Source organism: Oncorhynchus nerka, linkage group LG22 (genome assembly GCF_034236695.1).
Source record: "Oncorhynchus nerka isolate Pitt River linkage group LG22, Oner_Uvic_2.0, whole genome shotgun sequence".
Classification (NCBI taxonomy): Eukaryota; Metazoa; Chordata; class Actinopteri; order Salmoniformes; family Salmonidae; genus Oncorhynchus; species Oncorhynchus nerka.
The window spans coordinates 94,323,178-94,395,266 of NC_088417.1; the positions used below are offsets into that span (position 1 = coordinate 94,323,178).

At 43.3% G+C, this 72,089-nt stretch overlaps 1 protein-coding gene across 2 annotated transcripts; it reads left to right on the forward strand.

Annotated features, from left to right (window-relative positions):
* The first annotated feature begins 2,485 nt into the window (after nucleotides 1–2,485).
* On the forward strand, nucleotides 2,486–38,600 carry LOC115104753 (zinc finger and BTB domain-containing protein 7C). 2 transcript variants are annotated; one of them, XM_029626102.2, is made up of 3 exons: nucleotides 2,486–2,680; nucleotides 35,268–36,611; nucleotides 37,189–38,600. In XM_029626102.2, the coding sequence occupies exons 2-3, from the start codon at nucleotides 35,296–35,298 to the stop codon at nucleotides 37,901–37,903; spliced, it is 2,031 nt and encodes a 676-aa protein (XP_029481962.1). In that variant the 5' UTR covers nucleotides 2,486–2,680; nucleotides 35,268–35,295; the 3' UTR covers nucleotides 37,904–38,600. The 2 variants fall into 2 exon arrangements, with proteins under 2 accessions (XP_029481962.1, XP_029481963.1); XM_029626103.2 differs by lacking the exon at nucleotides 2,486–2,680 and adding an exon at nucleotides 21,741–22,093.
* The last annotated feature ends 33,489 nt before the right edge of the window (nucleotides 38,601–72,089 follow it).

Here is a 72,089-nt window from a genome sequence, read left to right on the forward strand (position 1 = left end):
AGGTTCTGTGTGGACCCCAGGAAGAGTAGCTGCTTTATGTTCTGTGTGGACCCCAGGAAGAGTAGCTGCTTTATGTTCTGTGTGGACCCCAGGAAGAGTAGCTGTTTTATGTTCTGTGTGGACCCCAGGAAGAGTAGGTTATTTATGTTCTGTGTGGACCCTAGGAAGAGTAGGTTCTTTATGTTCTGTGTGGACCCCAGGAAGAGTAGGTTATTTATGTTCTGTGTGGACCCTAGGAAGAGTAGGTTCTTTATGTTCTGTGTGGACCCCAGGAAGAGTAGGTTATTTATGTTCTGTGTGGACCCTAGGAAGAGTAGGTTATTTATGTTCTGTGTGGACCCTAGGAAGAGTAGGTTATTTATGTTCTGTGTGGACCCTAGGAAGAGTAGGTTATTTATGTTCTGTGTGGACCCTAGGAAGAGTAGGTTCTTTATGTTCTGTGTGGACCCCAGGAAGAGTAGGTTATTTATGTTCTGTGTGGACCCCAGGAAGAGTAGGTTATTTATGTTCTGTGTGGACCCTAGGAAGAGTAGGTTATTTATGTTCTGTGTGGACCCCAGGAAGAGTAGGTTATTTATGTTCTGTGTGGACCCCAGGAAGAGTAGGTTATTTATGTTCTGTGTGGACCCTAGGAAGAGTAGGTTATTTATGTTCTGTGTGGACCCTAGGAAGAGTAGGTTATTTATGTTCTGTGTGGACCCCAGGAAGAGTAGGTTATTTATGTTCTGTGTGGACCCCAGGAAGAGTAGGTTATTTATGTTCTGTGTGGACCCCAGGAAGAGTAGGTTATTTATGTTCTGTGTGGACCCCAGGAAGAGTAGGTTCTTTATGTTCTGTGTGGACCCTAGGAAGAGTAGGTTATTTATGTTCTGTGTGGACCCCAGGAAGAGGAGCTGCTTTAGCAACAGTTAGTTGGGCTCCTAATAAAACACAGAAAAGAGTGAATGTCTTCCCTTTTAATGATCTATTCTCTGTCCAGTCATTGTCCTTGGTTTGTGATCAGAATGAAAAGCCAACAGCAATTAGCCAGGCGTTTGAGACCTTGCTGAGGGGTTTTATGGTAATCAGTGTAGTAGTAGTGGCCACTGCTAATTGCATTGTTTTAAATCACTGTGTTGAGAGGTACTCATTACGTTTTCAATGATATTTCAAATTAAAATGACTCAACGTATGAATGTGTTTGTAGAAGTTAAAACAAGCAACAATTGTGTAACAGCATATTTAATTTGAAGCAGACATTCTTGTTTGTGTGCTATTGTATTACTGTAAGTATTTTAATAGTGCACAGCACACCTGTTTTCTACGGCTGGTTCTTCACAAGCAATGAAAACCAAACATCCGTTTTTGGGGCCATTTAATTGCAGTGCCCAACCTGATACTTGGGCCCCTCCCTTATACGCCTCTGTGCTTTGGGAGGGTAATACTGGGAGACATGGATGTTGACAAATTTTCAAAAATAGTGGACACATTTACAAATTTGAGACAAAAATAAACAAGCAAGGAAACAAGAAAGATTTGTAGCTACTCTTTTAATACTGTACAGCTAAAAAGAAGAAAAAAAACTCAGCAGGCCATATGAGGTCTGAGGCCCAACCTTGATTGACCCAAAGAATATAGGTATACAGTAGGTCTATACTTGGTAAGCATTGACATCACTGATTACACCTTTTCATTATGTTCTCAATACGAGTCTAAAGAGCCTTCACAATGATGTGTGTTTCTACCTGCCACCAGGTACCAACCGACACACACCAGCACACACCCAACGCGATCACACAATCAGATAGCCCACCACACCACAGCACACACCCTGACCCAACATAAAAACAAAGATAGCCCACCACACCACAGCACACACCCTGACCCAACATAAAAAGAAAGATAGCCCACTTATGTCATTGCCTTTCTTCACTGTTATTTGCCTTTGTAATATTATATTGCTTAATTCCTGGCAGCAAGGGCTTTGTATTGAGCCCCTACCACAACCCTAGACAACCCCAGTCCTAGCCCAAGTTCCAGAGCACCAATTTCAGCCTTAGCTCCAATCCCAAACCCAGTCCCAGTTCTAGAGACCCAGTCCCAGTTCTAGAGACCCAGTCTCAGCTTCTATTTCAGTTCCAGCCCCAGTCCAAACATACCCCAGTTCTATTCCCAGCCAAAGTCCCAGACCAGACCCACCTGGGTTTCAGAACCAGCCCTAGCCCCAGTTATTGTTTCAAACCCAAGCCACAGACCTGGCCATAGCACCAAGCCTTATCATAAACCCAAACAAATCCAGTTCTTGTCCCAGGCCCAGCCCCAATGCCATTACTGTGTGAGCAGGTTGATTTGTAGGCTTGGCCTGTGTGTGCGTCACTCTCCTACCCTCCACACAGCACAGGTGGACGTGTGGGGAACACTGCCAAATAGTTGGGCCTGGAGAGAGGGAGGGGTTTTGGTAGGTAGGTGGGTGGGTGTTCACATTTTAACTGTTGGTAATGTTCAATTTCCCCACACTTCCTAAATCAGTGACACACCTTCAGAGCAAAGTCGAGCTCTTCTGTCTCTGTCTACCTCTCTTTGTTTCTCTCTCACTTTCGCATGCCTGCCGCAGAGGACAGGACTCTGCTTCCTGACAGACAGGGACTGAGAGTAGCGTGAGAGGAAGAAACTCAAATACAAAACGCCTATCTGCTAAAAGGTCAGTAACATCTTTCCTTCACACCAACTCATTAGTAAAGATGTCTGTTGAAGTGAGTAGAGTTCAGTGTTCACATTATGATACATCCTCAGGGTTTATTTTACATTATAGAGTCTGCATGTACCCCACACTTACTGCCTAAACTGTGGCTGGTCTCATTTCAACAAGTCTCTCCTTTACTATAAAGTCAAACTGTACTAAGGAAGCAGTACAATTGATGATGACTTGTTGACTAGATTGCAGTGCAGTCACTCTGTTGTGTGTTGGTTCTTGTCAGAAGCATGTAATGTCTTAGTAATTACATCACACAATCATGCACATGCATGCACTTGTGGTAATATTATGCCTTGGCATGACAGTGACATCTCCTTGTTGTCTTGAGACTTCCTCAAGAGCATCTTCAATGGAATACTGGAACGGGTTTGAAAAAGGGCACTGTAATAATAAAGTGACTGAATAGCACTTTCAAACAGTTATATCAGAAAATTATACAACAACATTTTAGTAAATCTTACAGATTTTACATAACAGAAATGTATATATTTTTATTAAACACCTGCAACAACATTACACCCTCATAATCGTGTATAAATGCCCAGAAATAGAGAGAATCCAGCGGGCCGGCTCTCAATGGTCAAGGCTATATCAGGCTATATCAGGCTATATCAGGTTATATCAGGCTATATTAGGCTATATCAGATTATATCAGGTTATATCAGGCTATATTAGGTTATATCATTCTATATCAGGCTATATCAGGTTATATCAGGCTATATCAGGTTATATCAGGCTATATTAGGTTATATCATTCTATATCAGGTTATATCAGGTTATATCAGGCCCTATTAGGTTATATCATTCTATATCAGGTTATATCAGGCTATATCAGTCTATATCAGGCTATATTAGGTTATATCAGGCTATATTAGGTTATATCAGGTTATATCAGGTTATATCAGGCTATATTAGGTTATATCAGGCTATATTAGGTTATATGATGTTAATTCAGGCTATATTAGGTTATATCAGGCTATATCAGGCTATATTAGGTTATATCATGCTATATCAGGTTATATCAGGCTTTATCAGGTTAATTCAGGCTATTACATCCCCTATCAGGCTATATCAGGTTATATCAGGCTATATCAGGTTATTTCAGGCTATATCAGGTTATATCAGGTTATATCAGGCTATATCAGGTTATATCAGGCTATATCAGGTTATATCAGGCTATATCAAGCTATATCAGGCTATATCAGGTTATATCAGGCTATATCAGGCTATATCAGGCTATATCAGGTTATATCAGGCTATATCAGGCTATATTAGGTATGTAGGTCGGCAGATGACTGACAGATTCAATTATTAATCTAGCATTATTGTGCCCCCGTCACATTGCATCTGTTGTAGATCTGAGATTTCCTTTCAAACCATAAGTGAGAATGGGTTTGGATCAGGGCTCCTTCATTCTCTCTACATGTCAGTCATTAGTCAATGATTGATATCTGATGATGATTACACCAGCAGACCCACCCTGCAGAGAAAGGTGTGTGTGTGTGTGTCAACACTCGAAAAGGGTTACTTAAGCAATAAGGCCCGAGGGGGTGTGGTATATGGTCAATATACCACGGCTAAGGGCTGTTCTTATGAATGACACAACGCGGAGTGCCTGGATACAGCCCTTAGCCATGGTATATTGACCATATACCACAAATCCCTGAGGTGCCTTATTGCTATTATAAACTGGTTACCAACATAATTAGCACAGTAAAAATACACATTTTGTCATACCAATGGTATACGGTCTGATATACTACGGCTTTCAGCCAATCAGCATTCAGGGCTCGAACCACCCAGTTTATAATTGTGGATAGCCAACATGTGCCACCGTAGCGCACCACACCTCTGTCTATTGAATAAAACTACCAGGGCTCTTTCATTTCAGTCACTCACTGGGACAACAAGGTTTATCACAGTTGAACCTGATCCCAGAGGTTGTTTTGTTACAGCATTCCGGATACTTTTACATCAGTGTGTTAACAATACAACCCAGGCACAGCCAGCCTCTTTCGCGTGTGTGTGCGCAGCTCTAGTGTGTGGGAATGCAACGGGCAGTACAATGCTCAGACAGGCATGTTTACAGTGGAGTACCAACATCCCACATGGCAACAACCCTGCCATGTCTCTTTCTACCCTCCCCTGCCTTTGACGCAAAACCACAATCTAGACCAAAGTGGGCTAAGTATGGCCGCCGGGCACTTCAATCCATCCCGCAAGACATATATTTTTTTTTTAAATACTTATTTTTACACTTTTTTTCTCCCCAATTTCATGGTATCCAATTTGTAGTAGTTACAGTCTTGTCCTATCGCTGCAACTCCCGTACGGACTCGGGAGAGGCAAAGGTCGAGAGCCGTGTGTCCTCCGAAACCCATCCCAGCCAAGCCACACTGCTTCTTGACACAATGCCCATCCAACCCAGCCGCACCAATGTGTCGGAGGAAACACCGTACACCTGGCGACCACGTCAGCGTGCATGTGCCTGGCCCGCCACAGGAGTAGCTAGAGCGCGGTGGGACAAGGAAATCTCAGCCTGCCAAACCCTCTCCTAACCGGACGACGCTGGGCCAAACCCTCTCCTAACCCGGACGACGCTGGGCCAAACCCTCTCCTAACCGGACGACGCTGGGCCAAACCCTCTCCTAACCCGGACGACGCTGGGCCAAACCCTCCCCTAACCGGACGACGCTGGGCCAATTGTGCGCCGCCTCATGGGTCTCCCGGTCACAGTCAGCTGTGACACAGCCTGGGATCGAACCCGGGTCTGTAGTGACGCCTCTAGCACTGCGATGCAGTGCCTTAGACCGCTGCGCTACTCGGGAGGCCCCTGAAAATTGATTTTAACGAACAATTGGTCCCCCCAAAAATGCGTCCCTCCGTTGAATTTCAAAATCCCAAAGTGTCCCTCGAACCAAAATGTTTGTCCACCCTGATCTAGACGGTCATTTAACAATACCAGTACAAGCTACACGATAATCCATTCATACAATACTGAGGTGTAATAATGGCAGCTAAATTATCATCCATAGTCCCATAGTGGACAGCTAAATTATCATCCATAGTCCCGTAGTGGACAGCTAATTATCATCCATAGTCCCATAGTGGACAGCTAAATTATCATCCATAGTCCCATAGTGGACAGATAAATTATCATCCATAGTCCCGTAGTGGACAGCTAATTATCATCCATAGTCCCATAGTGGACAGATAAATTATCATCCATAGTCCCGTAGTGGACAGCTAATTATCATCCATAGTCCCATAGTGGACAGCTAAATTATCATCCATAGTCCCATAGTGGACAGATAAATTATCATCCATAGTCCCGTAGTGGACAGCTAATTATCATCCATAGTCCCATAGTGGACAGCTAATTATCATCCATAGTCCCATAGTGGACAGATAAATTATCATCCATAGTCCCATATTGGACAGATAAATTATCATCCATAGTCCCATAGTGGACAGATAAATGATACCCTGAGGCCCTGTCCTATTGTGTTATAATGCCTGCTGAGGCCCTGTCCTATAGTGTTGTAATGCCTGCTGAGGCCCTGTCCTATAGTGTTGTAATGCCTGCTGAGGCCCTGTCCTATAGTGTTGTAATGCCTGCTGAGGCCCTGTCCTATAGTGTTATAGTGCCTGCTGTGGCCCTGTGGCCCTGTCCTATAGTGTTGTAATGCCTGCTGAGGCCCTGTCTTATAGTGTTATAATGCCTGCTGAGGCCCTGTCCTATTGTGTTATAATGCCTGCTGAGGCCCTGTCCTATAGTGTTATAGTGCCTGCTGAGGCCCTGTCCTATAGTGTTATAATGCCTGCTGAGGCCCTGTGGCCCTGTCCTATAGCGTTTTAATGCCTGCTTAGGCCTTGTGGCCCTGTCACAGTAACATGACGAGAAACTAGCTCATGGTCTGCGGGCTTTAAGGGGCTGTCTCTGCAGTGTGTGTGAGTGTGTGATCGTGGTCATGTATGAGTACCATCCTCTTCCACCTCCTCATCAGGTTGTGTTGTGTGTGAGTAAGCAGCCATCACAGAGCAAAGCAGCTGAACAGAGGAAGTGGGAGGATACTTGAAAAGGGTGGGAGGAGACTTGAAGAGGGTGGGAGGAGGCTTGAAGAGGGTGGGAGGAGGCTTGAAGAGGGTGTCGTGGGTGGGAGGTCTGATCACTGCCAAAAAAGCAAGTTTGGGGGATTTGTGTACTCTGTGTTACTCACGAACAAACACCGTTTTCAAATCGTCAGGCATACACTCACACACCCAGAGGTCTCACCCTCCCTCTCTTTCTGTCCCTCTATCTATTTCTGTTCCTCACACACACACACACACACACACACACACACACACACACACACACACACACACACACACACACACACACACACACACACACACACACACACACACAACCTATCTCTCTCCCCTTCTCTCTATTCAATTTAAATTTAGCTATCTTTCTCTCTCTCTCTCACTCTCTCACTCTCACACTCTCCTTCTTGCCTTCTCTCTCTCTCTCTCTCTCTCTCCCTCTTGCCTTCTCTCTCTCTCTCCCTCTTGCCTTCTCTCTCTCTCTCTCTCTCTCTCTCTCTCTCTCCCTCTTGCCTCCTCTCTCTCTCTCTCTCTCTCCCTCCCTCTTGCCTCCTCTCTCTCTCTCTCTCTCTCTCTCTCTCTCTCTCTCCCTCCCTCCCCTAGCCTTCTCTCTCTCTCTCTCTCTCTCTCCCTCCCTCTTGCCTCCTCTCTCTCTCTCTCTCCCTCTTGCCTACTCTCTCTCTCTCTCTCTCTCCCTCTTGCCTTCTCTCTCTCTCTCTCTCTCTCTCTCTCTCTCTCTCTCTCCCTCCCTCTTGCCTCCTCTCCCTCTCTCTCTCTCCCTCCCTCTTGCCTCCTCTCTCTCTCTCTCTCTCTCTCTCTCTCTCTCTCCCTCCCTCTTGCCTTCTCTCTCTCTCTCTCTGTCTCCCTCCCTCTTGCCTCCTCTCTCTCTCTCTCTCCCTCTTGCCTACTCTCTCTCTCTCTCTCTCTCTCTCTCTCTCTCTCCCTCTTGCCTTCTCTCTCTCTATCTCCCTCTCTCCCTCTTGCCTCCTCTCTCTCTCTCTCCCTCTTGCCTCCTCTCTCTCTCTCTCCCTCTTGCCTACTCTCTCTCTCCCTCTCTCCCTCTTGCCTCCTCTCTCTCTCTCTCCCTCTTGCCTACTCTCTCTCTCTCTCTCTCTCTCTCTCTCTCTCTCTCCTCCCTCTTGCCTACTCTCTCTCTCTCTCTCTCCCTCCCTCTTGCCTCCTCTCTCTCTCCCTCTTGCCTACTCTCTCTCCTTCTCAATTCAATTCAAATTGCCAAAGCAAGTGAAATAGATAATAAACAAGTGAAATAACCAATAAAAAAAATAACAGTAAACATTACACTCACAAGTTTTAAAAGAATAGACACATTTCAAATGTCATCTCTCTCTCTCTCTCTCTCTTGCCTCTTCTCTCTCCCTCTCCATCTCACACTCTCTCTCTCTCTCTTGCCTCTTCTCTCTCCCTCTCCATCTCACACTCTCTCTCTCTCTCTCTCTCTCTCTACTTGCTCTAAAGATTGAATAGACTGACATGCAATAGTGTATGGCTTAGTCAATCACCGTTTCCCTCCAATCCTTGTCCTCGACTCACACCGTCTTTCCCCCAATGCTAAAGGAATCTAAAATGACATACTGGTAATATGCTGGTGTGAACCAAGTCTTTATACTGCCAAACAACAACAACAAAAACATCATGGATCAGTTTAGGGATTTACAGTAAACTACTTATGATCATTTTATCTGAACTAGAATATCAAACCTCAAATATGAATGTTGTACAGTAATTGTCTTGAACACAAAGCATACCGTATGTGACATGATGGTGTTAAAGTCCTTGAGAAGAGAATCTTTCTACTGTTAGTTATGTAGGAGTTTCCTGTGTGGACAAGCGAGCTCATCATAAATAGTCCTGGTAACCACTGGCAACCCCCTAAGCAGAGCTCACTTTCCACCTAGCCTCTCCTAGCCTGCACAGTCACGACTCTCAGACGATCAAGTGAAATGAACTCAAAGTAAATCAACAAGACAACAACAGACGGAGCGCTGGAAGAACAGAAAATTAGACCACATCATTTGATATGTCTTTCGGAGATCTGTGTTGAAGAAGTGGGTCTACCGACCTGTGTGATGCGGGACATGGGGAGGGAAGGGATGTCCGGTTAAAGAAGACATGAGTGTGTGGGCTGTAGTGTGGGCTGTAGTGTGTGGGCTGTAGTGTGTGGGCTGTAGTGTGGGCTGTAGTGTGTGGGCTGTAGTGTGTGGGCTGTAGTGTGTGGGCTGTAGTGTGTGGGCTGTAGTGTGGGCTGTAGTGTGTGGGCTGTAGTGTGGGCTGTAGTGTGTGGGCTGTAGTGTGTGGGCTGTAGTGTGGGCTGTAGTGTGTGGGCTGTAGTGTGGGCTGTAGTGTGTGGGCTGTAGTGTGGGCTGTAGTGTGGGCTGTAGTGTGTGGGCTGTAGTGTGTGGGCTGTAGTGTGGGCTGTAGTGTGTGGGCTGTAGTGTGGGCTGTAGTGTGTGGGCTGTAGTGTGTGGGCTGTAGTGTGGGCTGTAGTGTGTGGGCTGTAGTGTGGGCTGTAGTGTGTGGGCTGTAGTGTGGGCTGTAGTGTGGGCTGTAGTGTGTGGGCTGTAGTGTGGGCTGTAGTGTGTGGGCTGTAGTGTGTGGGCTGTAGTGTGGGCTGTAGTGTGTGGGCTGTAGTGTGGGCTGTAGTGTGGGCTGTAGTGTGTGCTGTACTTCGGAAGGCTGCAGTGATCTTCCCACCCACCCCAGACACACAGCAACTTGTATGGGTCTGGTTCATGAAAGCAGATTACTATACAGTACATTCCCATGCTCAGAGAGACATGCTAACAATACATTCCCATGATCAGAGAGACACAGTGACAGTCTGAAGATTGACACGGGACAAGGCTAGCCACTAGACTAGGATGGTCCAACCTGTACAGTATCTGATAGACACAGAGCACCTGCTACGGGCCAGACTGTGTGAGTGCATGTTTTAGAGTGTGGGTGGGGGCGCTATGTACATACTTGTATACACGGATGTCTGTGTGTGACCATGTGCGTGCCTGTACTGTATGTGAATACTTGTGTCTATCTCTGTCTGTGTGCATGTGTATTTCTCGCTGTCTGTTGTGTACCGGTCTCTGTGTGCCTGTACTGTAAGTGTGTGTGTGCCTTGGCGTGACAAGCATCTGTCTGCCCTGCCCTACAGCCTGGCTGCTTTTAATTAGGAGGTGCCAGAGCGCCCCAGGGCAGACAGAGGCTCTCCGCCTCTCCCTCCTCTACTCTCGTCTCTCCTCCCTCCTCCCTCCTCTACTCTCCTCCCACCTCCCTCCTCTCCTCCCTCCTCTTCTCCTCTCTCTTCTACTCTCCTCCCTCCTTTCCTCTCTACTTACTCCTCTCTCCTCCCTCCTCTCCTCTCTCCTCCACCCTCTCTTCTCTCCTCTCCTCCTCTCATCTCCCCTTGTCTCCCTCCCTAGTCTCCCTTTTCTGTCCTCTCCACTTCCTCCTCTATCCTCCTCTCCCTTCCTCCTCTCCTCTGTCCTCTCCTCTCCTCTCTCCTCTCATCTCCCACCTTTCCTCTCTCCTTTCCTCTCCCCTCCACCCCCTTATCTCTCCTTCTCTTCTCTCGCTCCTCTCCTCTATCCTCCTCTCCCTTCCTCCTCTCATCTCCCACCTTTCCTCTCTCCTTTCCTCTCCCCTCCACCCCCTTATCTCTCCTCTTCTCTCGCTCCTCTCCTCTCTCCTCCTCTCCCTCCTCTATCATCCTATCATCCCTCCTCTCCCTACTCTCTCCTCTCTTCTCCTCTCCTCTCCCGGCTCTATCCTTCTCTCATCCCTCCCCTCCCTTCTCTACTTCTCTCTTTTCTCCTCTCCCTGCTCCTCTCCTCTCTTCTCCTCTCTCCTCCTCCCCTCTCCCTCATCCCACTCTCTCTCTTCTCCTCCTGCCCCTCCCTCCTCTATTCCTCTCCCTCTTATCCTCCCCCTCCTCCTCCCCCCTCTGCCTCATCCCACTCTCCCTCTTATCCTCCCCTTCCTCCTCCCCCTCTCCCTCATCCCACTCTCTCTCTTCTCCTCCCCCTCCCCCTCCCCTCTCTCCTCCCTCCATTCCTCAGCCTGGCCTCCCCCTCGTTATCATCAGCAGAGCCAGGAGATGTCCTCACTCACCCCACAGACCCACACACACACACACACACACACACACACACACACACACATACAACTACGACCACCTGTGAAATAAGCCAGCCAAAGTATAGCTATCTCTCTGTCTGGCTGGTTATACTCATATATGGTTGTGAATAGATTGTGTATTACAGTACATCTCTCCAGAACATGTATATTTCTGGTCATTAAAAAAAACTCCCAACCAGATTAGGATGTTTAGAAACAGACAAAACAAGAGGAATAGTTTTAGTATGTCAGCAGAAAAACAGCTCTGAACCTCAACTCATCCTGAATAGTGGGCTACTTAGAGGTGAGCTGGTCTAATGACCTTGCTGTGTGTGTGTCTACTGTACTGTACTGCCTGTAAGCTGTCCTTGGAGATGGTTTTTAAGGAGGTCTGTCTGTCTGGTCTGGCAGGTGGGAGATGCGGGGTCTATCTACAGTGGGCATAATAGCTGGCAGAGCTGAACTGTGTGGGGGGCTCCCCCCCTGCCTCGGCCCACGTCTGCTTCTTTCCCACAGCAACCTTGTCCTCCAGACAACAAGAGCCACATGGTGTGGAGTGGGTTGGGGGGTTGTGGCAGGTGGGGTGGTGGGGGGCAAGATGGCTGGCCTCTGAGTTGGCCTACTCTTACCCATGAAACTGCACTAGCAGCAGAACAGCCCAAACCCACAAGCCTCATTGGTTTACTTGAAGTGGCTGTAGAACAGATTTCTTTCCCCTTTGACCCCTACAGTACAAACAGTAACAACGCAAACAGAAACACACATTTAGGCCTAAAGGCCTTGTCTCCCTTCAAATCAGTTCAGCTGTCGATGATCGAAAGAGCCTTGTTTGCTTAACTAATTTTATGTAAGATCTATGCCAGTCTCTGTGCCAGTCTGCCCCTCCTCATGGGTAAGAGATTGAGAGCCGATCTGCTGCTGAGAGCTGAGTATGGCATGCTGGGAACACAGCGGGTGGAAGCAAACAGGTACTGCAGTGCCCAACACTTACTCAGACCCAGCCTCCTGTGCAGTGCGAACAGACTGCACGAACCCTTAAAGACAAGTCCAACTGAGATTACAAGTATTTAACCCCTTGTTAGGGAAGCTCTTCAGAGATGGACCAGTATTTAACCCCTTGTTAGGGAAGCTCTTCAGAGATGGACCAGTATTTAACCCCTTGTTAGGGAAGCTCTTCAGAGATGGACCAGTATTTAACCCCTTGTTAGGGAAGCTCTTCAGAGATGGACCAGTATTTAACCCCTTGTTAGGGAAGCTCTTCAGAGATGGACCAGTATTTAACCCCTTGTTAGGGAAGCTCTTCAGAGATGGACCAGTATTTAACCCCTTGTTAGGGAAGCTCTTCAGAGATGGACCAGTATTTAACCCCTTGTTAGGGAAGCTCTTCAGAGACTTGCAGAGAACAAACATTAGAAGATTATAGGAAATACTTGTTTTTAAACATTACGTTTTTAAGCATTAAAACAAACCTCAGATATGTGTCACTAGTAAGTAATTTGACAAATTGCAGTTATTTGTTTTAAAAATCTATACACAGGGCCTTCAGAAAGGATTCACCCCTAACCATATTCCACATTTTGTTGTGTTACAGCCTGAATTCAAAATGGATTAAATATACTTTTTATACTTTCATTTATTTATATGATTTAACCTTTATTTAACCAGCTCATTGAGATTTAAAACCTCTTTTTCAAGAGCGTCCTGGCCAAGATAAAGAACACCAAGTCATTACAAAAATTACAGACAAACAACATGAAAAACTACAAGTAATCTAGTAAAAAACATAGAATTCTCACCCATCTACACACAATACCACATAATGATAAAGTGAAAACATGTTTTAGATTTTTTTGCAAATTTATTGAAAATGAAATAAAGAAATATCTAATTTACTTAAGTATTCACACCCCTGAGTGTTAGCATCACCTTTGGCAGCGATTACAGCTGTGAGTCTTTCTGGGTAAGTCTCTTAAGAGCTTTGCACATCTGGATTGTACAATATTTGCACATTATTCTTTTTTTAATTCTTCAACCTGTCAAGTTGATTGTTGAGCATTGCTCGACAGCTATTTTCAAGTCTTGCCATAGATTTTCAAGCCGATTTAAGTCAAAACCGTAATTAGGCAACTCAGGAACATTCAACGTCATCTTGGTAAGCAACTCCAGTGTATATTTGTGTTTAAGGTAATTGTCCTGCTGAAAGGTGAATTTGTCTCCCAGTGTCTGTTGGAAAGCAGACTGAACCAGGTTTCCTCTAGTATTCTGCTTGTGCTTAGCTTTATTCCGTTTCATTTGTATTTTTTTTTACTCCTGAGTCCAATGACAAGCATACCCACAACATGATGCAGCCACCACCACACTTGAAAATATGAAGAGTGGTACTCAGTGATTTGTTGTGTTTGATTTGCCCCAACATAACGTTTTGTATTCAGGACATAAAGTTAATTTATTTGCCACATTCTTTGCAGTATTTCTTTAGTGCCTTATTGCAAACAGGATGTATGTTTTTGAGTATTTGTATTCTGTACAGGCTTCCTTCTTTTCACTCTGTCATTTACAGTAGGTTGGTATGATGGAGTAACTACAATGTTGTAGATCCATCCTCAGTTTTCTCCTCTACTCTGTAGCTGTTTTAAAGTCACCATTGGTCTCATGGTGAAATCTCTGAGAGGTTTCCTTCCTCTCCGGCAACTACCAATATTTGCCATTCTTTTCGAGGCATTGGAAAACTTCCCTGCCATTCTTTTCGAGGCATTGGAAAACTTCCCTGCCATTCTTTTCGAGGCATTGGAAAACTTCCCTGGCATTCTTTTCGAGGCATTGGAAAACTTCCCTGCCATTCTTTTCGAGGCATTGGAAAACTTCCCTGCCATTCTTTTCGAGGCATTGGAAAACTTCCCTGCCATTCTTTTCGAGGCATTGGAAAACTTCCCTGCCATTCTTTTCGAGGCATTGGAAAACTTCCCTGCCATTCTTTTCGAGGCATTGGAAAACTTCCCTGCCATTCTTTTCGAGGCATTGGAAAACTTCCCTGCCATTCTTTTCGAGGCATTGGAAAACTTCCCTGCCATTCTTTTCGAGGCATTGGAAAACTTCCCTGCCATTCTTTTCGAGGCATTGGAAAACTTCCTGCCATTCTTTTCGAGGCATTGGAAAACTTCCCTGGCATTCTTTTCGACGCATTGGAAAACTTCCCTGCCATTCTTTTCGAGGCATTGGAAAACTTCCCTGCCATTCTTTTCGAGGCATTGGAAAACTTCCCTGCCATTCTTTTCGAGGCATTGGAAAACTTCCTGGCATTCTTTTTTTGAGGCATTGGAAAACTTCCCTGCCATTCTTTTCGAGGCATTGGAAAACTTCCCTGCCATTCTTTTCGAGGCATTGGAAAACTTCCCTGCCATTCTTTTCGAGGCATTGGAAAACTTCCCTGCCATTCTTTTCGAGGCATTGGAAAACTTCCCTGGCATTCTTTTCGACGCATTGGAAAACTTCCCTGCCATTCTTTTCGAGGCATTGGAAAACTTCCCTGCCATTCTTTTCGAGGCATTGGAAAACTTCCCTGCCATTCTTTTCGAGGAATTGGAAAACTTCCCTGCCATTCTTTTCGAGGCATTGGAAAACTTCCCTGCCATTCTTTTCGAGGCATTGGAAAACTTCCCTGCCATTCTTTTCGAGGCATTGGAAAACTTCCCTGACATTCTTTTCGAGGCATTGGAAAACTTCCCTGCCATTCTTTTCGAGGCATTGGAAAACTTCCCTGCCATTCTTTTCGAGGCATTGGAAAACTTCCCTGGCTTTCTTTTCGAGGCATTGGAAAACTTCCCTGGCTTTCTTTTCGAGGCATTGGAAAACTTCCCTGCCATTCTTTTCGAGGCATTGGAAAACTTCCCTGGCTTTTGTGGTTGAATCTGTATTTGTAATTCACTGCTCTACTGAGGGACCTTACAGATGTGTGGGGTACAGAGATGAGGGACCTTACAGATGTGTGGGGTACAGAGATGAGGGACCTTACAGATGTGTGGGGTACAGAGATGAGGGACCTTACAGATGTGTGGGGTACAGAGATGAGGGACCTTACAGATGTGTGGGGTACAGAGATGAGGGACCTTACAGATGTGTGGGGTACAGAGATGAGGTAGTCATTCATTATTGCACAGAGAGAGTTCATGGAACTTATTATTATGTTACACATTTTAAACTGCTGAACTTATTTAGGATTGTCATAACAATACTTACTTAATACTTATTGATTTAAAACATTTCAGCTTTTCATTTTTAATTAAAAAATAATAATAATTCTAAACACATAATTCCACTTTGACATTATGGGGTATTGTGTGTTGGCCAGTGACACAAGATCTCAACGTAATCCATTTTACATTCCGGCTGTAACTACAAAATGTGGAAAAAGTCAAGGGGTGTGAATACTTTCTGAATGCACTGTATGGCGTGATTATTATATGTATATATTGTACAGTTATATAACAGAGAAATCTGCAGAGAGTTTATATGACAACAGCAGACAGAGAATTTGGATAAGCAGTCCTCCTGTGCAGGTTGTGATTGTTGCTTGACTCGCCGGCTGGTTGGTCTGCTAATATTTAGTGGCTTTCCTGTTTATATATACCAAGACTCCCTCTCTGTTTATATATACCAAGACTCCCTGTCTGTTTATATATACCAAGACTCCCTGTCTGTTTATATATACCAAGACTCCCTCTCTGTTTATATATACCAAGACTCCCTCTCTGTTTATATATACCAAGACTCCCTGTCTGTTTATATATACCAAGACTCCCTGTCTGTTTATATATACCAAGACTCCCTCTCTGTTTATATATACCAAGACTCCCTGTCTGTTTATATATACCAAGACTCCCTCTCTGTTTATATATACCAAGACTCCCTGTCTGTTTATATATACCAAGACTCCCTGTCTGTTTATATATACCAATACTCCCTCTCTGTTTATATATACCAAGACTCCCTCTCTGTTTATATATACCAAGACTCCCTGTCTGTTTATATATACCAAGACTCCCTCTCTGTTTATATATACCAAGACTCCCTGTCTGTTTATATATACCAAGACTCCCTGTCTGTTTATATATACCAAGACTCCCTCTCTGTTTATATATACCAAGACTCCCTGTCTGTTTATATATACCAAGACTCCCTCTCTGTTTATATATACCAAGACTCCTGTCTGTTTATATATACCAAGACTCCCTGTCTGTTTATATATACCAAGACTCCCTGTCTGTTTATATATACCAAGACTCCCTCTCTGTTTATATATACCAAGACTCCCTCTCTGTTTATATATACCAAGACTCCCTGTCTGTTTATATATACCAAGACTCCCTGTCTGTTTATATATACCAAGACTCCCTCTCTGTTTATATATACCAAGACTCCCTGTCTGTTTATATATACCAAGACTCCCTGTCTGTTTATATATACCAAGACTCCCTCTCTGTTTATATATACCAAGACTCCCTCTCTGTTTATATATACCAAGACTCCCTCTCTGTTTATATATACCAAGACTCCCTCTCTGTTTATATATACCAAGACTCCCTCTCTGTTTATATATACCAAGACTCCCTGTCTGTTTATATATACCAAGACTCCCTCTCTGTTTATATATACCAAGACTCCCTCTCTGTTGATGTATACCAAGACTCCCTCTCTGTTTATATATACCAAGACTCCCTCTCTGTTTATATATACCAAGACTCCCTCTCAGTGTACTTAAACTCTCACAAGGTAGGCTACAACACATTGCAACCACCAGGAATAAGGCTGTGGTCTCGCTAGACACTCCTAAGGGGACGTTGGCCTACGGTATGCATGAGGACAAGTCTATCTTGCTACAGAATGTGAGGAAGCATGTGAGCATTCAAGTACTAAAATAACACATGTTCCTATAACGACACAATAATTCACTATAAACAGACCCATCTAGGTTTTGGCAAGAACATTTTTGGGATGTTGATTTGATTTAAACAATATAGGGTTGTTTAACAAGCTTTATTCTGCTATGCCAAATGCCAACTTGTACCATTTTAGTAGTAACCTTGACATGAGTAGAAGTCCATCATAGAGAATGGGGAGATCTGAGTTAAACATCCTTATGTAACTAACTCGTATTACTTGTTGTTATTGGCAGAGAGGTTTGGAACTCTCTTTCTTATTGGTCTACGAACTAATTTACCTCTTGGTGATGTCACCATGGAAGGCCAAACTCCATTCCACCAAAACAGGCTGAAATTTCAGGAGGTCTTTTCAAACAGCTCTTACACTGAAAGGGCATTATCATAATTTTCACAATTTCACAGTATTATTACAACCTCATAGTGTACATAAATCACAGGAAAATACGTATTTATTGACTGCACTGGGTCTATAATAACATAATATCAATGGAATTTAAACATATTTGTTTTACAAGATTCATTTGACTAAACCAAACTCTGGTACCACATAAAAACAACAACATTCAGAACCTGTTTAGATTCTAATTTTGATGAGCGAAATTGCAAGAATTGACCTAAATCCTATAATACTGGTCATTACATATTAGGGCAATAGGGTTGATCTAGGAAATTATGTCCTAATGGGCCAGTCTGTCAGTAACAGAAGCTATCCTGTGAAAGTGTCCTGTCATGGTAAAACAAGGGGCTTGTAAAATTCAGGAAACACTGTGAGAGAATGAGATCTACATTGTTATGTTTGTCCTGGCTGTGATGCCATAGACACCGAGCAGTGAGTTCATTGTTATGAGACAAGAAAAAATGACTTCCTTTGCCATCTCACTTTTTCATTGCCTTAACGTTCAGTGAAGCCCACCCCTCTGAGAGTGTGTGAGGTTTTTCACTCTCTCTATTGCTCTCTTTCACTCTCTCTTGCCCACCTATCTAAGTCCACATGCCAGACAGATACTTTCCCTTTCTAAATTGAAGAAGAGGGTGACCACATCTTTTCTCTTTTTTTCTGTTCTATGTCAACACCCTGGTCTTAGGAGTCTGTCCTCCACCTCTACAGACGGGCAGAGCAGTATAATATAGCTGAGCAGTATAATATAGCAGAGCAGTATAGTATAGCTGAGCAGTATAATATAGCTGAGCAGTATAATATAGCAGAGCAGTATAATATGGCTGAGCAGTATAATATGGCTGAGCAGTATAATATAGCAGAGCAGTATAATATAGCAGAGCAGTATAATATAGCTGAGCAGTATAATATGGCTGAGCAGTATAATATAGCTGAGCAGTATAATATGGCAGAGCAGTATAATATAGCTGAGCAGTATAATATAGCAGAGCAGTATAGTATAGCTGAGCAGTATAATATAGCTGAGCAGTATAATATGGCTGAGCAGTATAATATGGCAGAGCAGTATAATATGGCAGAGCAGTATAATATGGCAGAGCAGTATAATATGGCAGAGCAGTATAATATGGCTGAGCAGTATAATATGGCAGAGCAGTATAATATAGCTGAGCAGTATAATATAGCTGAGCAGTATAATATAGCTGAGCAGTATAATATAGCTGAGCAGTATAATATAGCAGAGCAGTATAATATGGCTGAGCAGTATAATATAGCTGAGCAGTATAATATAGCAGAGCAGTATAATATAGCTGAGCAGTATAATATAGCAGAGCAGTATAATATAGCAGAGCAGTATAATATAGCAGAGCAGTATAATATAGCAGAGCAGTATAATATAGCTGAGCAGTATAATATGGCTGAGCAGTATAATATAGCAGAGCAGTATAATATGGCTGAGCAGTATAATATGGCAGAGCAGTATAATATGGCAGAGCAGTATAATATGGCAGAGCAGTATAATATGGCAGAGCAGTATAATATGGCAGAGCAGTATAATATGGCAGAGCAGTATAATATGGCTGAGCAGTATAATATGGCAGAGCAGTATAATATGGCAGAGCAGTATAATATGGCAGAGCAGTATAATATGGCAGAGCAGTATAATATGGCAGAGCAGTATAATATAGCAGAGCAGTATAATATGGCTGAGCAGTATAATATGGCTGAGCAGTATAATATAGCAGAGCAGTATAATATAGCAGAGCAGTATAGTATAGCTGAGCAGTATAATATAGCAGAGCAGTATAATATGGCTGAGCAGTATAATATGGCTGAGCAGTATAATATAGCAGAGCAGTATAATATAGCAGAGCAGTATAGTATAGCTGAGCAGTATAATATAGCTGAGCAGTGTAATATAGCTGAGCAGTATAATATGGCTGAGCAGTATAATATAGCAGAGCAGTATATTATAGCTGAGCAGTATAATATGGCTGAGCAGTATAATATAGCTGAGCAGTATAATATGGCTGAGCAGTATAATATGGCAGAGCAGTATAATATGGCAGAGCAGTATAGTATAGCAGAGCAGTATAATATAGCTGAGCAGTATAATATGGCTGAGCAGTATAATATGGCAGAGCAGTATAATATGGCAGAGCAGTATAATATGGCAGAGCAGTATAATATGGCAGAGCAGTATAATATGGCTGAGCAGTATAATATAGCAGAGCAGTATAATATGGCAGAGCAGTATAATATGGCTGAGCAGTATAATATATCAGAGCAGTATAATATGGCTGAGCAGTATAATATAGCAGAGCAGTATAATATGGCTGAGCAGTATAATATAGCAGAGCAGTATAGTATAGCTGAGCAGTATAATATAGCTGAGCAGTATAATATGGCTGAGCAGTATAATATAGCAGAGCAGTATAATATGGCTGAGCAGTATAATATGGCAGAGCAGTATAATATGGCAGAGCAGTATAATATGGCAGAGCAGTATAATATGGCTGAGCAGTATAATATAGCTGAGCAGTATAATATAGCTGAGCAGTATAATATAGCAGAGCAGTATAATATGGCTGAGCAGTATAATATAGCTGAGCAGTATAATATGGCAGAGCAGTATAATATGGCTGAGCAGTATAATATAGCAGAGCAGTATAATATAGCTGAGCAGTATAATATAGCAGAGCAGTATAATATGGCAGAGCAGTATAATATAGCTGAGCAGTATAATATAGCTGAGCAGTATAATATAGCAGAGCAGTATAATATAGCTGAGCAGTATAATATGGCTGAGCAGTATAATATAGCTGAGCAGTATAATATGGCTGAGCAGTATAATATAGCTGAGCAGTATAATATGGCTGAGCAGTATAATATAGCTGAGCAGTATAATATAGCAGAGCAGTATAATATAGCTGAGCAGTATAATATAGCAGAGCAGTATAATATAGCTGAGCAGTATAATATGGCAGAGCAGTATAATATGGCTGAGCAGTATAATATAGCAGAGCAGTATATTATAGCTGAGCAGTATAATATAGCTGAGCAATATAATATAGCAGAGCAGTATAATATAGCAGAGCAGTATAATATGGCAGAGCAGTATAATATGGCAGAGCAGTATAATATGGCAGAGCAGTATAATATAGCTGAGCAGTATAATATGGCTGAGCAGTATAATATGGCAGAGCAGTATAATATGGCAGAGCAGTATAATATGGCAGAGCAGTATAATATAGCTGAGCAGTATAATATAGCAGAGCAGTATAATATGGCTGAGCAGTATAATATAGCAGAGCAGTATAATATAGCAGAGCAGTATAATATAGCAGAGCAGTATAGTATAGCTGAGCAGTATAATATAGCTGAGCAGTATAATATGGCAGAGCAGTATAATATAGCAGAGCAGTATAATATAGCTGAGCAGTATAGTATAGCTGAGCAGTATAATATAGCTGAGCAGTATAATATGGCAGAGCAGTATAATATTATCTCACTGCTGTGATCTCTGACTCAAACTGAAGAACCTGTCACCTCTCTGATCATCCTAAGTAGACTTTGAATCACTTGCAGGAAGTCAAAACAAGGGATCATAATCATGTCATTGCATTAAATACATATGCAGTTCAACTCTTTAGTTTCTGTTTTGGATTTAGTCTTGTACAAAATGTATTTATATTTTTTACACACAAAATATTTATTATAATATGTATAATATGTATCTTCTAAAAATGCTCCAATAAATCCGAGTGAGCGACGTAGTGGAGTTTGACTAGACATGAATCAACAGGAAACAGACAGGTTGTTAAAGAACAGATTGGAGAGCTGCTCCAGATTATAAACTCAGATTAACGTGTCTCCCAGCCCATAGTGAGCGTTTACGAACAGACTGAGTTTGTGGTGTGATGGAATATCCATTAAGGGTGCGATAAGGTTGAATGACAGAAAATGGTTGGAATTGAGACCGTAGTCACTGAAGGGCTACAGGACTGTAAATGTATCACGTCTTATTTGACAAAGTAAAACATACCAATCATATTTTGTGGTTTTAATCTTAAATCTTGAAGTTGTTGCTTCACATCTGATCTCTACTCTGTTGTTTCATCTCTGATCTCTGTTGTAGTGACCAGTGGAGGTTCATAATTAGCATTTTTTAAATATTTTTATTTACATTTCTTTCCTTCATTTTTTTGTTATACCCTAAACCCTTACTGCTTCACCCCTCTCCTTCCATAATGCAATTCACTCTAACAAAACAACAAATTCATTTTGTCTGACCTAAATCAGAGGGTGTCTGAGCCATGAGTTTATAACACACTGTGCTTAACTTGTGTTGTGGAGGAGGGCTGGGGGTATTATTATCTTTCAGCTACCCACCCTGCTATAAAAACTAGTGGTGCAACATCTCCACATAGCAGTAATGCTGCTCTGCTCTCCCTCCCTACTGTGAATCTGACAAGCCTGCCTTCCCTGCCTGCCGTCTCTCAACTGCTCACCAGCCTGTTTACGTCTGCCAGGGACACACACACCTCTCTCCGCTCCGGTCCGGTCTGGCGGTCCACTGTTAACCTCCTTTAGCTGCTACTTGTCTTTGTATTGGTTTCTGGAAGTGTTGGATATTTCCTGGTTTTTGTGAATGGGCGGCCGATGCGAGGTGGCTGTGACTGTGAATGGACTGACTGACTGTCAGCTCTGGGTACACTATTCTGAAGAGGCAATGTGACAGGTCTCTGGACACCACTGGTAGACTCTGAATTATAAACAAACGGAAAGAAAGGAATTAAGAAGGTAGGTAATGAGGATTCCGTTTAGAATTCTAAGGATTCTTGTTTTTCAATTCTGCTGACTTGTGGCATGCTGAAAATTCTGTATCTAGTTTGGATACGTTTGTGTTTGAGTGAGTGTGCCTGCTTATTGCTGCAGTGAATGAGTCTTTCTTTTCTACAGTACATGTGTACAGTGCACCTGTTCAGCGTGTGTATGTGTTTGTGTGTGTGGAGTTAGGTATGTTTTAGGTGTTTAGAGCGTTGTCTGTTGTGTTGTATTCCTCCCAGGTGCAACACTCTGAAAGTGCCTCATCTCCAGGTGTGGATACATTCATTTATGACTCACATAATTGTTTTGGATAGCACTATGAGACACCGTGGTCTTGAGAAAATGAGGTTGCCAAGACCTCTTTCGCAATAAAAATGTGGAGACAACATTTATTGTACTGGGTAGAAGAAATGTTAAATACAGTATTTTGGCTTTAACGTTTTAAAATCGTATTGTATTCTCCTGATGGGGTTTCATTGAATTCATTATTTAGTCAAAACACACACTTGCGCTGGTGGATTTATGGCAAAGAAAAGCTGAATAAAATGTGTAAGAGAATTGAACTCTTACATAGCACTGGGGCTAAGATATAACTCCTAAAACAAACGTTGAAGTTTTTAAAAGTTGTAGTAGGAGAGTGTTGAGAGAATAAGAACTGAGGGGTATCGAAGATGACTGTTTGTGACACTCTTATCCCCTCAAAACATAGGGATTAGGCTAGCTTGTTTTACAACAACTGTTTGTTGTCTACTTTTTTTTAAATGATTGGAGTACTGTATATATATAAAAGAGATGTTGAAACATTCAAGTCAAATTAGCTACAAGGATTTGTTCTACAGAGAAGCAAATATGAAAATATATTTTGTAAAGCCATTATCCGTTGACAGTAGCCTCATCTGCTATCTGGTTGACTCTTAATGAGACTGTCTGAATTATAATTCATTTGTCATAAATCACTTAAACTCACAAACAGGAGGACAGATTGATCAAAGTGGTTGTCAAGGAGACACCAACAATTCTTTAAAAACTACCATCTCTGGCCATGGGATCATCAATAATTTAAATAAAAGCATCAGTGGTCAAAATTGAACTCATTAATTTAAACTGAAATATTGCATTATCATAAGTAAATCATCAGTAAATGAATATATATTAATGATTTATAATGGTTCTATAACTGAATAATAGTAGCCAATGAACTAATTATAACCCCTTTATTAAGACAAACTTATTGTAAAGTATGATATCTTGCTAAATCCTATTTAATAAAGTGGATACTCTTTTACATAAAAAGTTACCAGAATGGATTCAATGAAACCAAAGGTTGTCCTCTGAGACCTAATAAAGTACCAAAACAATGTATTGACTGGTGCAGATAATGGTGTGAACCTCGGGGCTCTCCTGGAGGCTCAGTGGATGGCTCCATAAGAAACTCCTATAGGATTGCTCTTTATTTCAACAAACAAACTGTACGATTGGCTTGTAGGTTTAATGAGCTTTCAATTCACTAGTGCAAAACAGTGACTGTTTCTAGTACATTCTCATTACACATTCCATAAACAAATATAAATAATTGGAATTAACATAAATATTCAGATTGTCAATATGTTTTTCTGTAGCGCACCAGCTGATAATATGTATGCTATACTGTAGGTAAAAGTATGCATCAGAGATGTCTCAATATACAGTATACAGTATCAACTATTTATATATTTAAATGAATTTGTCCTCCCCAATAATTCACTATTTCTACATGAACATTTTGTCGATAGAAAAAAGCCACTTCATCAACTGTATGTCACAGGTGTCGTCGATCCAGACGAGTAGTTTCATATCATTATCCTTTACATTCTGTGACTCTAGTAGTTTCATATCAATATCCTTTACATTCTGTGACTCTAGTAGTTTCATATCATTATCCTTTACATTCTGTGACTCTAGTAGTTTCATATCAATATCCTTTATATTCTGTGACTCTAGTAGTTTCATATCATTATCCTTTACATTCTGTGACTCTAGTAGTTTCATATCAATATCCTTTACATTCTGTGACTCTAGTAGTTTCATATCAATATCCTTTACATTCTGTGACTCTAGTAGTTTCATATCAATATCCTTTACATTCTGTGACTCTAGTAGTTTCATATCAATATCCTTTACATTCTGTGACTCTAGTAGTTTCATATCAATATCCTTTACATTCTGTGACTCTAGTAGTTTCATATCAATATCCTATATAAGTTATCAACTTTGGTCGAGTTTATCTGTGGACGGCTCTGTGTTTACCTGCATTATTATTATTGGGAGTCTGATAGTGTACGACAATCTATATATATATTTTTAAATCAGTGGTGGAAAAAGTACTCAATTGTCATACTTGAGTAAAAGTAAAGATACCTTAATAGAAAAAATGGCTCAGGTAAAAGTGAAAGTCACCCAGTAAAATACTACTTGAGGTAAAGTCTAAAAGTATCTGGTTTGAAATGTACTTAAGTACATTGGTGGAAAAAGTACTAAATTGTCATACTGGAGTAAACATTACAAGTTAATAGTAAATGCTATTGTAAATGCTATACATCAAATTCCTTTTATTGAGCAAACCAGACGGCACAATGTATGTTTTTTGTTTATTTTTACGGACACACAGGGGCACACCAACACTCGGACTTCATTTACACACACAGTGTTTGTGTTTAGTGAGGCCGCCAGATAGGGATGACAGCTTACACACACAGTGTTTGTGTTTAGTGAGGCCGCCAGATAGGGATGACAGCTTACACACACAGTGTTTGTGTTTAGTGAGGCCGCCAGATAGGGATGACAGCTTACACACACAGTGTTTGTGTTTAGTGAGGCCGCCAGATAGGGATGACAGTTTACACACACAGTATTTGTGTTTAGTGAGGCCGCCAGATAGGGATGACAGCTTACACACACAGTGTTTGTGTTTAGTGAGGCCGCCAGATAGGGATGACAGCTTACACACACAGTATTTGTGTTTAGTGAGGCCGCCAGATAGGGATGACAGCTTACACACACAGTGTTTGTGTTTAGTGAGGCCGCCAGATAGGGATGACAGCTTACACACACAGTATTTGTGTTTAGTGAGGCCGCCATATAGGGATGACAGCTTACACACACAGTGTTTGTGTTTAGTGAGGCCGCCAGATAGGGATGACAGCTTACACACACAGTGTTTGTGTTTAGTGAGGCCGCCAGATAGGGATGTTTACACACACAGTATTTGTGTTTAGTGAGGCCGCCAGATAGGGATGTTTACACACACAGTATTTGTGTTTAGTGAGGCCGCCAGACAGGGATGACAGTTTACACACACAGTGTTTGTGTTTAGTGAGGCCGCCAGACAGGGATGACAGCTTACTCTCACAGTATTTGTGTTTAGTGAGGCCGCCAGACAGGGATGACAGTTTACACACACAGTGTTTGTGTTTAGTGAGGCCGCCAGACAGGGATGACAGCTTACACACACAGTGTTTGTGTTTAGTGAGGCCGCCAGATAGGGATGACAGCTTACACACACAGTGTTTGTGTTTAGTGAGGCCGCCAGACAGGGATGACAGTTTACACACACAGTGTTTGTGTTTAGTGAGGCCGCCAGACAGGGATGACAGTTTACACTCACAGTATTTGTGTTTAGTGAGGCCGCCAGACAGGGATGACAGTTTACACACACAGTGTTTGTGTTTAGTGAGGCCGCCAGATCGGGATGACTGTGCATTTTATTGGTATACGTGTGAATTGGACCATGTTGCTGTCATGCCTGAGCATTCCAAATGTAACAAATACTTTTGGGAGTCATATTTTCTTCAGGAATAAGTTAGGAATAAGTTGTCAAGTTGTCAGTCCAGACAAGTGTTTCCCCCAGACAGTGGAGCTTGGTGGCCTTTGGGAGAGCTTGGTGGCCTTTGGGAGAGCTTGGTGGCCTTTGGGAGAGCTTGGTAGCCCTGGGGTTACTAATCAGAGGTGGTGATGGGGAGTTTGGAACACAGAAAGAGAACTATGTTACTGTTAGCCCCTGTCTGTCTGGCCCTTGTCAGCCTCTAATGATGACACTGCCTGCCATAGCACTAGAGGTGAGCGAGGACACAGTGTCAGTGGTGATTTGGGATGGGGGGTACATAGTGACTGAGGGTTCGGAGGGAAGCAGAGGAGCTGTGGATCCTGGATAGACCAACCTGCTCTCTCATTGTGACATCCTCTTCTGCTTTTCCAAACCTCAAATCAAATCAAATCAAATTCTTCCTGCTCGTTAGCAATGATATACAGCCCTATTAGGATTATTAGAATTCAAATCTGGTTAAAAAATACATGTTTTAATCCAAAACAGTATGTGATAGTCTTTATTTTGTATTATTTTTTTACATATTTGATTGTAATAGTTGCCCTGTAAGCATTATCTGGGACTATTTGACATTATCTGGGACTATTTGACAAAGCAGAGTGGAAAAGCTACTCTGGGCTCTATTGAGAACAAACACTGGATCGACGCTGTCTTTCCATGGGCTGACAGACAGACAGGACAGGCAGAGACTGCCAGAGCAAATCACACAAAAATAAGGGGTTATCAGGCCGTTTGACAAAAGTTTACAAATGTTCCCACCCTGAGGGAGGGAAGGGTTAAATTAAGGAAGGCGTTGTGGGATGAAACAGTGATCTATGCAGGACTGTGAAGTGGGAAAGCAGTGCTCTCCTCTCCTCTCCTCTCCTCTCCTGTCCATGTGGCACATCCTCCTCAGATCCTCTCCAGGACATAGTAATTAGCCCGGGTGTGTTAGCGTTAGCTAGCGTTAGTGCTGGAGCAGAGAGAGAGAAAGAGTGGAGCGTTGGCTACTGCCTGGCTAGCAGCCCATGTTCCCAGGGAGACAGGCTAAGTCCTAAACGGCACCCAATTCCCTATATAGGGCACCACTTTTGAGCAGGGCCCATTGGGCTCTGACCTAAAGTAGTGCACTATAAAGGGAATAGGGTGCCATTTGAAAACAGATAGAGACCAACAGCGGCCTCCCTCCCAGGTCCTCTCAGGCCCCTCTCTTATCCACTTTGTTGTTCTAAGCGCCACACCAATTGTTTGACTTGGCTGGGTATTCCAGGGAGGGGCTCCTGGTCCTACACAGCGCTGGTTTTAATGCAGCCTGTCAGGGAGGGGCTCCTGGTCCTACACAGCGCTGGTTTTAATGCAGCCTGTCAGGGAGGGGCTCCTGGTCCTACACAGCTCTGGTTTTAATGCAGCCTGTCAGGGAGGGGCTCCTGGTCCTACACAGCTCTGGTTTTAATGCAGCCTGTCAGGGAGGGGCTCCTGGTCCTACACAGCGCTAGTTTTAATGCAGCCTGTCAGGGAGGGGCTCCTGGTCCTACACAGCGCTGGTTTTCATGCAGCCTGTCAGGGAGGGGCTCCTGGTCCTACACAGCGCTGGTTTTAATGCAGCCTGTCAGGGAGGGGCTCCTGGTCCTACACAGCGCTAGTTTTAATGCAGCCTGTCAGGGAGGGGCTCCTGGTCCTACACAGCGCTGGTTTTAATGCAGCCTGTCAGGGAGGGGCTCCTGGTCCTACACAGCGCTGGTTTTAATGCAGCCTGTCAGGGAGGGGCTCCTGGTCCTACACAGCGCTGGTTTTAATGCAGCCTGTCAGGGAGGGGCTCCTGGTCCTACACAGCGCTGGTTTTCATGCAGCCTGTCAGGGAGGGGCTCCTGGTCCTACACAGCGCTGGTTTTAATGCAGCCTGTCAGGGAGGGGCTCCTGGTCCTACACAGCGCTGGTTTTCATGCAGCCTGTCAGGGAGGGGCTCCTGGTCCTACACAGCGCTGGTTTTAATGCAGCCTGTCAGGGAGGGGCTCCTGGTCCTACACAGCGCTGGTTTTCATGCAGCCTGTTAGGGAACTTTGATGGACATTCGATACCTTTTTCTCTCACTCTCTCTCTCTCTTTCTCTCTCTCTCTCTCTCTCTCTCTCTCTCTCTCTCTCTGTCCCCCTCCTCTCTCTCTCTCTCTCTGTCCCCCTCCTCTCTCTCTCTCTCTCTCTCTCTCTCTCTCTCTCTCTCTCTCTCGCTCTCTCTCTCTCTCGCTCTCTCTCTCTGTCCCCCTCCTCTCTCTCTCTCCCTCTCTCTGCCCCCCTTCTCTCTCTCTCTCTCTGTCCCCCTCCCCTCTCTCTCTCTCTCTCTGCCTCTCCTCCTCTCTCTCTCTCTCTCTTTGCCTCTCCTCCTCTCTCTCTCTCTCTGCCCCCCGCCTCTCTTCCCTCTGTCTGTCCTCTGTGTTGAACGAATGCTGAGTGTTACACTTACGGAAATCTGGTGAAGTCAAGACCCTGAAGCCCACGAATCCGATCCCTCTTGTCTCCTTTCCTTGTATTGTTACAGAGCTGACCTTTGACCTTTGACATGCCATCTCTTCCTTACCAAGACCTAGAAGATGATTAGGTCCCTTGTGTCAACATCAGCTGCTTCCAAGAATAATGTTAATATGGTACAGCCGATGAAAGATATGCTAGACCTTATTGATCTAATGTCCATGAAGGTTATTAGTACTGTATGGATACATATTTTATAATGAAGCAACTTGCTCTTTCTATGAACTGACAGAACAGAAACAATAATCTCACTGAATTCCACTTCGTCTTTTGTTTCAAGTTGCTCATCAAAGATTCTTCATCCTCCACTGTATATCTGTAACGTATATATTCACCTATAGGTCTTCCACTGTCTACATCTGTACCATAATCATAGCAACTGTTCCTTAGCAACAAGATCGAGAACACATTTGATTGGTAACTGAGCACAATGCCACCTGGAAATGATTTAGGGAGATGTTTTAAATATTTATCCTATGTGACGTATAGAGAGAGTGTTAATATGGGGTCGGAAACTCATAGCGTACATACACAGATTCTTCTGTAATGTTAACTATGGACCATTGAGATCCAATCACACAATGCAGCTGTGGCAAGAAGCCATCTGAAAGCATCTATCCACATACCCATTCTAACCGCTGAGGAGCGGACAGCTAAGTTTAACCTCTATTCATAGACAAGACATGAATGGAAGAGAAACTGTCCCAAACCGTTTTTTCACTCACTGTAAACATTACCTAGAATGAACAAGACCATTTAGGATAGCATTGAACACCACTTTGACTATAATCAAAAGACAATGAATGGATCGTTAGCCGTGGTCCGTGCAGCTCTGTTGTGTCTCTATGTGCTCTGAATGAACTTGACTGGTGAATGAATGTTTTATACATTTTATAAATTAAATTAAATGTTTACCTCTTTGCCACTGGGTTTCTGCTCCCACTTTGGGATCTAGGCAGGGTTGCTGTAAAGCTCTTTTAGATCTAGGCAGGGTTACTGTAAAGCTCTTTGGGATCTAGGCAGGGTTACTGTAAAGCTCTTTGGGATCTAGGCAGGGTTGCTGTAAAGCTCTTTGGGATCTAGGCACGGTTACTGTAAAACTCTTTTAGATCTAGGCAGGGTTACTGTAAAGCTCTTTGGGATCTAGGCAGGGTTACTGTAAAGCTCTTTGGGATCTAGGCAGGGTTGCTGTAAAGCTCTTTGGGATCTAGGCACGGTTACTGTAAAGCTATTTTAGATCTAGGCAGGGTTACTGTAAAGCTCTTTGGGATCTAGGCAGGGTTACTGTAAAGCTCTTTGGGATCTAGGCAGGGTTACTGTAACGCTCTTTGGGATCTAGGCAGGGTTACTGTAAAGCTCTTTTGGATCTAGGCAGGGTTACTGTAAAGCTCTTTTGGATCTAGGCAGGGTTACTGTAAAGCTCTTTGGGATCTAGGCAGGGTTACTGTAAAGCTCTTTGGAATCTAGGCAGGGTTACTGTAAAGCTCTTTGGGATCTAGGCAGGGTTACTGTAAAGCTCATTGGGATCTAGGCAGGGTTACTGTAAAGCTCTTTGGGATCTAGGCAGGGTTACTGTAAAGCTCTTTGGGATCTAGGCAGGGTTACTGTAAAGCTCTTTTGGATCTAGGCAGGGTTACTGTAAAGCTCTTTGGGATTTAGGCAGGGTTACTGTAAAGCTCTTTGGAATATAGGCAGGGTTACTGTAAAGCTCTTTGGGATCTAGGCAGGGTTACTGTAAAGCTCTTTTGGATCTAGGCATGGTTACTGTAAAGCACATTGTTATCTAGGCATGGTTACTGTAAAACACTTTGGGATCTAGGCATGGTTACTGTAAAGCTTTTTGGGATCTAGGCAGGGTTACTGTAAAGCTCTTTGGGATCTAGGAAGGGTTACTGTAAAGCTCTTTTGGATCTAGGCAGGGTTACTGTAAAGCTCTTTGGGATCTAGGCAGGGTTACTGTAAAGCTCTTTGGGATCTAGGCAGGGTTACTGTAAAGCTCTTTTGGATCTAGGCAGGGTTACTGTAAAGCTCTTTGGGATCTAGGCAGGGTTACTGTAAAGCTCTTTGGGATCTAGGCAGGGTTACTGTAAAGCTCTTTGGAATCTAGGCAGGGTTACTGTAAAGCTCTTTGGGATCTAGGCAGGGTTACTGTAAAGCTCTTTTGGATCTAGGCAGGGTTACTGTAAAGCACTTTGTTATCTAGGCATGGTTACTGTAAAACACGTTGGGATCTAGGTATGGTTACTGTAAAGCACTTTGGGATCTAGGCATGGTTACTGTAAAGCACATTGTTATCTAGGCAGGGTTGCTGTAAAGCTCTTTGGGATCTAGGCAGGGTTACTGTAAAGCTCTTTGGGATCTAGGCAGGGTTACTGTAAAGCTCTTTGGGATCTAGGCAGGGTTACTGTAAAGCTCTTTGGGATCTAGGCACAGTTACTGTAAAGCTATTTTAGATCTAGGCAGGGTTACTGTAAAGCTCTTTGGGATCTAGGCAGGGTTACTGTAAAGCTCTTTGGGATCTAGGCAGGGTTACTGTAAAGCTCTTTGGGATCTAGGCAGGGTTACGGTAAAGCTCTTTTGGATCTAGGCAGGGTTACTGTAAAGCTCTTTTTGATCTAGGCAGGGTTACTGTAAAGCTCTTTGGGATCTAGGCAGGGTTACTGTAAAGCTCTTTGGAATCTAGGCAGGGTTACTGTAAAGCTCTTTTGGATCTAGGCAGGGTTACTGTAAAGCACATTGTTATCTAGGCATGGTTACTGTAAAGCACTTTGTTATCTAGGCATGGTTACTGTAAAACACTTTGGGATCTAGCCAGGGTTACTGTAAAGCTATTTGGGATCTAGGCAGGGTTACTGTAAAGCTCTTTTGGATCTAGGCAGGGTTACTGTAAAGCTCTTTGGGATCTAAGCAGGGTTACTGTAAAGCTCTTTTGGATCTAGGCAGGGTTACTGTAAAGCTCTTTGGGATCAAGGCGGGGTTACTGTAAAGCTCTTTTTGATCTAGGCAGGGTTACTGTAAAGCTCTTTTGGATCTAGGCAGGGTTACTGTAAAGCTCTTTGGGATCTAGGCAGGGTTACTGTACAGCTATTTTGGATCTAGGCAGGCTTACTGTAAAGCTCTTTTGGATCTAGGCAGGGTTACTGTAAAGCTCTTTTGAATCTAGGCAGGGTTATTTTAAAGCTCTTTGGGATCTAGGCAGGGTTACTGTAAAGCTCTTTGGGATCTAGGCAGGGTTACTGTAAAGCACATTGTTATCTAGGCATGGTTACTGTTAAGCACTTTGTTATCTAGGCATGGTTACTGTAAAGCACTTTGGGATCTAGGCAGGGTTACTGTAAAGCACTTTGGGATCTAGGCAGGGTTACTGTAAAGCTCTTTGGGATCTAGGCATGGTTACTGTAAAGCACATTGTTATCTAGGCAGGGTTGCTGTAAAGCTCTTTTGAATCTAGGCAGGGTTATTGTAAAGCTCTTTGGGATCTAGGCATGGTTACTGTAAAGCACTTTGGGATCTAGGCAGGGTTACTGTAAAGCTCTTTGGGATCTAGGCATGGTTACTGTAAAGCACATTGTTATCTAGGCAGGGTTGCTGTAAAGCTCTTTTGAATCTAGGCAGGGTTATTGTAAAGCTCTTTGGGATCTAGACAGGGTTACTGTAAAGCTCTTTGGTATCTAGGCAGGGTTACTGTAAAGCTCTTTGGTATCTAGGCAGGGTTACTGTAAAGCTCTTTGGGATCTAGGCAGGGTTACTGTAAAGCTCTTTGGTATCTAGGCAGGGTTACTGTAAAGCTCTTTGGGATCTAGGCAGGGTTACTGTAAAGCTCTTTGGGATCTAGGCAGGGTTACTGTAAAGCTCTTTTGGATCTAGGCATGGTTACTGTAAAGCACTTTGTTATCTAGGCATGGTTACTGTAAAACACTTTGGGATCTAGGCATGGTTACTGTAAAGCACTTTGGGATCTAGGCATGGTTACTATAAAGCACATTGTTATCTAGGCATGGTTACTGTAAAACAATTTTATCTAGGCATGGTGACTGTAAAGCACTTTTGGGATCTAGGCATGGTTACTGTAAAACACTTTTATTTAGGCATGGTTACTGTAAAGCACTTTGTTATCTAGGCATGGTTACTGTAAAACACATTGTTATCTAGGCATGGTTACTGTAAAGCACTTTGTTATCTAGGCATGGTTACTGTAAAGCACATTGTTATCTAGGCAGGGTTACTGTAAAGCACTTTGGGATCTAAGCATGGTTACTGTAAAGCACATTGTTATCTAGGCTTGGTTACTGTAAAACACTTTGGGATCTAGGCATGGTTACTGTAAAGCACATTGTTATCTAGGCAGGGTTACTGTAAAGCTCTTTGGGATCTAAGCATGGTTACTGTAAAGCACTTTGGGATCTAAGCAGGGTTCCTGTAAAGCACTTTGGGATCTAGGCAGGGTTACTGTAAAGCTCTTTTGGATCTAGGCAGGGTTACTGTAAAGCTCTTTGGGATCAAGGCAGGGTTACTGTAAAGCTCTTTTTGATCTAGGCAGGGTTACTGTAAAGCTCTTTTGGATCTAGGCAGGGTTACTGTAAAGCTCTTTGGGATCTAGGCAGGGTTACTGTAAAACACATTGTTATCTAGGCATGGTTACTGTAAAGCACTTTGTTATCTAGGCATGGTTACTGTAAAGCACATTGTTATCTAGGCAGGGTTACTGTAAAGCACTTTGGGATCTAAGCATGGTTACTGTAAAGCACATTGTTATCTAGGCTTGGTTACTGTAAAACACTTTGGGATCTAGGCATGGTTACTGTAAAGCACATTGTTATCTAGGCAGGGTTCCTGTAAAGCTCTTTGGGATCTAAGCATGGTTACTGTAAAGCACTTTGGGATCTAAGCAGGGTTCCTGTAAAGCACTTTGGGATCTAGGCATGGTCACTGTAAAGCACTTTGTTATCTAGGCATGGTTATTGTAAAGCTCTTTTGAATCTAGGCAGGGTTATTGTAAAGCTCTTTGGGATCTAGGCATGGTTACTGTAAAGCACTTTGGGATCTAGGCAGGGTTACTGTAAAGCTCTTTGGGATCTAGGCATGGTTACTGTAAAGCACATTGTTATCTAGGCAGGGTTGCTGTAAAGCTCTTTTGAATCTAGGCAGGGTTATTGTAAAGCTCTTTGGGATCTAGACAGGGTTACTGTAAAGCTCTTTGGTATCTAGGCAGGGTTACTGTAAAGCTCTTTGGTATCTAGGCAGGGTTACTGTAAAGCTCTTTGGGATCTAGGCAGGGTTAATGTAAAGCTCTTTGGGATCTAGGCAGGGTTACTGTAAAGCTCTTTGGGATCTAGGCAGGGTTACTGTAAAGCTCTTTTGGATCTTGGCATGGTTACTGTAAAGCACTTTGTTATCTAGGCATGGTTACTGTAAAACACTTTGGGATCTAGGCATGGTTACTGTAAAGCACTTTGGGATCTAGGCATGGTTACTATAAAGCACATTGTTATCTAGGCATGGTTACTGTAAAACAATTTTATCTAGGCATGGTGACTGTAAAGCACTTTTGGGATCTAGGCATGGTTACTGTAAAACACTTTTATTTAGGCATGGTTACTGTAAAGCACTTTGTTATCTAGGCATGGTTACTGTAAAACACATTGTTATCTAGGCATGGTTACTGTAAAGCACTTTGTTATCTAGGCATGGTTACTGTAAAGCACATTGTTATCTAGGCAGGGTTACTGTAAAGCACTTTGGGATCTAAGCATGGTTACTGTAAAGCACATTGTTATCTAGGCTTGGTTACTGTAAAACACTTTGGGATCTAGGCATGGTTACTGTAAAGCACATTGTTATCTAGGCAGGGTTACTGTAAAGCTCTTTGGGATCTAAGCATGGTTACTGTAAAGCACTTTGGGATCTAAGCAGGGTTCCTGTAAAGCACTTTGGGATCTAGGCAGGGTTACTGTAAAGCTCTTTTGGATCTAGGCAGGGTTACTGTAAAGCTCTTTGGGATCAAGGCAGGGTTACTGTAAAGCTCTTTTTGATCTAGGCAGGGTTACTGTAAAGCTCTTTTGGATCTAGGCAGGGTTACTGTAAAGCTCTTTGGGATCTAGGCAGGGTTACTGTACAGCTCTTTTGGATCTAGGCAGGGTTACTGTAAAGCTCTTTGGGATCTAGGCAGGGTTACTGTAAAACACATTGTTATCTAGGCATGGTTACTGTAAAGCACTTTGTTATCTAGGCATGGTTACTGTAAAGCACATTGTTATCTAGGCAGGGTTACTGTAAAGCACTTTGGGATCTAAGCATGGTTACTGTAAAGCACATTGTTATCTAGGCTTGGTTACTGTAAAACACTTTGGGATCTAGGCATGGTTACTGTAAAGCACATTGTTATCTAGGCAGGGTTCCTGTAAAGCTCTTTGGGATCTAAGCATGGTTACTGTAAAGCACTTTGGGATCTAAGCAGGGTTCCTGTAAAGCACTTTGGGATCTAGGCATGGTCACTGTAAAGCACTTTGTTATCTAGGCATGGTTATTGTAAAGCACTATGGGATGTAGTCATGGTTACTGTAAAGCACTTTGGAATCTAGGCATGGTTACTGTAAAGCACTTTGGGATCTAAGCAGGGTTACTGTAAAGCTCTTTGGGACAACTGTTGCTGTAAAGAGGACTATAAATATGTAATAAATGTGATGTTTTGTCCCTGTGCTATAAATCAGTATATTGCCTGATTTAACAGAATTGTCTACCTTCATACACTATTAGTTCATGTCTGTCTCCCTGTTCTGTAGATCAGTGAGAGGAGAAGGAGAGTCGAGGATGGGCCACAGTGAAGATGACCTGATTGGGATTCCGTTCCCCAACCACAGCAGCGATGTCCTGTGCTGCCTTAACGAACAGCGGCGCGCCGGGTTGCTCTGTGACGTGGTGCTCATCGTATGCGACCAGGAGTACCAGACCCACCGCTCGGTCCTCGCCGCCTGCAGCCTGTACTTCAAGAAGCTCTTCACCGTGGCCTCGGACGGAAGGGACAAGCACAGTGTGTATGAGATAGACTTCGTGGCCCCGGAGTCACTGACGGCCATCTTGGAGTTCGCCTACACATCTACGCTAACGGTGACGGCGTCCAACGTGAAAGAAATTCTTGGAGCGGCTCAGATGTTGGAGATCCCCTGCATCGTCACCGTCTGTCTGGAGATTATGGACTCTGGCAAGGGAGGAGGAGAGGGAGATGAGGAGGAAGACGAAGAGGAGGAGGAACAGGAGGAGGAGGAGGAGGAGGAGGAAGAGTCGAGGAAGGACGAGCAGGAGGTTCATGAGGAGGACAACGCCAGTGAGTGGTCAACGAGGTCGTCAGAGAGTCAGGACCAGGCCGAGTCGGAGAGAGGAGCACCACCCAGTACCTCTCAGTACCAGCACCAGTATGAGCTGCAGAGGAACAGGAAGTGCACAGACAAAGACTCTCAGTGTGAGAAACCCAGCCCGGAGCATGAGCGCATGGAGAGCCGAGCCCTCAAGGACTTTTCCATTGAGTCTCTGCTACAGGAAGGGCTGTACCCTAAACTGCCATCAGTCCTGGACAGGAGGGACAACTTTTCCCCTCTGCTCCCTGGCTTCTACCCTCCCATGTGGGCTGCAGAGTTCCCAAGATTCCCCCCGCAGGTCCTAGACCCCAGCCACCACGCCCAGACCCCAACCCTCCACCGTTCCTCCCACCCTTCTCAACTGGACAACCGACCCTTAGACCTGGCCGTGAAGAGAGAGGTCGTCAAGGAGGAGCTGAAGGAGGAAGTCCCTCCCAGCATGCTCCACAGTGACTTCCTGAAAGACTTAATGACCTCCGGCCTGGGGGTGGGGGTGGTACGGTCCGAGGGGCCTCACCTCCACCCGGGTCAGATAAAGCAGGAGGAAGACTTCCGCTCATACCTGAGCTTCCTGAGTGCATCAAGCCACCTGGGGGCACTGTTTCCTCCCTGGCAGATGGAGGAGGAGAGGAAGATGAAGCCCAAAGCATCCCAGCAGTGTCCCATCTGTAACAAGGTGATCCAGGGGGCGGGGAAACTACCCAGACACATGAGGACTCACACAGGAGAGAAACCATACATGTGCACCATCTGTGAGGTGCGCTTCACCAGGTATGACAAACACTCTTGATACTGTAGGTCTTACCATCTTCTGCAAGGAGATTCTAAAAGCCAATAAACACAGTACTGACACACAGTATCCGTTAGTGATGCCACGTATGTGGATAAGTGGCTAAGTGATTAGGTAAAAGTGTTGCCTGATCATATTCTAAGATAATAATCAAAATGCCTACATGTAAAAAAAAATATTTAAAAAATAAAAGATATCAATCATTAACCCGTGAAATTGAGAGGGGATTTTTTTGGACAAAGATTATAGTATTACGGTAAGGGAGTCATATCCTCTCATCTGAATATCATCCGAGACCTAAAAAGTGGAAACCCCCTGTCTTTCTTTCTAGTCACTTCCTGCCTCTGCTCTGGCATGATTGTTTCACCGGGCACATTTAATACGTACCCCAGAGTATACCCTCCAACAATGCTTTCATCTCTGATACATCTTTCAGAACACATACAGTTGAAAGGACAACACATTGAAAAAATATATATTTTGACCTCAATGGGACAACCTGGTAACATAAAAGTGAACTAAATTAAATAATATAAGCTTCTATTTTTTTCTTTTCAGGCAAGACAAGCTGAAGATCCACATGCGGAAGCACACAGGAGAGCGGCCCTACGTCTGCCTCCACTGCAACTCTAAGTTTGTCCACAACTACGACCTGAAGAACCACTTGCGTATCCACACAGGGGTGCGGCCCTACCAGTGTGAGCACTGCTACAAGAGCTTCACACGCTCAGACCACCTGCACCGACACATCAAGAGGCAGAGCTGCCGCGTCTCACGCCCTCGACGAGGCCGCAAGCCCGCCGCCTGGCGCTCAACCAACAACTTCCTGCAGGGCCCTCCTGACTCGGCCAATCACCACGAGGATGGCAAGGGCGGCTGCCGGCTCCTGCCCTCCTCCCATCGAGGCGTTAGAGGTCACGGTCTGGGCCTAGGGGAGAGAGAGAGACAGGCCCTGGGTGGTAAGGGCCTGGGCTATAAGGACTTGGACAGTGACAGCAGAGAGGGCAGGGAGGCCAGAGAGGGCCTGGAGGGCCGGGAAGCTAGAGAGGCCAGAGAGGGCCGGGAGGCCAGAGAGGCTCGGCATCACCAGTCAGACAGGAAGCATGTGGTTGACAAGGTGGAGCTGGAGAGACAGAGGGGCGTGTTCACCTTTGCCCTGGCGGGGCCTGGGGGGGAAATCCTTACCCACCCTCCATTTTACACCCCGACCCCTGACCCCTGGACCATTAGACTGGAGAACCACGCCTCTCCCATCCCTGAGCCGACCAACTGACACAGATTAAAGATGATAGAACAGAGACAGTGCCAACTGACACTTGAACAGAGAGAGAGCCGGCCAACTGACACCTGAACAGAGAGAGAGCCGGCCAACTGACACCTGAACAGAGAGAGAGCCGGCCAACTGACACCACAACAGAGAGAGAGCCGGCCAACTGACACCTGAACAGAGAGAGAGCCGGCCAACTGACACCTGAACAGAGAGAGAGCCGGCCAACTGACACCTGAACAGAGAGAGAGCCGGCCAACTGACACCTGAACAGAGAGAGAGCCGGCCAACTGACACCTGAGCAGAGAGAGAGCCGGCCAACTGACACCACAACAGAGAGAGAGCCGGCCAACTGACACCTGAACAGAGAGAGAGCCGGCCAACTGACACCTGAACAGAGAGAGAGCCGGCCAACTGACACCTGAACAGAGAGAGAGCCGGCCAACTGACACTTGAACAGAGAGAGAGCCGGCCAACTGACACCTGAACAGAGAGAGAGCCGGCCAACTGACACCTGAACAGAGAGAGAGCCGGCCAACTGACACCTGAACAGAGAAAGAGCCGGCCAACTGACACCTGAACAGAGAGAGAGCCGGCCAACTGACACCTGAACAGAGAGATAGCCGGCCAACTGACACCTGAACAGAGAGAGAGCCGGCCAACTGACACCTGAACAGAGAGAGAGCCGGCCAACTGACACCTGAACAGAGAGAGAGCCGGCCAACTGACACCTGAACAGAGAGAGAGCCGGCCAACTGACACCTGAACAGAGAGAGAGCCGGCCAACTGACACCTGAACAGAGAGAGAGCCGGCCAACTGACACCTGAACAGAGAGAGAGCCGGCCAACTGACACCTGAACAGAGAGAGAGCCGGCCAACTGACACCTGAACAGAGAGAGAGAGCCGGCCAACTGACACTTGAACAGAGAGAGAGCCGCCAACTGACACCTGAACAGAGAGAGAGCCGGCCAACTGACACTTGAACAGAGAGAGAGCCGGCCAACTGACACCTGAACAGAGAGAGAGCCGGCCAACTGACACCACAACAGGGAGAGAGCCGGCCAACTGACACCTGAACAGAGAGAGAGCCGGCCAACTGACACCTGAACAGAGAGAGAGCCGGCCAACTGACACCTGAACAGAGAGAGAGCCGGCCAACTGACACTTGAACAGAGAGAGAGCCGGCCAACTGACACCTGAACAGAGAGAGAGCCGGCCAACTGACACCTGAACAGAGAGAGAGCCGGCCAACTGACACCTGAACAGAGAGAGAGCCGGCCAACTGACACCTGAACAGAGAGAGAGCCGGCCAACTGACACCTGAACAGAGAGAGAGCCGGCCAACTGACACTTGAACAGAGAGAGAGCCGGCCAACTGACCTGAACAGAGAGAGAGCCGGCCAACTGACACCTGAACAGAGAGAGAGCCGGCCAACTGACACCTGAACAGAGAGAGAGCCGGCCAACTGACACTTGAACAGAGAGAGAGCCGGCCAACTGACACCTGAACAGAGAGAGAGCCGGCCAACTGACACCTGAACAGAGAGAGAGCCGGCCAACTGACCTGAACAGAGAGAGAGCCGGCCATCTGACACCTGAACAGAGAGAGAGCCGGCCAACTGACACCTGAATAGAGAGAGAGCCGGCCAACTGACACCTGAACAGAGAGAGAGCCGGCCAACTGACACCTGAACAGAGAGAGAGCCGGCCAACTGACACCTGAACAGAGAGAGAGCCGGCCAACTGACACTTCCAACCAACAGATAATTGATGCTTCATCTCAGACTTCTAAGAACAATACAGAACAGAAAGTTCTCTGCCTGATATATGTTCTACCTGCTGTGTAGAGATAGAAGGATATTAGGCTGAGGAGATGAGAGTTTGAGGGGAGTGATGTCTGGGAATATAAATGTATAGAAAACAGGGGAATTACTGGAAAACTGTTGATTTTAGACATCTCAGATCAAAATCACAAGGATTTTTATAAAAACATTTAATTTGTAGAAATAAAACTGGATGAATAGATTTTGTATGTTGCAAAAGTACACACACACAAAAGAATACTCTCAGGACATTATATAATTGTTTATCTTTGGATTGTAATTGTTTATCTTTGGATTCACTACAATCAATGTAAATGTCTAATTCATGGCATAATTCATAGTATACTTAATATTAGCAATAGGTTGTTTCTCAAATTCACAGTCTACAAAAAAATTAACCGATATCAGCCGTTATTAATAAACGACAAACAGATTCCAAATCCATCCAAAGTTGTAGACCAATATCAGTTCTAATGGGCAGGGTAGGGTAAGCCAACGAAGAACATTCAAAACCAGGACAAATTATTCACTTGACTTAAAAAATATATATATAATATAGATCCAAAACTTGTTTTCACCCTTGTATTGCCTTGTTCTCAGGTTTTGTAAATATCTACAAAATGTTTTAAAGATTTTGACCATAGTAATATTGATTATTGTTGTATTATACTTTTTTTTAATCATCGATAACCCATCCAAAGGTGTGCCGTTTGATATTTCACACATTTTTCACAAGCCTTGTGTTACATATGGTATCTGTGTTTCTTCTAAAGACCAAGACGTGTACAATTCGTTAGACTGATATACACTGAATTATTGCTTTAGCTATGCCCTGCTCCTGATTGGAGCGTCAAGACCTTGAAAGAGGATTCTACTCTATGTTCATATAGTGCTCTTAACTGATCTATGTACAAATATTGCTATTCAGAATTGTTTGAATTGAAATTAAATGGGAAACTATTTTCTTGCTATTTATGCATATTTAAATGAGCCTTGACTATATTTAGCAAATATGTTGTTTTATAAAGACACTAAATGTTGTACTCCTGTGAGTCTAGGAGTCTCATTATCCTGCTTTTCTGTTGTGTGTGTGTGTGTGTGTGTGTGTGTGTGTGTGTGTGTGTGTGTGTGTGTGTGTGTGTGTGTGTGTGTGTGTGTGTGTGTGTGTGTGTGTGTGCGCGCGCACCTTTGTTGCGAATCTTTCATAAATGTAAATATGGTTTAGATGCCATTTTAGAGAACGGATATTTGACAAACAATTAAATTAGGACTCTATTCAATCTGCTTTAGCTGACATCTGTATAGTGTCTGAGGTGGAACTGTCAAATCCACAAGCAGCTCCTAGCGTCATACCTAAAGCGGACAAGGCCGTTGGCTGCATGGAGTCATGCAGTCTTGTTTACAAATTGGAACACTGGAATGTGATGTAATCTACACCTCCATTAGGATGATAGATGTAATCTATACCTCCATTAGGATGATAGACGTAATCTACACCTCCATTAGGATTATAGATGTAATCTACACCTCCATTAGGATTATAGATGTAATCTACACCTCCATTAGGATGATAGATGATAGATGTAATCTACACCTCCATTAGGATTATAGATGTAATCTACTCCTCCATTAGGATGATAGATGTAATACTCCTCCATTAGGATGATAGATGAAATCCACACCTCCATTAGGATTATAGATGTAATCTACACCTCCATTAGGATGATAGATGATAGATGTAATCTACACCTCCATTAGGATTATAGATGTAATCTACACCTCCATTAGGATTATAGATGTAATCTACACCTCCATTAGGATTATAGATGTAATCTACATCTCCATTAGGATGATAGATGTAATCTACACCTCTATTAGGATTATAGATGTAATCTACTCTTCCATTAGGAGGATAGATGTAATCTACACCTCCATTGGGATGATAGATGTAATCTACACCTCCATTAGGATGATAGATGAAATCTACATCTCCATTAGGATTATAGATGTAATCTACTCTTCCATTAGGATTATAGATGTAATCTACACCTCCATTAGGATTATAGATGTAATCTACTCTTCCATTAGGATTATAGATGTAATCTACACCTCCATTAGGATTATAGATGTAATCTACACCTCCATTAGGATTATAGATGATATATGTAATCTACACCTCCATTAGGATTATAGATGTAATCTACACCTCCATTAGGATTATAGATGTAATCTACACCTCCATTAGGATTATAGATGTAATCTACACCTCCATTAGGATGATAGATGAAATCCACATCTCCATTAGGATGATAGATGTAATCTACTCCTCCATTAGGATGATAGATGTAATACTCCTCCATTAGGATGATAGATGTAATCTACATCTCCATTAGGATGATAGATGTAATCTACACCTCTATTAGGATGATAGATGATATATGTAATCTACACCTCCATTAGGATTATAGATGTAATCTACACCTCCATTAGGATTATAGATGTAATCTACTCTTCCATTAGGATTATAGATGTAATCTACTCTTCCATTAGGATTATAGATGTAATCTACACCTCCATTAGGATTATAGATGTAATCTACTCTTCCATTAGGATGATAGATGTAATCTACACCTCCATTGGGATGATAGATGTAATCTACACCTCCATTAGGATGATAGATGTAATCTATACCTCCATTAGGATGATAGACGTAATCTACACCTCCATTAGGATTATAGATGTAATCTACACCTCCATTAGGATGATAGATGTAATCTATACCTCCATTAGGATGATAGACGTAATCTACACCTCCATTAGGATTATAGATGTAATCTACACCTCCATTAGGATGATAGATGAAATCCACATCTCCATTAGGATGATAGATGTAATCTACTCCTCCATTAGGATGATAGATGTAATCTACACCTCCATTAGGATGATAGATGTAATCTACTCCTCCATTAGGATGATAGATGTAATACTCCTCCATTAGGATGATAGATGAAATCCACACCTCCATTAGGATTATAGATGTAATCTACACCTCCATTAGGATGATAGATGATAGATGTAATCTACACCTCCATTAGGATTATAGATGTAATCTACACCTCCATTAGGATTATAGATGTAATCTACATCTCCATTAGGATGATAGATGTAATCTACACCTCTATTAGGATTATAGATGTAATCTACTCTTCCATTAGGATGATAGATGTAATCTACACCTCCATTGGGATGATAGATGTAATCTACACCTCCATTAGGATGATAGATGAAATCTACACCTCCATTAGGATTATAGATGTAATCTACACCTCCATTAGGATGATAGATGATATATGTAATCTACACCTCCATTAGGATTATAGATGTAATCTACACCTCCATTAGGATTATAGATGTAATCTACACCTCCATTAGGATGATAGATGAAATCCACATCTCCATTAGGATGATAGATGTAATCTACACCTCCATTAGGATGATAGATGTAATCTACTCCTCCATTAGGATGATAGATGTAATACTCCTCCATTAGGATGATAGATGAAATCCACACCTCCATTAGGATTATAGATGTAATCTACACCTCCATTAGGATGATAGATGATAGATGTAATCTACACCTCCATTAGGATTATAGATGTAATCTACACCTCCATTAGGATTATAGATGTAATCTACACCTCCATTAGGATTATAGATGTAATCTACATCTCCATTAGGATGATAGATGTAATCTACACCTCTATTAGGATTATAGATGTAATCTACTCTTCCATTAGGATGATAGATGTAATCTACACCTCCATTAGGATTATAGATGTAATCTACACCTCCATTAGGATTATAGATGTAATCTACACCTCCATTAGGATGATAGATGTAATCTATACCTCCATTAGGATGATAGACGTAATCTACACCTCCATTAGGATTATAGATGTAATCTACACCTCCATTAGGATGATAGATGAAATCCACATCTCCATTAGGATGATAGATGTAATCTACTCCTCCATTAGGATGATAGATGTAATCTACACCTCCATTAGGATGATAGATGTAATCTACTCCTCCATTAGGATGATAGATGTAATACTCCTCCATTAGGATGATAGATGAAATCCACACCTCCATTAGGATTATAGATGTAATCTACACCTCCATTAGGATGATAGATGATAGATGTAATCTACACCTCCATTAGGATTATAGATGTAATCTACACTCCATTAGGATTATAGATGTAATCTACATCTCCATTAGGATGATAGATGTAATCTACACCTCTATTAGGATTATAGATGTAATCTACTCTTCCATTAGGATGATAGATGTAATCTACACCTCCATTGGGATGATAGATGTAATCTACACCTCCATTAGGATGATAGATGAAATCTACACCTCCATTAGGATTATAGATGTAATCTACACCTCCATTAGGATGATAGATGATATATGTAATCTACACCTCCATTAGGATTATAGATGTAATCTACACCTCCATTAGGATTATAGATGTAATCTACACCTCCATTAGGATGATAGATGAAATCCACATCTCCATTAGGATGATAGATGTAATCTACACCTCCATTAGGATGATAGATGTAATCTACTCCTCCATTAGGATGATAGATGTAATACTCCTCCATTAGGATGATAGATGAAATCCACACCTCCATTAGGATTATAGATGTAATCTACACCTCCATTAGGATGATAGATGATAGATGTAATCTACACCTCCATTAGGATTATAGATGTAATCTACACCTCCATTAGGATTATAGATGTAATCTACACCTCCATTAGGATTATAGATGTAATCTACATCTCCATTAGGATGATAGATGTAATCTACACCTCTATTAGGATTATAGATGTAATCTACTCTTCCATTAGGATGATAGATGTAATCTACACCTCCATTAGGATTATAGATGTAATCTACACCTCCATTAGGATTATAGATGTAATCTACACCTCCATTAGGATGATAGATGAAATCCACATCTCCATTAGGATGATAGATGTAATCTACTCCTCCATTAGGATGATAGATGTAATACTCCTCCATTAGGATGATAGATGTAATCTACATCTCCATTAGGATGATAGATGTAATCTACACCTCTATTAGGATGATAGATGATATATGTAATCTACACCTCCATTAGGATTATAGATGTAATCTACACCTCCATTAGGATTATAGATGTAATCTACTCTTCCATTAGGATTATAGATGTAATCTACTCTTCCATTAGGATTATAGATGTAATCTACACCTCCATTAGGATTATAGATGTAATCTACTCTTCCATTAGGATGATAGATGTAATCTACACCTCCATTGGGATGATAGATGTAATCTACACCTCCATTAGGATGATAGATGAAATCTACACCTCCATTAGGATTATAGATGTAATCTACATCTCCATTAGGATTATAGATGTAATCTACACCTCCATTAGGATGATAGATGTAATCTATACCTCCATTAGGATGATAGACGTAATCTACACCTCCATTAGGATTATAGATGTAATCTACACCTCCATTAGGATGATAGATGAAATCCACATCTCCATTAGGATGATAGATGTAATCTACTCCTCCATTAGGATGATAGATGTAATCTACACCTCCATTAGGATGATAGATGTAATCTACTCCTCCATTAGGATGATAGATGTAATACTCCTCCATTAGGATGATAGATGAAATCCACACCTCCATTAGGATTATAGATGTAATCTACACCTCCATTAGGATGATAGATGATAGATGTAATCTACACCTCCATTAGGATTATAGATGTAATCTACACCTCCATTAGGATTATAGATGTAATCTACACCTCCATTAGGATTATAGATGTAATCTACATCTCCATTAGGATGATAGATGTAATCTACACCTCTATTAGGATTATAGATGTAATCTACTCTTCCATTAGGATGATAGATGTAATCTACACCTCCATTGGGATGATAGATGTAATCTACACCTCCATTAGGATGATAGATGAAATCTACACCTCCATTAGGATTATAGATGTAATCTACACCTCCATTAGGATGATAGATGATATATGTAATCTACACCTCCATTAGGATTATAGATGTAATCTACACCTCCATTAGGATTATAGATGTAATCTACACCTCCATTAGGATGATAGATGAAATCCACATCTCCATTAGGATGATAGATGTAATCTACTCCTCCATTAGGATGATAGATGTAATACTCCTCCATTAGGATGATAGATGTAATCTACCCCTCCATTAGGATGATAGATGATATATGTAATCTACACCTCCATTAGGATTATAGATGTAATCTACACCTCCATTAGGATTATAGATGTAATCTACATCTCCATTAGGATGATAGATGTAATCTACACCTCTATTAGGATGATAGATGATATATGTAATCTACACCTCCATTAGGATTATAGATGTAATCTACACCTCCATTAGGATTATAGATGTAATCTACTCTTCCATTAGGATGATAGATGTAATCTACACCTCCATTGGGATGATAGATGTAATCTACACCTCCATTAGGATGATAGATGAAATCTACACCTCCATTAGGATTATAGATGTAATCTACACCTCCATTAGGATGATAGATGATATATGTAATCTACATCTCCATTAGGATGATAGATGAAATCTACACCTCCATTAGGATTATAGATGTAATCTACACCTCCATTAGGATGATAGATGTAATCTACACCTCCATTAGGATGATAGATGTAATCTACACCTCCATTAGGATGATAGATGATATATGTAATCTACACCTCCATTAGGATTATAGATGTAATCTACACCTCCATTAGGATTATAGATGTAATCTACACCTCCATTAGGATGATAGATGAAATCCACATCTCCATTAGGATGATAGATGTAATCTACTCCTCCATTAGGATGATAGATGTAATACTCCTCCATTAGGATGATAGATGAAATCCACACCTCCATTAGGATGATAGATGTAATCTACACCTCCATTAGGATTATAGATGTAATCTACACCTCCATTAGGATTATAGATGTAATCTACATCTCCATTAGGATGATAGATGTAATCTACACCTCTATTAGGATTATAGATGTAATCTACTCTTCCATTAGGATGATAGATGTAATCTACACCTCCATTAGGATGATAGATGTAATCTACACCTCCATTAGGATTATAGATGTAATCTACACCTCCATTAGGATTATAAATGTAATCTACACCTCCATTAGGATTATAGATGTAATCTACACCTCCATTAGGATTATAAATGTAATCTACACCTCCATTAGGATGATAGATGTAATCTACACCTCCATTAGGATTATAGATGTAATCTACACCTCCATTAGGATGATAGATGTAATCTACACCTCCATTAGGATGATAGATGATATATGTAATCTACACCTCCATTAGGATTATAGATGTAATCTACACCTCCATTAGGATTATAGATGTAATCTACACCTCCATTAGGATGATAGATGATATATGTAATCTACACCTCCATTAGGATTATATATGTAATCTACACCTCCATTAGGATTATAGATGTAATCTACACCTCCATTAGGATTATAGATGAAATCTACACCTCCATTAGGATTATAAATGTAATCTACACCTCCATTAGGATGATAGATGTAATCCACATCTCCATTAGGATGATGGATGTAATCTACTCCTCCATTAGGATGATAGATGTAATACTCCTCCATTAGGATGATAGATGTAATCTACACCTCCATTAGGATGATAGATGATAGATGTAATCTACACCTCCATTAGGATGATAGATGTAATCTACTCCTCCATTAGGATGATAGATGTAATCTACACCTCCATTAGGATTATAGATGAAATCCACACCTCCATTAGGATTATAGATGTAATCTACACCTCCATTAGGATGATAGATGATAGATGTAATCTACACCTCCATTAGGATTATAGATGTAATCTACACCTCCATTAGGATGATAGATGTAATACTCCTCCATTAGGATGATAGATGTAATCTACACCTCCATTAGGATTATAGATGAAATCCACACCTCCATTAGGATTATAGATGTAATCTACACCTCCATTAGGATGATAGATGATAGATGTAATCTACACCTCCATTAGGATTATAGATGTAATCTACACCTCCATTAGGATTATAGATGTAATCTACACCTCCATTAGGATTATAGATGTAATCTACATCTCCATTAGGATGATAGATGTAATCTACACCTCCATTAGGATGATAGATGTAATCTACTCCTCCATTAGGATGATATATGAAATCTACACCTCCATTAGGATTATAGATGTAATCTACACCTCCATTAGGATGATAGATGATATATGTAATCTACACCTCCGTTAGGATGATAGATGTAATCTACACCTCCATTAGGATGATATATGTAATCTACTCTTCCATTAGGATGATAGATGTAATCTACACCTCCATTAGGATGATAGATGTAATCTACTCTTCCATTAGGATGATAGATGTAATCTACACCTCCATTAGGATGATAGATGAAATCCACACCTCCATTAGGATTATAGATGTAATCTACACCTCCATTAGGATGATAGATGATAGATGTAATCTACACCTCCAATAGGATGATAGATGTAATCCCCCATTAGGATGACAGAAACCCTCATTATTTTGTTAAATTATTTTAAATTTGAGTGCCATTATTTAGCCTTCACTTTCTCATTCTGAACTTCGAACAGCTGTGGCTGCTCATTCTACAGCTCCAATGCAGTTACGGGTTTGACACCTCCGAAACATCCGCTATGCGGGTTCAAAATAACAGCAATGTGAGTGCAAAACATCCGCTATGCGGGTTCAAAATAACAGCAATGTGAGTGCAAAACATCAGCTATGTGAGTGTAAAACAGGATCTTTGCGGGTGCCAAACAACAGCAATGTGAGTGCAAAACATCAGCTTTGCGGGTGCAAAACATCAGCTTTGCGGGTGCAAAACATCAGCTTTGCGGGTGCCAAACATCAGCTTTGCGGGTGCAAAACATCAGCTTTGCGGGTGTCTGGTATCGCTGAATAATGCTTTGTTAGATTGAATCTAGACCTAGATTAGGCCTATGGAATTTTGACAAGTAAATAATGTATGTGCTCTGATTGTTAATAATACTGCAAACCTGTTTATTAAATCACCACATTTTATTAAACACTTTAGTTAATGTTCCGTACATCAGATCTTCATCTGAATTAGATTTATATCTTTTAACTTTCCTCCATTCCTCCCATTTCTCCTCGCTCCATTTTTCTCAAAACTAATTGGACAAGGTCAGACGGGAGGGATCTTGGACGTTCTATGAGGAATCACAAAAACACAGTTTGAGAAAGATCCAGTGAAGTGTTTTCATTTATTTTTTAACTCAACTAGTCAGTTAAAGAACACATTCTTAATTACAATGACGGCCTACATCGGCCAAACCCGGATGATGCTGGGCCAATTGTGCGCCGCCCTATGGGATTCCCAATCACAGCTGGTTGTGATACAGCCTGGAATCAAATCAGGGTTTCTATAGCGACGCCTCTATCACTGAGATGCAGTGCCTTAGACCTCTGCACCACTCGGGAGCCCCACAACAAGTGACCAACAAATTTGGTTAATTAAATCATCTGCTTTTGGCAATCAGGTACAGTACACTTTCTGGTCTTGTCTTCCTAATGGACAAGCAAGTAGCGTTTTGTTCGGTTAGATTACTCATTGGTTATTACTGCATGGTCGGAACTAGAAGCACAAGCATTTCGCTACACTCGCATTAACATCTGCTAACCATGTGGTATGTGACAAATAAAATTAGATTTGATTTGATTATTTACAGACACAGACAGTCATTTCCTCTCGCCAATTTCTAGACTTTCATCAATCTGTAGCTCTCCATTGCTCTCTACTGGATGATTGACTGTACTACAGTTTTAATACAGGTTTATAAACTAGATCTCGCCCTGTGGTGCAGCTGTGCCCCATTAGAGGGTGATACTCTATCACTTTTGATTTGAGAATACAAAGCACAGCAAGCACTGCTAGGTCATAGGCTACACTCCGCTAAACCCCCCAAAATAAGTTATGCAAAGAAAAATGATATTGATTTGAATAACAATCATTTATGAATAAACTGTTTCTCAATTTCTATAGACATTGATGTTTACTTTACTCTGGCTGCAACAATATTAGCGCCGGCATGTCACTTTCCCGAGAAATATGACGGTCGGCCCCATCTTTAAAAAAAAATGTTTTTGTTGGAATCACATGTATGTAATTATGTTATATCTTATCATGTGGTACCAGAGAAGACTTTTGTGTATGCACGGTGAAACTAAACAGATACTATAGGAATACCAGTAGGCTGCATGTTGCTGTGAGGCTGACCCTATGGGAACAGAAACCACATCATACTTGTGCTGCAGTTGATGTGGTTTTTTAAGCAACGAGGGTCTGCATTGGGGCTGTCTAAGACATTTATCCTTGGTATTAATATTTTCAGTGAGAAAATAGTTTTGAAGCTATAATAGATTAATTACCGTTTTTTTTCTTGTTTTGTTATTGCGCAACAGCAAGCACTAGTAAAACTGGAATATACACTGAACAAATATATGTATAAACACAACAAGCAACCATTTCAAGGATTTTACTGAGTTACAGTTCATATAATGAAATCAGTCAATGTAAATAAATTCATTAGGACCTAATCTATGGATTTCACATGACTGGGAATACAGATATACATCTGTTGGTCACAGATACAATGGGGAGAACTAGTATTTGATACACTTCCAATTCTGCAGGTTTTCCTACTTACAAAGCATGTAGAGGTCTGTAATGTTTATCATAGGTACACTTCAACTGTGAGAGACGGAATCTAAAACAAAAATCCAGAAAATCACATTGTATGATTTTTAAGTAATTGGTTAGCTTGTCATAATCCCACTGTTTCTTGGCCACAGAGGGCTCTCACGGGGTGGTCGCGAGAGTGCTCAGGTAGGTGTGTAGGGGTTTCTGTTGGTGCTACTATGGTGGAAAGTCCAGACCAGGTCTCCACCGTGCGCATTCCCCCAGAATATGCCGATTTGGCTCTCGCCTTCTGTAAAAAGAAGGCGACTCAATTACCACCTCATCGACTGGGGGATTGTGCGATAAATCTCCTGGTAGACGCTGCACTTCCCAGGAGTCACGTGTATCCCCTGTCGTAAGCGGAGACTGTGGCTATGGAGACATCCCCAGTCCACCTGGCAGTGCTGCTGCTCCAGTTTCAACTGTTCTGCCTGCGGCTATGGAACCCTGACCTGTTCACTGGATGTGCTACCTGTCCCAGACCTGCTGTTTTCAACTCTCTAGAGACGGCAGGAGGGGTAGAGATACTCTTAATGATTGGCTATGAAAGGCCAACTGACATTTACTCCTGAGGTGCTGACTTGCTGCACCCTCGACAACTACTGTGATCATTATTATTTGACCCTGCTGATCATTTATGAACATTTGAACATCTTGGCCATGTTCTGTTATAATCTCCACCCGGCACAGCCAGAAGAGGACTGGCCACCCCTCATAGCCTGGTTCCTCTAGGTTTCTTCCTAGGTTTTGGCCTTTCTAGGGAGTTTTTCCTAGCCACCGTGCTTCTATACCTGCGTTGCTTGCTGTTTGGGGTTTTAGGCGGGGTTTCTGTACAGCACTTGCTGTGGAAGTGTTTGTCAGCGGCAGGGACTGGGAGACTAGTCAGGATCAAGGGAAAGATGAACGGAGCAAAGTAGAAAGAGACCCTTGATGAAAACCTGCTCCAGAGAGCTTGGGACCTCAGACTGGGGTTAAGGTTCACCATCCAACAGTGTTGTTATGACTTTGTATAGCTCCCAAATGGCACCCTATTCCCTACATTGCACTATGTGCATAGGGCTCTGGTCAAAAGTAGTGCACTATATAGGGAATAGGGTTCTATAGGGCTCTGGTCTAAAGTAGTGCACTATATAGGGAATAGGGTTCTATAGGACTCTGGTCTAAAGTAGTGCACTATATAGGGAATAGGGTTCTATAGGGCTCTGGTCAAAAGTAGTGCACTATATAGGGAATAGGGTTCTATAGGGCTCTGGTCAAAAGTAGTGCACTATAATAGGGAATAGGGTTCTATAGGGCTCTGGTCAAAAGTAGTGCACTATATAGGGAATAGGGTTCCATTTGGAACACAATTCTAAGGAGAAGCTTTGTGTAGTTGGCATACTTGTCTAAAGCCGAGTGTCTTGACTGGTTACCCCTAGACAATAAAGATATGGATTAGTTATGAACGTTGTGAATGTGAACAGGGCTTACCATCTCATGTGTAAGTAGGTTTGGGGAATTCGGGGAAAGCTGTGTAATGGTGGAAAGTTGATGTCTTTTCCTTATTTTAAAGGGAAGACTTCGGGCTGTGGAGACGCTGTGTTAAAGTTACCAACATTTTCCACACAATAATAACAATATTGTTAAAATGTTCTCTTATAAAAACATGTATTCAACGGATTTGAATGAGTTACTCTGGAAGTGTCACGTCGTGTGTATAGGTGGCAGGGAAGTCAGGCGCAGGAGAATCGAACTTGGTATCAATTGAGTAGTTTAATAACTTAAAAACACAGCTCCAAAACCATAGTACATAATAAAAGCAAAGTGGGTACGAGGACCCATTGCGCACCAATACAACCTTCATGAACATTAAAAAAAAACTCTGACAAGGACATGAGGGGAACAGAGGGTTAAATACACAACATGTAATGAATAGGATTGGAACCAGGTGTGTAAGGGAGACAAGACAAAACAAATGGAAAAAGAAAAATGGATCAATGATGGCTAGAATACCGGTGACATCGAGCACCGCCCGAACAAGGAGAGGCAGAAGTCGTGTCAGTACCCTCCTCCCCCGACTCACGACTCTGGCAGTGCGTCCACACCGGCCTCGGGGATGACCCAGAGGGCGAGGTGCAGGGCGATCCGGATGGAGACGGTGGAATTCTCGCAGCAGGGAAGGATCTAACACGTCCTCCACCGGAGTAGACGACAGGACTTAGAAAAACGATCCACAACGACCAGGATTGTGGTGTTACCCTGTGAAGGTGGAAGGAAATAATCCGACAGGTGCGACCACGGCCGCTGTGGAACGGGTAAGGGTTGTAACTTACCTCTGGGCAGGTGTCTAGGAGCCTTACACTGGGCGCACACCGAGCAGGAGGAAACATAAACCTTCACGTCCTCAGCTAAAGTGGGCCACCAGTCCCACTAAGACAGCTCACTGTCCGACCAATCCCAGGATGACCAGAGGAAGGTGACGTGTGGGCCCAATAGGTCAGCTGGTCGCGGACAGCAGACGGAACGTACAGATGCCCAGCTGGACACTAAGGGGGAGCGGGCTCTGCACGTGACGCCCGCTCATGTCCGTGTCCAGCTCCCACACTACCGGCGCCACCAAACAAGAGGCTGGGAGTAAGGGAGTCGGATCCATGGACCGCTCCTCTGTGTCATACAGCCGGGACAGTGCGTCTGCCTTAACGTTCTGGGAGCCTGGTCTGTAAGAGAGGGTAAACACAAAACGGGTGAAAAACATGGCCCACCTTGCCTGGCGAGGATTCAGTCTCCTCGCCTCCCGGATGTACTCCAGATTGTGGTGGTCAGTTCGCCTCCCGGATGTACTCCAGATTGTGGTGGTCAGTTCGCCTCCCGGATGTACTCCAGATTGTGGTGGTCAGTTCGCCTCCCGGATGTACTCCAGATTGTGGTGGTCAGTTCGCCTCCCGGATGTACTCCAGATTGTGGTGGTCAGTTCGCCTCCCGGATGTACTCCAGATTGTGGTGGTCAGTTCAGATGAGTAAGTGATGTTTAGCTCCCTCAAGCCTCCAGGCCTTCAAAACCCTGACAGCCAAACATTCCTGGTCCCCCACATCATAGTTTCGTTCCGCTGAGCTGAGCTTCTTAGTGAAGAGGGGAGCTTCGGTGGCGTACCCGAGCGCTGAGAGACCACAGCTCCTATCCCAGCCTCGGACGTGTCCACCTCCACTATGAACGGCAAAGAGAGATCCGGAACACAGGAGCCAAGGTAAACAGAGCCTTCAGGTGCCTAAAAGCCCCGTTCACCTCAGCTGACCAGTGCAAGCGCACCAGGCCCCTCTTTAGCAGTGAGGTAATGGGAGCAGCAACCTGACCAAAACCCAGGATAAACCTCCAGTAGTAGTCAGCAAACCCTAAGAGTCGCTGCACCTCCTTCACCATGGTGGGAGGTGGCCAATTACGCACGGCTGCAATTTTATTTTACCTTTATTTAACCAGGAAGGCTAGTTGAGAACAAGTTCTCATTTACAACTGCGACCTGGCAAAGATAAAGCAAAGCAGTGTGACACAGACAACAACACAGAGTTACACATGGAGTAAACAATTAACAAGTCAATGACACAGTAGAGAAAAGAAAGTCTATATACAGTGTGGCAAAAGGCATGAGGAGGTAGGCAATAAATAGGCCATAGGAGCGAATAATTACAATTTAGCAGATTAACACTGGAGGAATAAATGAGCAGATGATGATGTGCAAGTAGAGATACTGGTGTGCAAAAGAGCAGAAAAGTACATAAAAACAACATGGGGATGAGGTAGATTGGGTGGGCTATTTACAGATGGACTATGTACAGCTGCAGCGATCAGTTAGCTGCTCAGATAGCTTATGTTTAAAGTTGGTGAGGGAAATAAAAGTCTCCAACTTCAGCGATTTTTGCAATTCGTTCCAGTCACTGGCAGCAGAGAACTGGAAGGAAAGGCGGCCAAATAACGTGTTGGCTTTGGGGATGATCAGTGAGATATTCCTGCTGGAACGTGTGCCACGGGTGGGTGTTGTTATCGTGACCAGTGAACTGAGATAAGGCGGAGCTTTACCTAGCATAGACTTGTAGATGACCTGGAGCCAGTGGGTCTGACGACAAATATGTAGCGAGGGCCAGCCGACTAGAGCATACAGGTCGCAGTGGTGGGTGGTATAAGGTGCTTTAGTGACAAAACGGATGGCACTGTGATAGACTGCATCCACTTTTCTGAGTAGAGTATTGGAAGCTATTTTGTAGATGACATCGCCGAAGTCGAGGATCGGTAGGATAGTCAGTTTTACTAGGGTAAGTTTGGTGGCGTGAGTGAAGGAGGCTTTGTTGCGAAATAGAAAGCCCATTCTAGATTTGATTTTGGATTGGAGATGTTTAATATGAGTCTGGAAGGAGAGTTTCCAGTCTAGCCAGACACCTAGGTATTTGTAGTTGTCCACATATTCCAGGTCAGAACTGTCCAGAGTAGTGATGCTAGTCTTGCGGGCGGGTGCAGGCAGCGAACGGTTCAAAGCATGCATTTGGTTTTACTAAGGGTTTAAGAGCAGTTGGAGGCCACGGAGGGAGTGTTGTATGGCATTGAAGCTCGTTTGGAGGTTAGTTAGCACAGTGTCCAAGGAAGGGCCAGAAGTAGCAAACCCTATAATAACAAACCCTCAAATAACATCAAGGCGGTGGCCCGTTCCTGTAGGTTCATGCTCTACAACATCCGCAGAGTACGACCCTGCCTCACACAGGAAGCGGCGCAGGTCCTAATCCAGGCACTTGTCATCTCCCGTCTGGATTACTGCAACTCGCTGTTGGCTGGGCTCCCTGCCTGTGCCATTAAACCCCTACAACTCATCCAGAACGCCGCAGCCCGTCTGGTGTTCAACCTTCCCAAGTTCTCTCACGTCACCCCGCTCCTCCGCTCTCTCCACTGGCTTCCAGTTGAAGCTCGCATCCGCTACAAGACCATGGTGCTTGCCTACGGAGCTGTGAGGGGAACGGCACCTCACTACCTCCAGGCTCTGATCAGGCCCTACACCCAAACAAGGGCACTGCGTTCATCCACCTCTGGCCTGCTCGCCTCCCTACCACTGAGGAAGTACAGTTCCCGCTCAGCCCAGTCAAAACTGTTCGCTGCTCTGGCCCCCCAATGGTGGAACAAACTCCCTCACGACGCCAGGACAGCGGAGTCAATCACCACCTTCCGGAGACACCTGAAACCCCACCTCTTTAAGGAATACCTAGGATAGGATAAAAAAGTAATCCTTCTCCCCCCCCCCCTTAAAAGACCTAGATGCACTATTGTAAAGTGGCTGTTCCACTGGATGTCATAAGGTGAAAGCACCAATTTGTAAGTCGCTCTGGATAAGAGCGTCTGCTAAATGACTTAAATGTAAATGTAATGTAAAATGTAAGTATACAGAATGGTGTTGTCTGCGTAGAGGTGGATCAGGGAATCGCCCGCAGCAAGAAAAAATCTAATCATCAAATCAAATCAAATTGTATTTGTCACATACACATGGTTAGCAGATGTTAATGCGAGTGTAGAGAAATGCTTGAGCTTCTAGTTCCGACAATGCAGTAATAACCAACAAGTAATCTAACTAACAATTCCAAAACTACTGTCTTATACACAGTGTAAGGGGATAAAGAATATGTACATAAGGATATATGAATGAGTGATGGTACAGAGCAGCATAGGCAAGATACAGTAGATGGTATCGAGTACAGTATATACATATGAGATGAGTATGTAACAAAGTGGCATATTTAAAGTGGCTAGTGATACATGTATTACATAAGGATGCAGTCGATGATATAGAGTACAGTATATACGTATGCATATGAGATGAATAATGTAGGGTAAGTAACATTATATAAGGTAGCATTGTTTAAAATGGCTAGTGATATATTTACATAATTTTCCATCAATTCCCATTATTAAAGTGGCTGGAGTTGAGTCAGTGTCAGTGTCAGTGTGTTGGCAGCAGCCACTCAATGTTAGTGGTGGCTGTTTAACAGTCTGATGGCCTTGAGATAGAAGCTGTTTTTCAGTCTCTCGGTCCCAGCTTTGATGCACCTGTACTGACCTCGCCTTCTGGATGATAGCGGGGTGAACAGGCAGTGGCTCGGGTGGTTGATGTCCTTGATGATCTTTATGGCCTTCCTGTAACATCGGGTGGTGTAGGTGTCCTGGAGGGCAGGTAGTTTGCCCCCGGTGATGCGTTGTGCAGACCTCACTACCCTCTGGAGAGCCTTACGGTTGAGGGCGGAGCAGTTGCCGTACCAGGCGGTGATACAGCCCGCCAGGATGCTCTCGATTGTGCATCTGTAGAAGTTTGTGAGTGCTTTTGGTGACAAGCCGAATTTCTTCAGCCTCCTGAGGTTGAAGAGGCGCTGCTGCGCCTTCTTCACGATGCTGTCTGTGTGAGTGGACCAATTCAGTTTGTCTGTGATGTGTATGCCGAGGAACTTAAAACTTGCTACCCTCTCCACTACTGTTCCATCGATGTGGATAGGGGGGTGTTCCCTCTGCTGTTTCCCGAAGTCCACAATCATCTCCTTAGTTTTGTTGACGTTGAGTGTGAGGTTATTTTCCTGACACCACACTCCGAGGGCCCTCACCTCCTCCCTGTAGGCCGTCTCGTCGTTGTTGGTAATCAAGCCTACCACTGTTGTGTCGTCCGCAAACTTGATGATTGAGTTGGAGGCGTGCGTGGCCACGCAGTCGTGGGTGAACAGGGAGTACAGGAGGGGGCTCAGAACGCACCCTTGTGGGGCCCCAGTGTTGAGGATCAGCGGGGAGGAGATGTTGTTGCCTACCCTCACCACCTGGGGGGCGGCCCGTCAGGAAGTCCAGTACCCAGTTGCACAGGGCGGGGTTGAGACCCAGGGTCTCGAGCTTGATGACGAGCTTGGAGGGTACTATGGTGTTGAATGCCGAGCTGTAGTCGATGAACAGCATTCTCACATAGGTATTCCTCTTGTCCAGATGGGTTAGGGGATGCCGTCTGGGCCTGCAGCCTTGCGAGGATTAACACGTTTAAATGTCTTACTCACCTCGGCTGCAGTGAAGGAGAGTCCGCATGTTTTCGTTGCAGGCCGTGTCAGTGGCACTGTATTGTCCTCAAAGCGGGCAAAAGAGCGACATCAGTGATATATACAGAGAAAGAGTCGGCCCGAGAATTTAACCCTGTGGTACCCCCATAGAGACTGCCAGAGGTCCGGACAACATGCCCTCCGATTTGACACACTGAACTCTGTCTGACAAGTAGTTGGAGAGGCAGTCATTAGAAAAACCATCTGCCGATAAGAATAAGGTGATTGACAGAGTCGAAAGCCTTGGCCAGGTTAATGAAGACGGCTGCACAGTACTGTCTTTTATCGATGGCGGTTATGATATCGTTCAGTACCTTGAGCGTGGCTGAGGTGCACCCGTGACCGGCTCGGAAACCGGATTGCACAGCGGAGAAGGTACAGTGGGATTTGAAATGGTCTGTTTATTAACTTGGCTTTCAAAGACTTTAGATAGGCAGGGCAGGATGGATATACTGTAGGTCTGTAACAGTTTGGGTCTAGGGTGTCACCTCCTTTGAAGGGCAGTCAGGTCTGGAGTGGCCAGGCCAAGGGCAGTCAGGTCTGGAGTGAACCAAGGGCTATATCTGTTCTTAGTTCTGCATTTTTTGAACGGGGCATGCTTATCTAAGATGGTGAGGAAATGACTTTTAAAGAATGAACAGGCATCCTCGACTGACGGAATGAGGTCAATATCCGGTGTCCTGTGTGAATTTAAATATGCTCTCTCTAATTCTCTCTTTCTCTCTTTCTTTCTCTCTCTCTGAGGACCTGAGCCTTAGGACCATGCCTCAGGACTACCTGGCATGATGACTCCTTGCTGTCCTCAGTCCACCTGGCCGTGCTGCTGCTCCAGTTTCAACTGTTCTGCCTGCGGGTATGGAACCCTGACCTGTTCACCGGACGTGCTACATGTCCCAGACCTATTATTTGACCAGGCTGGTCATTTATGAACATTTGAACATCTTGGCCATGTTCTGTTATAATCTCCACCCGGCACAGCCAGAAGTGGACTGGCCACCCCTCTCTAGGTTTCTTCCTAAGTTTTGGCCTTTCTATGGAGTTTTTCCTAGCCAATGTGCTTCAACACCTGCATTGCTTGCTGTTTGGGGTTTTAGGCTGGGTTTCTGTACAGCACTTTGAGATATCAGCTGATGTACGAAGGGCTATATAAATACATTTGATTTGATTTGATATCCTTCCAGGATACCCGGGCCAGGTCGATTAGAAAGGCCTGCTTGCAGAAGTGTTTCAGGGGGCGTTTGACAGTGATGAGGGGTGGTCGTTTGACCGCGGACCCATAGCGGATACAGGCAATGAGGCAGTGATCACTGAGATCCTGATTGAAAACAGCAGAGGTGTATTTGGAGGGCAAGTTGGTCAGGATAATGTCTATGAGAGTGCCCATGTTTACGGATTTAGGGTTGTACCTGGTGGGTTCCTTGATAATTTGTGTGAGATTGAGGGCATCTAGCTTAGATTGTAGGACTGCCGGGGTGTTAATCATATCCCAGTTTAGGTCCACTAACAGAACGAACTCTGAAGCTAGATGGGGGGCGATCAATTCACAAATGGTGTCCAGGGCACAGCTGGGAGCGGAGGGGGGTTCGATAGTAGGCGGCAACAAGTGAGAGACTTGTTTCTGGGGAGATTAATTTTTAAAATTAGAAGTTCGAACTGTTTGGGTATAGACCTGGAAAGTATGACAGAACTTTGCAGGCTATCTCTGCAGCAGATTGCAACTCCTCCCCCTTTGGCAGTTCTATCTTGACGGAAAATGTTGTAGTTGGGTATGGAAATCTCTAAATTTTTGGTGGCCTTCCTAAGCTAGGATTCAGACACGGGAAGGACATCAGGAGTACCTTTGATACAAAGGAGTACAAAGGAGTACAAATGAGTACCTCTGATACAAAGGAGTACAAAGGAGTACCTCTGATACAAAGGAGGTATCAGAGGTATGATGAGTGGAACTAGGGTTTCCATTGTAAACTAAAACAATGATAACTAACCTAAACAACAGTATACAAGGCATATTGACATTTGAGAGAGACATACAGCAAGGCATAAAGTAATCACAGTTGTTGATTGGAAGAGCTAGCTAAGACAACAATGGGTAAGACAACATCAGACCAGAGAATCTTAATGCTCATGGTCTGAGAGTCCTTTAGGTGGCTTTTGACAAACTTATAGCGGGCTGTCATGTGCCTTTTACTGAGGAGTGGCTTCTGTCTGGCCTCTCTACTATAAAGGCCTGATTGGTGGAGTGCTGCAGAGATGGTTGTCCTTCTGGAAGGTTCTCCCATCTCCACAGAGGAACTCTGGAGCTCTGTCAGAGTGACCATCGGGTTCTTGGTCACCTCCCTGACCAAGGCCCTTCTCCCACAGTTGTTCAGTTTGGCCGGGCGGCAAGCTCTAGGAAGAGTCGTAGTGGTTCCAAACTTCTCCATTTAAGAATGATGGAGGCCACTGTGTTCTTGGGGACCTTCAATGCTGTAGAAATGTTTTGGTACCCTACCGACAATTTCTTCGACCTCATGGCATGGTTTTTGCTCTGACATACACTGTCAACTGTGGGACCTTATATAGACATGTGTGTGCCTTTCCAAATTACGTCCAATCAATTGAATTTACCACAGGTGGACTCCAATCAAGTTGAAGTACTTCCAAGACGGTGTAGCAGTCAGACGTCTTTGTCTTTGTCTTGTCTCATCCCATGTATATATATTTTTATATATTTTTCATGTATATATATTTTTATATATTTTTCTTCGCATTCTTTTTAATATTTTTCCTAAACCTCAACTTCAAAATACTCTCCTGCAACCCGCCTCACCAATGTGGTGTGGATCGTTTTTTCCCCCTAAAGTATGTCTATTTACCTCTGAACTGGATTATCTCAACTGAAGTTAGCTAGCTAACTAGCTACCAGCTATCAGCTATCAGTCGGCTAACCTTTAGCTCGAAAAGCTCTCGCCAGTTCGTACAACGCGTTTCAAACCAGAGCATACCGGACCTATTTTTCTCTCCATATCCCCAGATTCCTCCCGCAAACTCTGAACTGCTACAGACATATATCTCTTCTACCCTGCCTTTCTAAGGTGTTTGAAAGCCAAGTTAACAAACAGATTACCGACCATTTCGAATCTCACCGTACCTTCTCACTATGCAATCTGGTTTCTGAGCTGGTCATGGGTGCACCTCAGCCACGCTCAAGGTCCTAAATGATAACATAACCGCCATCGATAAGAGACATTACTGTGTAGCCGTATTCATCGACCTGGCTAAGGCTTTCGACTCTGTCAATCGCATGATTCTTATTTTCAGACTCAACAACCTTGGTTTCTCAAATGATTGCCTCGCTTGGTTCACCAACTACTTCTCCGATAGAGTTCAGTATGTCAAATCGGAGGGCCTGTTGTCCGGACCTCTGTCAGTCTTTATGGGGTTGCCACAGGGTTAAATTCTTGGGCCGACTCTCTTCTTTGTATACATCAATGATGTTGCTCTCGCTGCTGGTGATTCTTTGATCCACCTCTACGCAGACGACACCATTCTGTATACTTCTGGCCCTTCGTTGGACACTGTGTTAACTAACCTCCAGATGAGCTTCAATGCCATTCAACATTCCTTCCGTGGCCTCCAACTGCTCTTAAAAGCAAGTAAAACCAAATGCATGCTCTTCAACCGATCGCTGCACGCACCTACCTCATTTGCACATGCTGTATATAGATTTCTCTACTGTATTATTGACTGTATGTTTTGTTTATTCCATGTGTAACTCTGTGTTGTTGTATGTGTCAAACTGCTTTCCTTTATCTTGGCCAGGTCGCAGTTGCAAATGAGAACTTGTTCTCAACTAGCCTACCTGGTTAAATAAAGGTGAAATAAAAAAATGTAAAATTAAAAAGTTGTAGAAACATCTCAAGTATGATCAATGGAAACAGGAAGCACCTGAGCTCAATTTTTAGTCTCATAACAATAAGGCATTTCTGTTGTTAGTTTTTTTAAATAAATGAGCAAAAACTTCTAAAAATCCGTTTTTGCTTATGGAGTATTGTGTGTAAATTCATGAACATTTTTAAAAATAGAATTTAATCAATTTTAGAATAAGGCTGTAATGTAACAAGATGTGGAAAAGGGGAAGGGGTCTGAATACTTTCCCGAATGCACTGTAGATAACATTAATGATAATACATGTCATTAGCGCAATTCCAAAGAGACAACAACTCATGGTGCTGTATATAATCCAATAATAACCTAAGTATACGTTTCAAGGTTTATTTGCTACATGCCCAAGTACAGTGAAATGCTTAACTTGCAAGCCCTACCCAACTTTGCAGTATTCAATATCAAAATAGTGTAACTAATACAAAAAAATACAACAAAAAAAGAGAAACAAAAGAGGTAGCTTTATTCAGGGTAAGTTTACAATGTGCAGGGATTCTGGCATTTTGGAGGTAGATATGTACATGAAGGCGGGGTAGATATGTACATGAAGGCGGGGTAGATATGTACATGAAGGCGGCGTAGATATGTACATGAAGGCGGGGTAGATATGTACATGAAGGCGGGGTAGATATGTACATGAAGGCGGGGTAGATATGTACATGAAGGCGGGGTAGATATGTACATGAAGGCGGGGTAGATATGTACATGGAGGCGGGGTAGATATGTACATGAAGGCGGGGTAGATATGTACATGAAGGCGGGGTAGATATGTACATGAAGGCGGGGTAGATATGTACATGAAGCCGGGGTAGATATGTACATGAAGGCGGGTAGATATGTACATGAAGGCGGGGTAGATATGTACATGAAGGCGGGGTAGATATGTACATGAAGGCGGGGTAGATATGTACATGAAGGCGGGTAGATATGTACATGAAGGCGGGGTTTAGGATAAATAATAACAGTAAACAGTGTGGCAGCAGCATAAGAGGTGGGTGTGTGTGTGTGCATGGTGGTGAGTGTGTGTGTATATGTGTCAGTGTAAGTAGATGCACAGTGCCATCAGAAAGCATTCACCCCTTGACTTTGTATTTTTGTATTATTCCCCTGAGTCAATACATGTTAGAATCACCTTTGGCAACAATAACAGCTGTGAGTCTTTCTGGGTAAGTCTCTAAGAACTTTGAACACCTGGATGGTACAATATTTCCAAGCTCTGTCAAGTTGGTTGACATTTACATTTGTGTCATTTAGCAGCTGCTCTTATCCAGAGTGATTTACAGTATTAAGTGCATACATTTTCATATTTTTTCCATGCTGGTTGATTTGTTGATGTTGATCATTGCTAAAGAGCCGTTTTCAATTCTTGCCATAGATTTTCAAGCTGATTTAAACCGATTCATTTGGCCTGGAGTTGTGAATTCATCTCCCAGTGGAAAGCAGACTGAATTAGGTTTTCCTCTAGGATTTTAGCTCTATTCAGTTTATTTTTATCTTTAAAACAACTATATTGTCCTTGCCGATGACAAGCATACCCATAACATGATGCAGCCATCCACCATGCTTGAACATAATTTATGAAGAGTGGTAGGTAGTCAGTGATGTGTTGTGTTGGATTTGCTCAAACAGAACACTTTGTATTCGGGAAAAAAATGTCTTTTTTTTGCCAGATTCTTTCAGTATAACTTTAGTGCCTTATTGCAACAGGATGTGTGTTTTGTAATATTTGTAATTCTATACAGACTTGCTTGTTTTCATTGTTATTAGGTTAGTATTGTGGAGTAACTACAATGATCCATCCTCAGTTTTCTCCAATCACAGCCATTAAACTCTGTATGTCACATGTGCTCCCTCTCCGGCCTCGAGGTGACCAGGTCGCTCATTATGGCGCACACCTGTCACCATAGTTACGCGCACCTGTCACCATAGTTACGCACACCTGTCACCATAGTTACGCGCACCTGTCACCATAGTTATGCGCACCTGCACGTCTTCAGACTCACCTGGACTTCATCACTTCCCTGTTTACCTTCCCTATATACAGATGAAGTCAGAAGTTTACATACACCTTGGCCAAATACATTTAAACTCAGTATTTCACAATTCCTGACATTTAATCCTAGTAAAAATGCCCTGTCTTAGGTTGGTTAGGATCACCACTTTATTTTAAGAATGTGAAATGTCAGAATAATAGTAAAGAGAATTATTTATTTCAGCTTTCATTTCTTTCATCACATTTCCAGTGTTTTCATACACTCAATTAGATTTTGGTAGCATTACCTTTAAATTGTTTAACTTGGGTCAAACGTTTCATGTAGCCTTTCACAAGCTTCCCACAATAAGTTGGGTGAATTTTGGCCCATTCCTCCAGACAGAGCTGGTGTAACTGGTGTAGCTTTTTCAGTTCTGCCCACAAATTTTCTATAGGGTTGAGGACAGGGCTTTGTGATGGCCACTCCAATACCTTGACTTTGTTGTCCTTAAGCCATTTTGCCACAACTTTGGAAGTATGCTTGGGGTCATTGTCCATTTGCGACCAAGCTTTAACTTCCTGACTGATGTCTTGAGATGTTGCTTCAATATATTCACATAATTTTCCTACGTCATGATGCCATCTATTTTGTAAAGTGCACCAGTCCCACCTGCAGCAAAGCACATGATGCTGCCACCCCCATGCTTTATGGTTGGGATGGTGTTCTTCAGCTTGCAAGCATCCCCTTTTTCCTCCAAACATAACGATGGTCATTATGGCCAAACAGTTCTATTTTTGTTTCATCAGACCAGAGGACATTTCTCCAAAAAGTACAATCTTTGTCCCCATGTGCAGTTACAAACCGTAGTCTGGCTTTTTTATGGTGGTTGTGGAGCAGTGGCTTCTTCCTTGCTGAGTGGCCTTTCAGGTGATATCAATATAGGACTCGTTTTGCTGTGGATATAGATACTTTTGTACCTGTTTCCAGCATCTTCAAAAGGTCCTTTGCTGTTGTTCTGGGGATTGATTTGCACTTTTCGTACCAAAGTACATTCATCTCTAAGAGACAGAATGGGTCTCCTTCCTGAGCGGTATGACGGCTGCATGGTCCCATGGTGTTTGTACAGATGAATGTGGTACCTTCAGGCATTTGGAAATTGCTCCCAAGGATGAACCAGACTTGTGGAGGTCTACATATTGTTACACTGTAACTGTTATAAAGTCCCCATTTGGCATGGTGAAATCCCAGAGCGGTTTCCTTCCAGCAACTGAGTTATTTTATTTAACTACGCAAGTCAGTTAAGAACAAATTCTTATTTACAATGACGGCCTACCAAAAGGCCTCCTGCGGGTACAGGGGTAAAAAAATAAAAATAAATCAAATGTAAATATAGCACAAAACACACATCATGACAAGAGAGACAACACTACATAAGAGAGACCTAAGACAACATAGCAAGGCAGCAAAACATGACAACATAGCATGGTAGCAACATAACATGGCCACAACATGGTAGCAACACAACATGGCAGCAGCACAGAACATGGTACCAACATTATTGGGTACAGACAACAGCACAAAGGGCAAGAAGGTAGAGACAACATCACGCGAAGCAGCCACAACTGTCAGTAAGAGTGTCATGATTGAGTCTTTGAATGAAGGGATGGAGATAAAACTGTCCAGTTTGAGTGTTTGTTGCAGCTCGTTCCAGTCGCTAGCTATAGCAAACTGAAAAGACGAGTGACCCAGGGATGTGTGTGCTTTGGGGACCTTTAACAGAATGTGACTGGCAGAACAGGTGTTGTATGTGAAGGATGAGGGCTGTAGTAGATATCTCAGATAGGGGGGGAGTGAGGCCTAAGAGGGAGTGAGTTTTATGAAGGATGCCTGTATCTTTGTTGTGTCTTGGTGTATTGATACACCATCCCACATGCTCGAAGGGATATTCAATGTCTGCTGTTTTTTTTTTTTTACCCATCTACCAATAGGTGCCCTTCTTTGTGAATCATTGGAAACCTCCCTGGTCTTTGTGGCTGAATCTGTGTTTGAAATTCACTGCTCGACTGAGGGACCTTGTAATGAAGACGATGGGAGACAGAGAGCTGGTATCAAGAGCAGGGCGCAGCAGGTATTTATTGTAGAGGACCACAGGAGGAGGCAGGTAGCTGGGTCCAGGGGCAGGCAGAAGGTCATACACAGGGGGCCCAAAAAGGCAACAGTACAGGCAGGGAAAAGGCTATTAACGTCTTTCGGGAGATCGGGCAATAGGTTGATAACAGGAAATCCGATAAAGTACAGGCAGAGAATAGGCAGAAAGGCGTCGTTGGTGAGGCAGGCAAAAACTATCATACACAGGAGGCGTACACAGGAAACCCAGTGTCACAAAACAAACAATACCTCACAGTGACGGGGTGCAAAGAACTGAACTAAATAGTGTGTGGTAATGACATACAGGTGTGTGAACAGGTGATCAGAATGCAGGTGATTGGGCTCTGGAGAGTGAGCTGCGTTCAGGGGATCTAGGTGTTGGAGAGTGTGAGCTGGAAGTAGACTTTACAGACCTTACATATAATTGTACGTGTGGGGTACAGAGACGAGGTAGTCATTTTAAAAGAAATGTTAAACACTCAGTAGAGGTAAAATCACAGGAGAAGTCACTCTAATCTAAAAACCTGTTAGTTCATATGCCTTGACACCGTGATATATAAGTCTAAGGCCAAGACAATAAGAAGACACCGTGGCAGAATAAATAATAATAATATATTCAACCACACCTTTGTTGCATCACAAAGCCGGAGAGCAACATCTGTCCGGTGAAGTACACAAAATATATTGCATGGAACATCAGCTACATAACCTACAGCACGGCCAAGCAAGTTAATGTTTCCCACATTTTCAGACTCCTGAACAACTATTGATTTAGAACTACAGAGAGTTACCCCAAGTCACAAAGAAAACAGGATCTGCCTCCATTATTCCAGCACCATTTACACTTCAACATTTCAACATCATCTAATCACCTATGATTAGCTAACTCTGTGTCAATAGACCCACGGTGACCACCAATAACATGGCCTCTTGTTACTTAACCTCCTGCTCTCTGACCTCTCAACCTTTTTGTTCTCTCTCACCACATTTGTTATTGTTGTTCCTTGTCGCGACTCTTGCCTTGCGTGCCTCTTGCTCTGTTAACAGGTAAAACAATACAATGTAGTCTGTCGTCAGTCGGTGATTGTTTGAGACGGGTACAAATAGTACTTGAAATATTTCAAGCACTTTGAGAGTTTGCTTGAGTCTGCCTGAAGTCAAGCCCAGCTAAAGTATTGGAAAGATTTCAAATCTTATTTGAACCCAGGTATTTCTAATAGATGGGGGGGGTTATTTGAAGGTTTTTAGCAGCGTTAACATGTCATTCATGAGAGACATCCTCTGAGGAAGCTATATCACAATGTCCCCGAGGGCTGCAGTTGTGGGGCACAGGCCATTTTTAGATGACAAAGTGTAGGACATTTTCTTTGGGGGGGTAATTCTAGAATGTCACAGAGGAAACACCTTTCACAATGGGCTCTCTGGTTCTCACTCAGTTTCTCTCTCTGTGTGGTTTCAGAGAGAGGCAACCAGTTTCTGTATCATGCTCATCCACATGTGAAGTATGTACGTACATCTTTCTATGTGGTAATGTAACTTCCGATTAACTATTTTTTGCTCGCTCCCTCTCGCTCACTCCCCCCCCCCTCTCTGTCTCTCTCTCTCGCTCACTCCCCCTCTCTGTCTCTCTCTCTCGCTCACTCCCCCCCTCTCTGTCTCTCTCTCTCGCTCACTCCCCCCCCTCTGTCTCTCTCTCTCGCTCACCCCCTCTCTGTCTCTCTCTCTCGCTCACTCCCACCCTCTCTGTCTCTCTCTCTCTGTCTCTCTCTCTCTCTCTCTCTCTCTCTCTCTGTCTCTCTCTGTCTCTGTCTCTGTCTCTCTCTCTCGCTCACTCCCCCCCCTCTCTCTCTGTCTCTGTTTCTGTCTCTGTCTCTGTCTCTCTCGCTCTCTCTCGCTCTCTCTCTCTCTGTCTCTCGCTGTCTCTCTCTCTCTCTCTCTCTCTCTCTCTCTCTCTCTCTCTATCCCTCTCTCTCTCTCTCTCTCTCTCTCTCTAACAAAATCAACCACAGATAGGTGCCAGTATTTTTCCACCATGCAAATACATAACTTCAAACCCTGTGAAATTCTGATGGAAAGTAGAAAGGAGAATGGGCGGTTCTCTAGGGATTTAATCATTATTAATCGGGACCAATTGTAAGACTGACTGTCTACCATTTCCTGATACAACTTAGAATAGGTATTACTCAACACTCTCTATTGTTTCAGACAATCATGAGAACAATGTAATAATAACACGTGAAGATTGGGTCCATTGTTACGCCTCTGGTGTGAGAACAGCTTGAACAAATTGCATTTATACACTGGCCTTTCATTAGATCTGAGTAGGGCAATGGAAGAAGAAAAGTTCAAAGAATGTACAGTACCAGTCAAAAGTTTGGACACACCTACTCAAAGGGTTTTTCTTTATTTTTTCTATTTTCTACATTGTAGAATAATAGTGAACACATCAAAACCATGAAATAACACATATGGAATCATGTAGTAACCCCCCCAAAAAAGTGTTACATTTGAGATTCTTCAAAGTAGCCACCTTTGCCTTGATGACAGCTTTGCACACTCTTGGCATTCTCTCAACCAGCTTCATGAGGAATACTTTTCCAATAGTCTTGAAGGAGTTCCCAACATATGCTGAGCACTTGTTGGCCGTTTATCCTTCACCCTGTGGTCCAACTCATCCCAAACCATCTCAATTGGGTTGAGGTCGGGTGATTATGGAGGCCAGGTCATCTGATGGTCAAACAGCTCTAACACAGCCTGGAAGTGTGTTTTGGGTCAATGTCCTGTTGAAAAACAAATGATAGTCCCACTGAGCGCAAACTAGATGGGATGGGGTATCGCTGCAGAATGCTGTGGTAGCCATGCTGGTTAAGTGTGCCTTGAATTCTAAATAAAATGCAGACAGTGTCATCAGCAAAGCACCATCACACCTCCTCCCCCATGCTTCACGGTGGGAACCACACAAGCGGAGATCATCCTTTCACCTACTCTACGTCTCACAAAGACAAGATGGTTGGAACCAAAAATCTCAAATTTGTACTCATCAGACCAATGGACAGATTTCCACTGGTCTAATGTCCATTGCTCGTGTTTCTTGGCCCAAGCAAGTCTCTTCTTCTTATTGGTGTCCTTAAGTAGTGGTTTCTTTGCAGCAATTTGACCATGAAGGCCTGATTCACGCAGTCTCCTCTGAACAGTTGATGTTGAGATGTGTTTGTTACTTGAACTCTGTGAAGCATTTATTTGGGCTGCAATTTCTGAGGCTGGTAACTCTAATGAACTTATCCTCTGCAGCAGAGGTAACTCTGAGTCGGTCTTCCTTTCCTGTGGTAGTCTTCATGAGAGCCAGTTTCATCATAGCGCTTGATGGTTTTTGTGACTGCACTTAAAGAAACTTTAAGTCGTTGTCCCAAATGGTCCCCTATTCCCTTTATAATGCCTATAATGCCATGGAACACACTGTGGGACACAGTTGTATTGATGCAGTTGTTAGTCATGCAGCTCAGGCCATTCTCTGACTTCCTGACATTATGCTCCAAGCCGAGCCTCCTACCTCCTACATCCTAACTCCTAACTCCTATCGCCTACCCAGAAAACATTTGCAGACCCTCTGCACCCTTTTCCCTTAGTGCACTACGTGTGTGTTCCAAGTGTGTCCTAATGTGTCCCGAAGTTTATTCTAAGTGCAGCTAATGTTTGTATTGAGGAACTTGGTATTCTGACTGCACACTGGACACAATAGGTCTGACAAGAGCAGCTGTTGCATCATATTGTTGCGCTTTTACAAACGGTTTCCTTATATTGCTAATATTTTATTGCTGACAGGAACATAAACACTTGCTGCAACTGAGCATGATGAAAAAAACATGCGCGCTCACAAGCACACACGCACTCACACACACCACACACACACACATACACACACACCATCCACTTAAATTTCCAGTCTAAACACAACCAATAAAAGGTTAGATGTACGTGTGTATTGCTGCAAGTGTTTGTTCAGAGAATACCACAATATGAGTACTGTTAACAATATGAGTACTGTTAACACTAACTATTGCTAACCCTTCTGGGGCTGCTGAGCCTGAGGTAAAAATATTCGAAGGCATTTCGTTTACTGGCCAAACCCTCTTAACCACAAGGCTACCTACCGCCCTGTTTTAGGTTTCTATGCTCTACTGTATGTGGTCATTGTTCTGTCCTGGAATTCAACCTCCCCAGCTAGCACACTTGGTTCTTTGGAAGTTGTGGGAACATACATTTTCAGTGTCCCATTGGTTCTGGGAACGAAGCCATAAGTTTCCTGACCGTTGAAACTGAAAAGTGAAGTGAACATTTAGCCTGTTCTGGGAATGTACATTTTTAGGTTGCAGGTTCTGAGAAAAGATTTCTGGGAGTCAGGAAGCAGGTGCTGTTCGTGAGTTTAATAGTAACGAACATGGAGCAATACAAAACAAGAGACGTGTCTGACATGGAAACGTAAACAATACTACCTGATGAGTGATAACAAAAGAGTGCTATGTAAAGGATACGTAATCAAGGGAGTAATGAAGTCCAGGTGTGAATGATGAAACGCAGGTGAGCGTAATGATAGTTGCGAGGTGTGTGTAAAGATGGGTTGTCAGGACCGGTGGTTAGTGGATCGGTGACGTCGAGCGCTGGAGCGGAGGAGCGGGACGTGACAGTATCGGTTCCTGGTGGAAAGCCAGGTGGGATGCACCAAGATGACGATGCACGGCTCGCTGGAGTCTCACTTGGGCATCGTTCCATACCTCTTCTGCGCCCCTGAACCACTCGTCCACCGCATGAGCTTCAGTCTGGCTTGGAGTCCACAGAGCCAAGGCTGGCTGATAACCCAGAACACACTGGAAGGGAGTCAGCCCGATGGAGGAGTGTCGCAATGAATTACGGGCGTATTCAGCCCAAGGAATGAATTGGGCCCAATCCCCCTGCCGGTCCAGGCAGTGGCTCCTCGGGAACCTCCCCAGCTGCTGGTTCATCCTCTCCTCTCGCCCGATAGACTGATGCTGACCGTGACCCTGAGCTTCTACTTGAAAGCCTTCCATACATGTGATGTGAATTGGGCCATGATCAGAAACGACATCCTCCAGAAGGCCCTAGTGCCGGAAGAACTGATAGAAGAGAACAATGCTTCAGCGACCTGGAGAGCGGTAGGGAGACCAGAGAGAGGGATGAAACGTCATGGTTTAGAGACTCTGTCCACTATGACCAAAATGGTGGTAAAACCATCAGAAGAGGGGAGATAAGTGACAAAGTCAATGGACAGATGAGACCAGGCACGCTGAGGCACAAGAAGGGATAGGAGTTTCCCTGTTGAAGCGTTCTGGGGAGATTTGGATTGGGCACATACAGAACAGGAGTTGACATAAAGACTTTGTTGTCCTTAAGCCATTTTGCCACAACTTTGGAAGTATGCTTTGGGTCATTGTCCATTTGGAAGACCCATTTGTAACCAAGCTTTAACTTCCTGACTGATGGTCATTATGGCCAAACACTTCTATTTTTGTTTCATCGGACCAGAGGACATTTCTCCAAAAAGTACGATCTTTGTCCCCATGTGCAGTTGCAAACCGTAGTCTGGCTTTTTTATGGTGGTTTTGGAGCAGTGGACTCATTTTGCTGTGGATATAGATACTTATGTACCTGTTTGCTCCAGCATCTTCAAAAGGTCTTTTGCTGTTGTTCTGGGATTGATTTGCACTTTTCATACCAAAGTACGTTAATCTTTTGGAGACAGAACGTGTCTCCTTCCTGAGCGGTATAATGGCTGCATGGTCCCCATGGTGTTTATACTTGCCTACTATTGTTTGTACAGATGAATGTGATACCTTCAGGCATTTGGAAATTGCTCCCAAGGAAGAACCAGACTTGTGGAGGTCTACAATTTTTTTCTGAGGTCTTGGCTGATGTCTTTTGATTTTCCCATGATGTCAAGCAAAGAGGCACTGTGTCTGAAGGTAGGCCTTGAAAGACATCTACAGGTACACCTCCAATTGACTCAAATGATGTAAATTAGCCTATCAGAAGCTTCTAAAGCCATGATTTTCCAAGTTGTTTAAAGGCACAGTCAACTTAGTGTATGTAAACTTCTGACCCACTGGAATTGTGATACAGTGAATTATAAGTGAAATAATCTGTCTGTAAACAATTGCACAAAGTAGATGTCCGAACCGACTTGCCAAAACTATAGTATATTAAACAAGAAATGTGTGGAGTGGTTTAAAAACTAGTTTTAATGACTCCAACCTAAGTGGATGTAAACTTCAAACTTCAACTGTAGAG

Coding starts and splice junctions, on each gene's coding strand:
- LOC115104753 (XM_029626102.2), top strand. CDS start 35,296: ATGGGCCACAGTGAAGATGACCTGATTGGGATTCCGTTCCCCAACCAC. Junction 36,612..37,188: donor TGTGAGGTGCGCTTCACCAG/GTATGACAAACA, acceptor TTTTCTTTTCAG/GCAAGACAAGCTGAAGATCC.